Here is a 72,089-nt window from a genome sequence, read left to right as displayed (position 1 = left end):
CATTTTGAAATACTCTTTAACTGATATATTTATGTATTTTTTGTTACTAACACGCCCGGAGCGTAAAGAGAGAGAGAGAGAGGGGGAGGGGAGAGAGAGAGAGAGAGAGAGAGAGAGAGAGAGAGAGAGAGAGAGAGAGAGAGAGAGAGAGAGAGAGAGAGAGAGAGAGAGAGAGAGAGAGAGAGAGAGAGAGAGATTATGCTAATAGTAAAAATTAGTTTTTTGGTTGATTTTAAATTTAAGAAAATAGTATATCTCATATACATCTCTTGCAAATGTAAAACTAAAACACAAACCACAAATCATATGAAAAATAATAATCTTGATTACAAGTAAATTATATCCCGTCCGTAGGGCGAGCCGACCCTAGTTATAATATAACAGTACCAAACAGGGGCTAAAATAATAAATAAAAATTGAAGAAGCCCAATTTTGATAGGTAAACAGATTTTTTCCTAGGAAAAGATTATGTGTATTCAGCTATAAGTATTTTTTTTTAAAGTTAGATCACTTTTCTGTAGGTGTTACCAAGGAAATGTTCTTATCTCTTGTCTTCTTTTTTGTTGATAGTTTTTTTCAAAGAAGTTTCATTGACTGAGACAAAATCAGTGGCGGAGCTAGGTTTAGATTTTATAGGGGTCAAAATTAATTTATAAGAGGAAAAAGTGACATGTATGAGACTTGAACACAAGACATGGGGGTCAAAAAGATAGATTTTGACCATCTCACCACAATAATAACATTAAGAACAAGCTTAAATTTACAATTTTGTAGATTTCATTGGGGTCAACTGACCCCCCTCTAACCAAAGTGGCTCCGCCACTGGACAAAATCGATTCTCCTAAACAGTTAATTCTGTTGTAGCGCATTAACATTCAACTTTGTAAGTTGATCGGCGAGATGTCTAAAGGTTAGAGTCTTAATATTCTTTTTATGTAGCTTGTGAGAAGCAATATGGTCAAACTCTAGAGACAGAGAATGAATAAGAAAGATACACACATGAGTGACATATAAACAAAATGAGACAGAGAGAGGGAAAATGAAAGGGCTGATAAGAACGGGATATATATATCGTTGGTTCTTGTGCATATATTAAGAAGGAAATCCTAACTAATTTATTGTTAAACGTGTTTTACACCTAATTTTGATAAAGAAATATACGTTTTTTGAAGTTATTAATAACCATTCCTTTGAGTTTTAATATCTTTATTTATTTGGTTACTTGCGATTTGATTTTTAGATTTGTAACGGTTGAAAAATATACGATTAAGATTGTCGTATAATAAAAGAAATATTAGTATATTTATATAGGGACAGAATATTCCATGCATTATGTAAGTAAAAATTTATTTGTAAGATTGATATCTTAATAGAAAATGTGATAGCTTAAAAATAGGAGGCGTAATGAAAAGATTGATATCATATTAGTTAAAGTGATAGCTTAAAATTAGGAGCTGTTATAGTTTTGATAACGGTTTTATAAATTTATTTGATACGAATCCCTTTATATTATTTTAGGAGCATTATTAGAAAGTAATCTTGAGTTCATGTGTAATTATCAAAATTGTCATTACTTACGTGGCAGTTCTAGAATCATTTTCACACTATGTAAATAAAAATCTTCTTCTCACTAGACTAATTACATGCACTGCCATTATTCATTAAAATGTAGCTTACAATAATGTTTGAACAATGTAATAGAACTCGTCTATATATGACTGATGTAGTTAAGGTAGGTCAAACTTAACCGGTTTGAGTACGAAGAGGAATAATGCACCGTGCAGCAGTTGAACATATCATTTAGTTATGAGTACGAAGATGAATTGTCGAACATATCAAATATTGCTTTTTAAAAAATGTATATAATAGATTTATGAAGTGAACAATATTTAATTCAATATTTTTTTGAAAATATTGTGACAGATATTCGTTGAACAGATCATTTGATTTTGTGACAGACTAAGTGCAACATTTTTACATCAGATTCAAAGAAGAATTAATCTCGAACATGTAATATATTGCTTTTAAAAATATTTATAACAAAGCTATGAAGTGAACAATATTAAACTAAGAACTTTTTAAAGGCAATTTGTTTATGTTAATATTTTAATATTTCGAAGATTATGATCAAATTCTGCATAAATCATCTTTTACGATTTGAGACGAAAATTAATGAAAGAGTTATGTACCTACTACAAAATACTACATTGAAATTATTTAATTTTTGGATATTTCGACCAATCATAAAACTATGCAATATTTGAAACTACATATATGTTCAAAATTATTAGTCTCACTTAGAATAGCAATTAAAATCGACAATACTTTAGGAAAATACATTAAATTTCCGTAAACAATTCAAAATCTTTGATTATGTCTTTCTTTCCATGAAAAATATGTATTCAATTCATTGATTGATTTTACAAATGTATCACTCAGATCTTAAATTTTGGAGTCAAGTTTGGAATCAATTCATAATCTTCACTAATTTATTTTTTAAAACCATCAAGTAATTTTCCTCAATTATAGTCGCTGAGAAACATGTTTCCATATACAATTCGAGATCCAAATTTCGCGTAATGTGAGAGCTGTGTTTCTTAGCATAACATGTGTTAAGGCAAGTTTTAAAGTAAATTGTACAGCAAGTTTGGGGATATTAATTAGTAAATATTTACTATAATTTTGGCAATTTGTTTTAATCATTAAAACCCTAAACATACAACATTACGTATATAAATACGCAGTGTCTTCTACACATCTTCTCACCACATCACTCTTTCCGAATCATCATTAACAAAACCAGAAGTACACTTGGAACACACCAATGGCGGACTTCATTAATTTTATATAAATTTTTGCTTACTCTTATTGATTCACTTTCACTAACTATACTTCAATCACACAGAACAAATAACACAAGTTTTAAAACTCTTCGAAGCTTACTTTATTTGCATATCCACAATTTCTTTAAATCCCTTGACATGAATAATATGTAATATTTGTGTCTATGATTTTTACCTTTCTAATATCTATATATTCAAAATAATAATTTCTTTAAGTTTTCTCACCCTACGCAGGGCGCACGTTATCACCTAGTCTATACTATTAAAACAGAAGTCATGACTCAATTCATGTGTGATTTTTTATTTTGGACCACCCTTTGAAGTTATTTAAATGACTCTTTTCTTTTAAATATTTGAATTAATCAAATTATTGTAAAACAAATAAATTAAATAGATATTCCTATATTTTCTTTGAAATTGTATCTGAATAACATCTTTCATATATTTTATTTACAATATAAATATATATTAATTTTTTTTCCTTAAATAAAATTTTAAATATTTAATTAATTTTGAGTTTATTTATAACGTATATGTACATTTAATTTTTTTACTCAAAATTCTTTTAAATATTTAGTTAATTTCGTGTTTATTTAAAAAAATAAATGTATGTTTTACTTTAACTAAAACAAACCTTTAAAATATCTAATTAATTTTGTAATTATAATTAAACTAATGTACAATTTTGTATTAATAGTATGATATTAATTTACTATAATACTTTTCAATTAAAGTTTTGATTTTTAACTAATAAGACTTTTAATTTAGAAATTTGTATCACATGATTGAAAATATGCTATCATTGACAATTCAAAATAAATAAATTAAATTATTTCATGTGAACTATAAATATACTAAATAGACTCTAAAACATATAAATATACTAAATAGAACCTATAAATATACTAAAATCACTCCAAAAATGCTCCAAAATCATCACTTTCTTCCAAATCACTCCTGAACCTATAAATATACTAAATAGACTCTAAAACATAGTAATTAGTTATTAAAACACTAATAAACCATGGCTAAAAGTGGGTAAAATCCATGGCCTATCACCAGTGTTCGGCGGTTGGGCCGGTTGGACGGGTTCGGGTTTGTTACGAATAGTTGGTTGGATCAGGTGCGGAGCTGGACTGGTCCGACTAAGCCTTCCGCCTTGCGCGTGTGGGAAACGTGCCAAGAAGTTGGAGTTGGTTTCTGGCCGAAGGAGCGCATATGGATAACTGCCCAAGCGGTTTCAAAAATGTGCCTTTTCGTCCATAACCGTTTCTGGCCGAGTTCCTTATTAATATAAGGCATGTGGATCGATTTTGGGACAGATTTTTCCTAAGAAAACACAAAACTCGATCAGAAAGCAAAGGCAAACCAAAAAAGAGAACTTGGGCGTTTTCAAGGAAGACTTGATCGGAATCAGGCCGTGAAGGCAATCCGACCATAGGATCTTGAAGATTGATCTGAACATGGTGGATCTAAGGGAGAAAGCGAAGCAGACTGCGACTGAAACTCCGGAGCGCACGTCTAAGGTTAGGGGATGGGCCGGGTAAGCCATCGCCAAGACCATCAGGTGAATCCAAGCGTGGTTATGGAAGATCGGCCCAAGCGGTTACATCCTCCTCTCTTTACTTGATCGTCTACTTTTTTCTTCTGCAAAACGATCGAGTAAACTGGTCTTAAGACCGGGTAATGGATCATGGCTTAGAGCCGGTCCGATCATGCGATCCAACGCTCAAGTATTGGATCCGACAGATCACAGATCATTGTCGTTTGGCTTGATCGAGTTATGGCCGATCCGGATGGTTCACAGAGTAAGTCGGTTTGTTCTAGATCCACAAACTGAACTTGATCGATCTGGTTAAGTGACTGGATAAGTTGCATAATACTAAGGGGATTTCGGGTTGAACTTAGAAAGAACCATATATCGTTGCATGCATTAGAAACTGACTGGTTAAGTTTTCGGATAGATGCTTATGTTTTGTTGGTTTCAGGACATGATGGTGATCGTGGGAAGGACTTGGCTTAGCCGTGAAGACTCGAGGCCGCGGATTGATGGGTTGTTGGATAGACTGATTTAGGATCAAACTTTTTAATAGCCTATAGTGCAACTTAACAATTGTATCGAATCATTTGTCACATAAATACATAAATCATTTTATCTTTAGCATATTGACTCTAACAAACTCGCATACAGACTCTAACTTATGAATCAAAGAATTGTCCGAATTGACTTAAGAATAATTAGACCTTATAAACTGACTGGTTGGCCTGGACAAGCCATGGCCGAATCTAAGGAACCTCACTGGATCAAGTGTCCGGTTAGGGCGCTTTAAGTTGGTATCAGTGTTGGGGAAAAATACTTAGGTATTGAATTCCTCTAGACCCCAGGCAGGACACCGGACTCCGGGTCCCCGCTAGGAAGCACTCCGGGTCCAACCCTCGCGACCATTTCCTCCTCCGGGAGAAATGGAAATCTTCCGATAAGGGGATCCTTCCATATTTCCGAATATGGAAGAGTTCAACCCTATTGGCCGACTGAGACCGACCTAAAGATAACTATATAAGGGGAGCCCAAACCCTAGAACAGGGGATCGACACTTCAAGACTTAGAGACTAGAGTTAGGCGGCTAGAACTAGGGTTTATACACCAATCTATTGTAGTCCCTACTCTTTGATCTAATAAAACATCTCTTCAAGACTATTTCTCTATAATTCTCACAAAATACAAAGCTTATACATTGTTCCGTGGTACTCATAAAGATCCTACACAAAAATCTCCTAACAGCTTGGCGCTAGAAGGAGGGGAGTAATCTAAACTACGTGACAATGACAGTGGATGAGCAGAACCAGCTACCCGAGCCTGGGCACATGTAAAATGGGAAGAAGATGTCGCAAGTCGCGCTAAGGCACAGCAAAAGAAGGACCAAAAGATGATCAAGCCGGACCGAAACGATCGAGACGAGAGACCTCTCCACGATCAATAAAAGATTCCGGGAACAGGAAGCGAGGCCGATACCAGAACCGACCGCTCGAGAAAGCAAAAGGGATGGCAGTGTCCATGTGGCCAGACATATCTCACCTCTCTATCTCCAAACCGGAGCTGATCAATGTTCTGAGGCAGATGGGCCAACATGTCAAGTGGCCTCACAAGAACAAAGCACTCGATTCCTTCCGGAATCTTGGTCTTTGGTGCGACTTCCACCGCGATCACAGTCATAAAACGGAGGGCTGCGTCGCACTAAGGATCAAGGTCAACGAACTTCTTAAGAGAGGAGACCTCCGGGATTTCCTTTCCGAGAAGGCCATGAGCCATCTAAACAAAGAGGCACCTGGAAAGCCCACTGAAGCTGTTCCCGCCTCGCCAACTCGACAGGACTGAGTAATCCATGTCATATCAGGAGGAGATTAGCGGCATAAGCCATGCGGCCGCGAAGAAGAGTGATAGACCATGTATTTTACCCATTTTTAACCATGGTTTATGAGTGTTTTAAGATATATTATTACTATATAGAGTCTATTTAGAGTAATTACAGGTTCATGTACTATCTGGAAGAAAATGATATATTTGGAGCTATTTGGAGACTTTCTGAGCTTTGCTGGATGGTCGATTATTTGTCAGAATATCGACTGATAGTTACCAAGGAATATCGATCGATGATGAGCTCTTCATATTGATTGACGGCGAAGCCATCTGAGAGTTAATGACAAATTAGAAGAATTAAGTTTCACAAAATTTTCAATAATTACATTTTAAGTCCCTGGCCGCCTGTTAGGCTATTTATTAGGGTTTTGTATCATTTTAGAGGCAGACTCGCCTACAGACCTTTTTAGACCTAGTTTGGAGGAAGCAAGAACCCACCATTGAAAGGGGATAGCTTAGAATTGGAGAGATAGATCAACACTGCAAAACAGAGAAGATCTTGAACTCCTTTGCTTTTATTCATATTGTTGCTTACTCTATTTACTCATTTTAATTAAGTATTATTCAGACCATCATAACTATGTGTTCCATGAATATGTCTGAGTAATCCCTATTGTTAGATTTAGGTTTCTCAATAGGTTGATAAATGTATTACTGACAACAATAATTGTTAGGGTGTTTAGAAATGTAATTCTTTCATCTAGTTATGCTTAAAGCTAAGTTTAGGATTGATCACCCTTTAAATTTAGATCTTAGGATTAACTGGGATCAAGCCATTGCTTGACTCAATACCTGAAAATAACTAGTATGATCTAACTGACTTGATACAGAAGAGAGTTGGTCCAGTGAATTAGAGAATTTAGATCAAACCTATCCGTAAAGCTTTCTGGAAAAGGTATCGATCGACGCAGCGATAGCCCTGTCGATCGATATTTTGAAAGGTGTATCGATCGATATTCATTAAGAATTATCGATCGACACTTTCTCGTGATTAACATACGAGAGTTGAAATCCAAGATCCAGATTAGATAATCTGATTGATTATATTTAAAGTTTGAATTCAAGAATGATTAACATCAATAAACCCCTAAAAACCCAAATTGAGTTTTACTTATCATACCTGAGAATATACCTAAATCTACCTATTTCTCCCAACTGTTAACAACCCCAAAACAAATCAATCGAGCAATACACTTGCTCACCACTCCATTAACTGCTTTAAAACTTATAAACCATTTAATCTAGATTTATTCCAAAACCATAATCTATTGTGTAATCCTAGAGTCTCTGTGGATTCGATCCCTAAGTACTACATCCGAACCTCTTATTTGAGAGAGTAATTCACTCCTTAAGGTAATTTGAGTGATATCAAATTTGGCGCCGTTGCCGGTGACTCTTTCCTATTACCATTAGATTAAGTTTAGAATTTAATTTAGATTTTTTACTAAATTTACTAAAAGTTTTCTCTCATTTCCTTCTGACACAGGAGCTTCAAGATGGAAGACATGGATTTCGGCCGGGCATCGATCGACAACATTGCAACAACATCGAGCGACGAGTCGACAGAAAAATCGGTCGATACTGCACATCAAACATCGATCGACGACACCTCGCCAGAAGCAGGTATGTTTTCTCTTACCTATAATACTAATGAGGGAATAGTCCTAGGAGAACCTAAAGGTCAACTAAGCAACACAAATAACCAAATCATAAATGAACAGGGGACTGCAATCCCTGTCCAAATTAATTCGATCTCAAAGAAAGATCATGAATGGAAATTGCCTTTGCAAGACTACTTAAACCCTGGCAGGACCTATTCCAATCGGTCCGCCATTAAACTACCAAAGGATGATACCAGGAAATCCGAGGATAGCCTCGAATACTTATTCATGGTACGTCAAAACCCTTTCCGTGGGACCATCTCAGAGCATCCACACGATCACATCGAGTATCTAGAAGATATGATGGATGACGAATACAATCGTTGTAAATTCTTTCCATTCTCTTTGGAAGGCGACGCCAAAAAATGGCTGAACCAACTACCAACAGGATCTTTGACCTGCTGGGAGGAGATAAGGAATACCTTCATCAATCAATTCTTCGATGAGACGCGCTACTGGGAGGTGAGGAAGAAAATCTCCACATTCCGTCAAGGTCCACGGGAATCATTCAGAAACGCATGGGATAGATTCAAGAGCTACCAACTTGAGTGTCCCCATCATGGCTATTCAGAGCCACAACTCATTAATACCTTTTACGGAGGTATTAACTTGCATTACCAGATCACGCTTGACACAACCAGTGAAGGGAGTTTCAGTACCAGGAACCCTGAAGAAGCAAAGCGTCTGATTAAGAATGTAGCTACGGGTAGATCCTACGAAATGATGGACGTAGAGTGAGGGGAAGGAGAGTTGACTCGATTGATGGGTTACCTTTAGCCAAAATCAAAGAATCTCTCTATTCTTTTCATTCCGTTCTTGAGGGACAGAACCAATTTGGGATTTACCAAATTGACGATGACACCCTATCTGAATTAGAACATCAAGTAGATTTCGTAGATACCCAAACCTTGAAAAATAAGTACCCTATCCCTAACCCCGATAGCTTTAATCAAAGTTACGATGCTACTGTTGGATCGCCCCGAGGCAGAGCGAAGTTTAGGCTAAACCAAGCTTTCACTGGAAATCGCAAATTGGCCACTGACCTGAACGGAAAAATAGACATAATGTTCAGTGAGCTAATGAGGAAATTCGACGCTTTAAGTGAACACATTAAGAGACTGGACGGTCAAGTCGCAGAAAATGCAACCGCCATCAAAAGAGAGGCTAGACGTCTCCCTGGGTGGACTGACGCAAACCCAAAACGTCCAGTTAATGCCGTATTACTAAGAAGCGGAAAATGCCTAATTCCGAGCATAATAGAAATCAACAACGCAGAAAACATGCTGTAGTTGAAGAAACCGGTGAAAATAGGTCACGCCCGATAATCCTCGATGATCCCAATACCGAGTCAGAAACACCTCGAGAGAAAGAGCTGCCCAACACTGAGGAAGCAGCCATCGACCCCGAGGAGGAAGGAGAAGAGTTGGAAGAAGACGTGGAAATCGATCGAAAAGAAAGAACCAAAGCCGATCGACACGCTATAGTAAACATCGATCGACATTATGGAAACAATGTCGATCGGCGCTTGACTCCTGCTGAACCAGCCATGGAAAGAGTGTATAGGACTCTACCACCCTTCCCTCCTAACAAGACGCAGACTAAGCGAGAGTTAGATAAAGTAATCTGCAAGAAAGCATTCGACAAGATCACGTTGGAGATGCCATTGAGTGATGCCATAAGAGTATCACCTTCAATAAAAAAATATGTAAAAGACATGGTATCCAACAGCTTTCCAGCCACTGGCGTAGTGTCATGATGGTTTTAGAGGAAGTTAGTGCAATAATCCAAGGCAAAACTCCGATCAAGAGACCCGATCCGGGCAGCTTTGTTTTGGATTGCAACATACGGAATAAATGTTTTCCTCGATCCCTTTGTGACCTAGGTTCCTGCATGAACCTCATGCCGCACTCTGTTGCGATATCCCTGGGATACGACAAGTTCAAACCTACCAAAATAACTCTGGTTCTGGCCTATAGATCCGTTAGATTACCTGAGGGAGTGCTTGACGACATACCGATAAGGATTAATGACTGTCACGTCCCAACGGATTTTGTGGTGCTGAAATACCGAAATGAACCAAAGGATCCCCTCATTTTAGGTAGACCGTTTCTAGCTACAGCAGGTGCAATAATTGATGTCAAGGAGGGTAGAATAAGTCTAAACATTGGAAACATTCCGATGACCTTTGACATGGATAAGCTGATAAGACGACCCTTAATCGATAAACAGACTTCCTATGTGGATGATATCTGTGAATTGACTGAAGAATCTTTCATAAACATGTGCTCAGAAGATCCCCTGGAGAAAATACTCACATCTAGTGAACGACAAACATTTAGTGTCGACAGTAGAACTGAGGAATACACACGATTAATGGACGCGAGTATGGAAATAGCGAACGTTGATGACATAGAGGATGACACTTCGGAAATCAACGTCGATCGATATTTAATGAAAGCTGTCGACCGACAACCATCCTCCTTGGAGGAATGGGATCCCGAAAAATCACCAAAAATTGAGTTAAAACAGCTACCCGCTGGACTCAAATATGCTTTTCTCTATAAAAATTCCTACCCCGTAATCGTGAACGCCAACCTGAACAATGGAGAATTAGCTTTGTTATTAAATAAACTACGCAAATATAAGAAAGCCCTCGGATACTCTCTCGGGGATATTCCTGGCATTTCTCCAGATCTGTGCATGCACCGGTTTCACCTAAAAGACAGTTCAAAATCGTCAGTGGAACACCAAAGGAGACTGAACCCAAACTTGAAAGAAGTTGTTAAAAAAGAAATAATTAAACTTCTAGATGCCGGAGTCATTTACCCGATTTCGGATAGCAATTGGGTTAGCCCTGTGCATGTCGTAACAAAAAAGGGCAGAATCACTGTAGTAAAGAATGACAAGGACGAACTCATTCCCACGCGAGCTGTCACTGGACATTGAATGTGTATGGATTATAGGAAGCTAAACGCTGCCACCAGAAAAGATCACTTCCCTTTACCCTTCATTGATCAAATGTTGGAAAGATTGGCAAATCACCAATACTACTGTTTTCTTGACGGATACTCTGAATTTTTCCAAATCCCTATACATCCTGACGATCAAGAAAAGACCACCTTTACATGCCCTTACCGAACATTCGCATACCGTAGAATGTCATTCGGTCTTTGTAATGCCTCTGCCACCTTCCAGCGATGCATGATGTCAATCTTTACTGTTATGATAGAAGATTTCGTGGAAGTCTTTATGGACGATTTCTCAGTATATGGATCCCATTTCAAAAACTGTCTCGATAACCTATGTAAAGTTTTGGAAAGATGTGAAGAAAAGAACCTCGTTCTAAATTGGGAAAAATGCCACTTTATGGTTAACGATGGAATCGTCCTAGGACATAAAGTGTCCGCTGCTGGTATAGAAGTAGATCGGGAAAAGATTGAGGTAATGACCGGTCTGCCGGCACCCACAAACGTAAAAGACGTGAGACGTTTTCTCTGACATGCCGGATTTTACAGGAGGTTCATACAAGATTTTAGCAAAATCGCTAGACCTCTCACTTCCCTTCTCTGTAAAGAAGTTAAATTCGACTTCACACCAGAATGCGTAAAGTCTTTTGAGGAAATAAAGAAAGCCTTGATAACCGCCCCCTTCGTACAAGCACATGACTGGAATCTTCCTTTCGAAATCATGTGCGTTGCGAGCAAGTTTGCTGTAGGAGCGGTTCTGGGCCAAAGGAAAGACAAAAAGCTACATGCAGTTTATTATGCCAGTCGAACACTCGAGGATGCACAAAGGAATTACGCAACAACAGAAAAAGAACTGCTTGCTGTAGTTTATGAATTTGAAAAGTTTCTCCAATATCTGGTCGGTTCCCGAGTCATTGTCCATACTGACCACGCTGCAGGTAAATATTTAATGCAAAAGAATGATGCGAAACCACGACTCCTGCGATGGATCCTTCTACTTCAAGAATTCGACATCAAGATTAAAGATAAAAGAGGAGTAGAAAACGGAGTTGCAGATCATCTTTCCCGGATAAGAATAGAAAACGACGTCCCTATCGATGACTTCTTACCAACTGAAAACGTTTACCAAACGGATTCATTCATCGGGAATGTATGTCTCACTTCCGAGGACCTGTTGATCGACGACAACGATGCCATGTCGATCGATTACAAGAATACCAGGTCGATCAATGACGACGATAGTATGTCGATCGACACTTCAGATTATCTGAGCAAAAAGATGAATCCTAGAATCCTCACCTTCGATATAAAAGTTAATGTCGCGTACAACGAGCTGTACCCAGACCGCGCTTCCCCCGTAGATGAAAGTCTGTATCGGGAAGTGCACGCGGTGGGGAAAGGTTCAAAGAGCAGACCTTGGTACGCTGATATAGTAAACTATTTAGCTGCTGACATAGAGCCCGAAGAGTTGCGAGGATATACAAGGAAGAAATTTTTAAGAGAAGTTAGGAGATATCACTAGGACAAACCATATCTCTACAAACACTGCTCTGCCGGGATGTATAGACGCTGCGTCGCCGAAACTGAAATACACGAAATTTTATTCCAATGCCATGGGTCCGATTATGCTGGGCATTTTGCGACCTTTAAAACGGTATCAAAAATCCGTCAAGTAGGATTCTGGTGGCCAAACATGTTTCGCGATGCTCATGCATTCATAGCACAATGCGACAGATGTCAACGGAGAGGAAAAATCAGTAAAAGACATGAAATGGAACATAAATCTATTCTAGAAGTAGAAGTATTTGACTGTTGGGGAATAGATTTAATGGGTCCTTTCCCTTCCTCTTACGGGAATAAATACATCTTAGTCGCTGTTGATTATGTGTCAAAATGGGTCGAAGCAGTAGCTTCCCCAACGAATGATGCGTCCGTCGTTATTAAGCTTTTCAAAAGCATCATCTTCCCAAGATTTGGAATTCCTCGAGTAGTCATAAGTGACGGTGGATCCCATTTCATTAACAAGATTTTTTAAGGACTACTCCGAAAGAACGGAGTGCACCATAGAGTTGCTACACCATACCACCCACAGACGAGCGGGCATGTAGAAGTCTCAAATCGACAAATCAAAGAAATCTTAGAAAACACTGTAGGAACATCTCGGAAAGATTGGTCTAGAAAATTGGACAATGCACTCTGGGCATACCAGACCGCGTTCAAAACTCCTTTAGGACCCACCCCTTTTCACCTACTGTATGGGAAATCATGTCACTTACCAGTCGAGCTGGAACACAAGGCAGCCTGGGCTATTAAATTATTAAACTTTGATATCAAACCGGCTGCCGAAAGGAGGCTCATGCAGCTCAACGAGCTGGATGAGATTAGACATTCAGCCTACGTGAGTTCGAAGATATACAAAAAAACGAAAACATATCACGATAAAAAGATCATTTCCCGGCACTTTGAACCAAACGATCAAGTGCTGCTATATTACTCTCGTCTAACACTGTTCCCCGGAAAACTCCGATCTCGTTGGTCTGGTCCTTCACTGTTGTGAACATAAATCCTTATGGAGCCATTACACTTATAAATAATAAATAAGTCGAATTTACGGTAAATGGCCAACGAGTAAAGCACTATTGGGCTAAACCGCCAAATATCGGGCCTATAAACTTAGACCCCTTCCCGATAATTAGAAAATCGAACGTCAAGTCAAGCTAAAGACTTAAAATAAGCGCTGAATGGGAGGCAACCCATTTCTAGTCTTTCGATAATTAGGATTTAGTAAAAAAAAAAAAAAAAAAAGAGCTGCTGAAAACATAACGTCTGTCGATTGACGAAGACCCTCCGTCATTGATCGATAATGAATCGACAGATGTGGGCTCATATTAAGTCGACACTTAAGTCGACATTCACACAAACCCGAAAACCCTAAGAACACACTCCCATCTCTTTTCTCCCTCGATTTTCGGCCAATTCCGATGATTTCTTCGCTCACTCCACTCGATTTTCGACCCTCTATCCGTCTAGATCGCTTAAATCATGCATCATCATGGTATGAACACGAAATTTTCTAAATTTTCGTTCTTCCTAGGGTTGAAATAGAGAATAAGCTAGAACTGGGATTTTCGTGCCCTTATAGATCGATTCATGCTAAAGGAGTGATAGAATAGGGACTTCTGATCGATTAAACCGATTATAAACGCGATGCACATCGAATTGCATCAATGGGTTTTTGCAGGTTCCCGCGAAGGTGAAATCGACCAATGATACACACGTTTCATCGATCGATTGTCGCACCGAAACATCGATCGACATCCACTAGTTCCGTCGATCGATATTGTACCAAACCATCAAACCGAACTGAACTCCTATTTTTGTTTATGGTTTTTGGTTGCAGATGAATGAAAGAAGGACGAACCGACAGTTCGACGTAGGCGGAAGTAGCGCAGCTCCGCCACCACCACCGGTTCGCGACCAATACCCTTGGCCACGCGAGCGCGAAGACGAACCTATCCTGCTCTTTGACCGCTTTGACAACACACGTAAAGCGGCGAAGAGCGCGGCATGTAGAAACCGCGCAATAGTGGACACGTGGGACGACTATGACAGCATAGTCTACAATAGACGTGATCCGAGCTTTGGGCATCAAATCGGGCCTCGAGGACTTGTTCGTAGAGCTGGGTATGGGGAACGTTGCCACTAACCCACAGGTTCTCTAGCCGGAGCTGGTCCACCAGTTTATGGCCACGGTGAATGTATATTATGCGAATGAGAGCGCAAAGAGAGCTAACGAGGGTGTCTTGACCTTCTTCATTCGCGGTATCCTCTACAAAGTCCCTCTCTCAACTCTCACTATCTATGGGTTCGAAAACGATCGTCAGCATGCCATCGTACCCGAATTCCCAGGGATTTCAACATTTTGGCAGCACATAGCTACCGGTTACTTCGAGTCCACCAAGACTCTTTAGACAAACATCCGTCACCCGACTCTGCGCTACTTCATGAAGGTCCTTGCCAACACTCTGTTGTGCAAAATGGAACCTAATAAGGTTCGGGTGCACGAGCTCACATTAGCCTATTACGTAGTGAGGATTTTGGTTCACATGGAGGATATAGAGGAGCCCGCGGACGACGTGTGGCCCAACATTGGAGCCATCTTTGCTGAGCATCTGGTCAAGCTTAAGATGAAGCCGTTTCAGTCACAGGGAAGGAAGAAGGAGACGGTCAGGAGCCTTCATACCCCGATTTTCATACATTGCGGAGTTCCATTAGACGATGCTGAGATGGATGACCGGATCGTCTACATGGATGCAGCGCATCTCACGAGCACTTAGTGGCTCAAGGGAGACCGTGACTGGTGCTTCAGAGATGAGAATGGCACGCACTTGCTGAGGTTGCCACTTCGTACACTCACGGATTTCAACCACGGCCTTGCTAGCATTCAGTTCCGCCCTGACCCACGGCTCCTCCACGTCCCAGCTACCATGCCGCAACGTTATACGGTCCAGCGACCTGGAGGACCTCAGCCGCATCAGCCCGAGGCCGTACTCCCGCCATTCCCACCTATGCCAGACATGTCTACACGCTCTGAGGGAGATTTCCAGCGCGTCGTAGTCGATGCTCTCACTGCCATATGGGCCAGAGTATCGAGATATCACTGTTCAAGCAGGAGGAGTGTGCGAGCCAGCTCACCATTGGCAGCAGGACCATGACGCCAGCGCAGAGGCACCTCCAGCGACGACACCACTGATGAGGACTAGTCCTCATATTTCTATCCCTATCTACTAATGTTTTCTTTTACTTTCGTACTATTAGGATTTACTTTCGAACTTATTATTCTATGTTATGACTGGAGTTTATCTATTTTCCTGACCTTGCATGTGTTTGGATTGTCTAACAGAGCTAACCTAGCTGACTGATACTTATGGGTTAGATACACTGACACGATGCAGCTAGCACATAATTTTTCTGTCTCCGCGCTATCGATCGACGACGAGATCCTTACGTCGATTGACTGTGATGCGTTATGTCGATCGATCAAGTGTCGTATATATCGATCTACACTCGAGATGGATGGGTACGAACATTCTTTTCTCTTGTCTAACATTTTAACTTAGTTGTTATTATTTATTTTCTAACCAACCAATCTTAGACTGAATATCACTGGGGACAGTGAAGTTTAAGTCTGGGGGAGGTACTTACTGATATTAGTTTATTCATGAATTTGTAAATCATATTTTCAAACAAAATTTTTTATTGAGTCAAGAAGGGGATAATAATCTTATTAGATTTTTGCTTGTTATCTAACCACTCTTTTAGCAACATTTTAAACTTTCTGATTGCACATAGTACTAGAGATACTAAAGTGGATCAACCTGTCAACTGTCCACACTTGCTGAGATTGTTTGAAGGAACCAAAGCTGACCTCTAACACTAAATTTGACACAACTGCTTGTCTTGGGGCTTGGTATACATGGGATCGGATTCTTCAAACAAGTCTGGAAGGTAAAGCCTTGTGTAGATTTGTCACATTTTCTCTCTCTATTTGACACTAGATTTATAAGTAGATTTTAATTTTTTTTTTTACTATTATACTAAATAGGTTTTAGTTAGGTGGAATCCGAACAGGACTTGGTGGCTACAACCATTAAAGTTTGCTTCATAAAGATTCCAACAAAAAGAATTCGAACGGAACTTGGTGGCGACAATCATCAAGGTTCGATTCATATGAATTCTTGGATATAAGTGAAAAAGAAGTGAACAGGACTTGGTGGCAACCACCATTAAGGCTTGATTCATGGAAGCCTGTCCAATCTTGGTCAATGAACCTGCAATAAGCAGACTTTGACTAACGAGAGAAATTAGTAGAGAAAAAAGATAGGAACTAACTTTTACCTGCAGATCCATATACTTGTTTGAGAATCCTTGCATCCTGTGATCGATACTCACAAGGTAAAGCCTACACTTTTATTTATGCAAAGATATGAGGTTGGTAGAGGGGAAAGTCAGACAAGATCTATTTACGTTGCTGGCTAGATGAATTTGGTTGCTAAGCTAGGATATGGTATAAAGTGCTTTTGTGATTAGTGTTGGGCCCAATTTCGGTCAGTACATTAATGGGCCACGATAAAAGATACGGGCCGTAAGGAACTAAGGCCCATAGCGAGCAATCGAGCTCGAAAACGAAGACTTTGGGGTCCCGGAGATCGCGGAGCAGTTACGAAGATCACGAGGTTGACTCACTATAAAGGAAGAGGAACATACATGAAGAAGGACACGTTGAAAACCCTAGAGAGAACTACACACATACATCGACTTTGTTTTTATCCCAATCTTAGATCCTTTCTTTACCAATCTCATTTGTATCATTCGATCTAGTTCAACTCATTGTATTCGATCTTATTCATCAATAAAATCCATTTTTTACCTACTGGAAACTATTTACATCGTTGTGTTCTAAAGATATCGTTGCCTACATCATTTGTCTTCCCTAGATCAAACTCCCGAACACTATCAAATACTTATTGTAGAATTTAGGTTCTACATTTTGGCGCCAACTGTGTGGAAGATAAACGAAAAACATCTTTGCTAAGAAACCGATCTAAGTTTCCTAAGCGCGACTATGGATCCCAACCAAACCTTCGGAACCACACCCTCGGGAGTCAACGACATCGACCCTATCGGATCCGACTCGGAGACCGAAACCACACCAACTGGGTTGACGGGAGCCAACGACGCGACCGGAACAACCCAGACGCAACAAATCCCTCTGATCATAACTTCAAATCAAGATCGATCTCTTCCGATCAACCAGACATCGATTCTGGAACGAGTCGGAGCTCGAGTCTGGAACTGTCCCAGGGACAGACAATCCGCCGATGATCTGACCCGATCTCAATCCAGACCAATTTCGCCGACCCCTCTAGCCCAAACTCGAGAAGAGGTGACAGAACTTCGAGGAATGGTCTCGTCTCTAATCGACGATATTCGTAACCAAAGGATCGCCAATCAAACCACTGCTAACTGACTAGACCAGGCAGAGAGGGAACTCGCAGAGTATCGAGCTGCAAACGCTCGAGAAAGAAATCAAACACCTCTCGATCCGTTAAGAGGAGCATCGAACTCTCAAAATGCCGGCCTGTTCGGTACTCCGGAGATCCCAAGTGCTCAATCCGGACGTTACGTGGGAGAAAACTCACAACGACCCCCGTCGCAGGGCATGACCCACCGAAGCTTAAGCTACAGCGGATTGGATGAAATCGACACTGGGCTTCAACGTCCACGAAGCACTCCGATCCAATTCCAGAACGGATCAACGGAACGGCATGGGGAACCGAGAACGCGAATCTCACCGCCAAACCATTCGATCCCCGCAAATTGAACTCCATCCGCCACGAGGACCCTCCATCAAGCGGGGTTTGATAACCTAACAGAACAAGCTCGGAGGCACGACCTTCGTGCTCCCGTCAATATCGACTCCCAAAGAGAAGACCTAGGGATCCCGAGTGAAACCAGAGCGTTTCAGAATTATATCGAGAGGAACGACGCCGAGTTCAGAAGAATACATGCCATCGTACATATGACTACGAGCTCTGCGCCGTATATCGACATGGTCATCGAGGAAACAAGAAGGACTGCATTTACAAACAAAATTGCCAGCGTGAGGCTGCATCATGTTGGAAAATTAAAATTCCCCGAATATGTAGGAAACACGGACCCAAAGGCCCACGTACGAGCCTTCCGTCTAGCAATATCAAGAGCACACCTCACCGACGGCGAAAAGGAGGCCGGTTACTGCCTCTTCTTTTCCGAGAACCTCACGGGGGCCGCCCTCGAATGGTTCGCCGGACTAGAAGAAAACTCGATTGAAAATTTCACCCAGTTGGTATCTACGTTCCTCAAACAGTACTCAGTCTTCATAGAAATAAGAGTTACCGAGGCAGATCTTTGGAATCTCAAGCAAGCGCCTTTCGAGCCGTTGAGAGCGTACATAAACAAGTTCCGAGAAATCAAAGCCAAGATTTCGCATCCAAACGAAGTCGTCGCCTTGGCAGCATTGAAGAATGGCGTTTGGTTCTCATCCAAATTCAGGGAAGAACTGGCAGTACGAGCACCTATATCGTTGGATGACGCCTTACACCGAGCCTCTTACTTCGCCACCCACGAGGAGGAGGTCACAGCCTTAAAGGAGCAGTATATCGCGAACAAGAATAATGCAGCCAAAATGTCAACCTCTCCTAAAGAACCAGTGACCAAAGGGCAACATTACTATGCAATAAACAACTCACCGCAAAAATCTTCAACATACGACCTCAGCAAATATTGCTCTTTTCATGACCGCAAAGGCCACTCGACCGAAGAATGTCGAGCGGCACTTCGCAGTCAGAACGAAAAATAAAAAAACCAGCGAAGAAACCGGAGAGGAAGAGGAAGAGCCAGTGACTCCAAAATCTAACCGAAAAGCCAAAGTCTCGACGAACAAAAGAGGGAGGGAAACCGAGCAGGAGTCGCCGAGCTCTCCACCCCAGCTCCGAAGAAAAGAGTCGACATGATTTCGTGGGGGCCAAACAGCAACACAACTGACGACATCAAGAACCAAACTAAAGGGAAAATTTGCCATGACCTCCCTAAGATGAGCTTCACAATCAGTTGCAGCCTTCTTCTTCTCCCATTTCTCCTTTAGGGATACCAACACGTCCAAGTAGTTGTCCGCCAGAGCCTTTTTGGCGTCATAAGTTGCACGACGAAGGTCGTCAGAGAACTTATTAGCAGAAGATTCAACCTTTGCCTCCAAAAAGGAAACTTGCTCGAGGGCCGATTCCCTCTCGTTACTCACAACTCGCAGACGAGCTTCGAACGAAGCAGCCTGATTCCCCAGCTTTTCAGCAGCGGTCAGTTGAGCAGCATTGGCACGCTCTCGATCCTGAGCCATCTTCAGACCAAGCTTTATCTCTCGAACGACCTTCTTTATTTCATAAAGCTCGTCAGAACGCGGAACATCCTGCATGCGTTTCTCTAAAGTCGCCGCGAACTCATTGTTAGCCTCCATAGCCTGGAACATAGCAAATCAGCACATGCAAAAGAAACCTAAAATTTAAAAGGATCGAATGTCGAAAAGAACGACCTTAGCATGGGCCACAGCCATCTTCACATAAGCCTCGCGTTCCGTCATATTTCGCTAAGAAGGAAGCGGACACCCAGCAGGTTTGAAGTGCCTCACCAAGTGAGCAACACTATCCGGGTCTTACGTAATAGGGCAATCCTTGGAGTGAGAAAACTCCCAATAAAATGGTTTAGCAACAACCGCTTCACCCGAAATACCGAGACGATGGCCTGAACCATTCGTTTTAGCCTTCTTCGGGGGGCGGTCACGTCCCTCCGAACCTGTCGGGCTACTCGACTTAACACGAGCAGCAGACTTTTCACCCTGGAAGTTCTTTACCTCTTGGGCTGAAGCCCGCGGAAGTCGGGTCTCCTCATGAAGAACTTCTGTAAGCGCTTCGCTCACATCTCCAGATCGAATCCGTTCCGCATTAATACTACCAGTTTGAGTTCGTACCCTATCAGAGTCGCGAGGGTTTGATCTTCTGATAGACTATGGATTTGACATATTTTCATCCATAGTTTATAGGTGTTTTTACTAATAATTATATTATTATAGAGTCTATTTATTATATTTATAAGATCAGGAATGTTTTGAAGATAAGTGATGATTTTGGAGCATTTTGGAGATTTTTGGAGCAAGCACTCGAGATGACCATCGAGATCAACAATTGATTGATATTGGAGAGCTAGAATCGATCGATACACAAGTCATGGTGTCGATCGATAGCGAAGCACGCAGAAGGCCCGTTTGGTCACAGCCGACTTGAAGCCCAAGATTTCACTATTTTACAAGATTGCCCTGACGTGTTTTACCCTAACTATATAAGCTTTGGTGCCATGTTAGAGGCAGTGTGTGCTTTCTTTGTGTTTCATTATTTTATTGATAGTTAGGAGAGAAGATCCAAAGTTATAATTTGTGATTGGAACTCAATTGATATTTATCTTATTTATTCTATGATGTTTTTATACTTAACCATTGTTATGAATTGCTTAGTCATGTCTGAGTAGTTCTCTTGTTAGATTTTAGGGTTTAAATAGGTTAGGAGGGATTAACCCCAACTATAGATTGATGAGTTGTGATAATCATCTTTAGGATTGTTCATTAATCAACCTAGGACCTGCCCTTGGATAGATTCATAAAAGCCATAGCTTTATTCTCATCCTGAAAACATTCTAATAGAGCTATGTTTCTTGCTATGAGCAAGGCGAGAGCTGATCTAGTAAGCTTAGTAAGCATTCATTCAACATGCGCATAAAGCTTGACTGGAGCGCGTCGACTGATATCATACTTGAATAATCGATTGACGGTGCAAAAGGTGTATCGATCGATACGTCCATTGGAATATCGATCAACACTTTCTATAGATCAATATAACGAGAGTTGAGATCATAGATCTAGTTAATAGTCAACAAGTCAATGCTCGCAAAGGCCGAAAGACTTGTTGATCAAATAGTTGAGCTTTACATTATCATGCATGCAACTCATTAGGCATCTATATGATTATAATTCCAACTTTCCTGAATAATAACCCTAAGTCTAGCTATTTCCTTTTTAAGCACCAAAACCCCAAAACTTTCTATTGAACAAATACTTGTTCAATATAAAACTGCAATTTACTTTTAAAAGTCTTAAAACATCCTTGCTTAACAAATAATATTAGAATCCCAAGGTTCCCTAGTTCCCTGTGAATTCGATCCCTAAGCACTACAATTCGACCTCTTATTTGAGAGAGTATTAATCACTCCTTAGGGTAATTTAAGTGGTATCAAATTTGGCGCCGTCGCCGGGGAGCTTTGATAGCCTATTTTCTAATTTTTGTTAAGTATTCTGACATAAAATTTTTCTTGGATTTTCAGGTACATGCCCAGCAGTGCCAGAAGCAACAAGGAATCCCAACTGCTATTCTCACCAGATCCTGCAAGTTTCGAACGCACGATCCGTAAGGAAGCGCGCTCCCTATCGACCGACAACAACAACTCTGTGTCGCTCGATTCTGCTCAACCACCGTCGACCCAGACACCAGTCCCATCGACCGATTCTCGCTCACCCCTGTCGAGCGACAACACAAAGCTTCCGTCAACCAATAACCTTTACCCGACATCGATCGACATTCCATCTCGGACATCGATCGATACTGAACCACGAGCAATGGTTGCCCCTTTGATACTTGTTCGGGACAACAATGGAGACCTGCATGACCAGGAGGGTCATCTGCGTAATCCAGCAGTTCAGAGAATATATGCTCAGGGGGCTGCAATCCCTGAGCCTGATGCTACTACTACAGGTACTACCTTACCTGTAGATGAGGCTGCGCAACCCATGACGTTGGCTGACTACAACCGTCCAGATCGCTACTACATCAACAGATCAGCCATCCTTCCTCCTACCATTGAGAGGGATTTTGAGCTGAAAGCGCAGTACTACACACTTGTGGGACAGTTACCCTACCATGGACTATCCCACGATCATCCTATGGACCATCTGGAGAGGTTCGAGGATCTGATTTCTGCTATTAGAGTCAAGGGAGTCTCTGAAGACTACCTATTATGCAAGCTTTTCAGATATTCACTTGCTGGAGAAGCTCTGCATTGGCTCAAGCAGTTACAACCAGGAACTCTTAAATCCTGGAACGAAATCAAGAATGCATTCTTATGCAATTTCTTTGATGAGGCGCGTGCTGAAGACTTGAGGAGCAACATTGCTACATTCACTCAGGAGCCTGCAGAATCATTCAGAGGCTCTTGGATCAGATTCAAGTCTTACCAGAGAGACTGTCCACACCACAGATTCAATGAAGTGCATCTACTCAGTACTTTCTACAGAGGCATCGCGGTGCAGTACCAGATGGCTCTTGATGCTTCCAACAATGAAAACTTCAACAACAGGAATCTAGAGGAGGTAGTCAAGGTGATTGAAAATCTAGCATCCAGCAACAACACCAAGAACAATGATTTTGAGAGGAAGAGATCTGCCACCATCCTTGGGAATGATCAGATCGATGAGGTGAAAGCAAAATTGGACAGTGTTCACAAGCTTCTCAAGAAGCAGGTTAGCTTTGTTGAAGATGCAGAAGCTGTAGAGGGTAGAACAGAGGAAGAAGAAGTAAACTACATTGGTGGAGCTGGATTCCAAGGAAACAAGGGTGGAAGCAGAAAATCCTATGGAAATAGGAGTAACTTCAACCAAAATTCGCAGTACCAGAAACCCTACAACAACAGCTACAACAATAACATGAATTTTGGAAGTTCCTACTACCAGAAGCCACCGCCGCCTACTCAAGAGAGCAAGATTGAAGAGATGCTCGATAGGGTTCTTGAGGCACAGCAGCAAATAACAGTAGACTTCAATGGGAATATAGATTCTGTCTACACCAACCTGAACACAAAGTTTGAAACTTTGAGTTCTCATGTGAAGAAGATGGAGATACTGGTGGTGTAGACAGGATATGCTATTAGGAGGCAGGAAGCTTCAACAAGAGGAGTAAGGGATGATGTGATGAAGCAGCACGTGAATGCCATTATTGAGGATGATTTTTGGCAAGTGGTGCAGGAAGAGAAGCTGCAAGAAGGCGATTTCGAGGTAGAAAGTTTGATGAGTTTCGGCGGGTCACATTGGTGTCGATCGACACCAACCACCGAGCATCGATCGACAAACACCAACCAAAATCGAATGACAGGAGTACCAGAGCATAGATCGAAAACGTCTACGGAGTCAACCGCGTCTTGCAATGCCGTGAAGATTCTAACTCACGAGGAGTTCGCAGCAAAACACCCACATCCGCCCAGCCCTAACAATGTCCGAATCGATTGACATGCCAACAGCAACGTCGATTGATACTCAGAAGCTAATATCGATCGACAACCGTCACCACCTATCGATCGACGTGCACCTATTACCTACCGAGTGCAAATGCCAAAGATAGATGTGGCACAACTTAACGCACTCAGGCCCAAACCTAAACCTTCAGAACAACCACCGGAGCCTGTCAGGACACCTTCAGATGATGGAGATGATCCTATGGAATAGGATTGGGTTTCTACTGGAAGAACCCTGAGAAGAAGAAAGGAAAAAGAGGCGAAACATCTGAAGAGGGGGGCTAATGAAAAAGAAAAGGAAAATTTCCAAAAGAGAGTCTTTAGGATTCCTCTACATAAGCCATTCGAAGAAGCCTATTACAGCAACAAATTGTGGATGTTCTTCAGAGAAACCAGATAGAAAGAAGAAGACATTAGGAGAATGTTCTGTGAAGCTAGAGAAAAGATGAGAAGAAGGATTACATTGAAGAAGAAGAGTGATCCTGGGCAATTTGCAATACCATGCATAGTGCAGGGTATTGAATTCCCACATGCTTTGTGCGACACAGGAGCATCAGTCAGCATCCTACCTAGGGTTATGGCAGACCATCTGGGTCTGCAGGTGGAGCCTTCGCAGGAATTGTTCACTTTTGTGGATTGTTCCCAGAAGAGCTCAGGAGGAATTGTGAGAGACCCAGAGGTGCAGATTGGTAATGTTCTAGTTCCAGTTGATTTCCATGTCTTGGATATCAAGTTAAACTAGAACTCTTCTCTACTACTTGGGAGAGCTTTCTTGTCAACAGTGGGAGCAGTGGGTAACTTGCAAACCAACCAGTTGTGTCTAACACTCATCGATCCTAATGCCCACTACGACCCTATCCCAGTCAAGAAGCCACAAACGATCTCCAGAATAATCAATGATCCAGGAATCATTGCAGCTTGCCACTGTGGAGCCGAGTACGAATCTGACTACTCAGAATCGATCGACACTCATCCAGTTCCATCGATCGACAAAAGTCACCAGAAATCGACCGACACTACTTACTACAAATCGGTCAACACCGATTTCAACAGTGTGCGAGACGGACACTACTCGATTGGTAGTTGGGCAGATGAACCCCACCACGATAGCTTTGCAGTAGAAACAGTAACCTACACAACAGGAGCAGACAAACTACATGATAGCTTCACTGACGAGGAGCTGCTCAACATGCAAAAGCGCGATGATACATATCAGTTTCAAGCAGAAGCCGCTTGGGGAAGAACTCGTTTCAGTCAATCGATCGACACTCGTCACCAGCAATCGATCGATAAGCTTCCTCAACAATCGATCAACATCAACAATACCACATCGATCGACAACCATCCAATACCGAACACCACTGTAAGCGAAAAAGATAAATTAGATAACCAGTATCTAACTCCAGACGAATTTGGTATTTTCAGGAACCCTAATGGCTACGCAAAAGCCATAGACGGCCGCACACTACACGTATCGCGAGAAGATATTGCAGATATCCTTCAGACAGCCAATGGAGCAGACAATCTGTTCACGCATCAACACAGAAACCGCGAACAGAAGACTACAAAGGAATTCTATGACACAGCTGGTGGCATAGACAACAGCTTCAAACAACGATATCACCATACAACTCATCCATCAATCAACACAGACGTCCCAACGGTCGCCACACAGCCAGAATTCAGCAGAAGAGCTTTTGACCTTTATGGTAACATAAGATTTTACTGGGAAGAGAAGGATCAGTATGGAGACTACAGAGATGATCAGGGATACGCCAGAGATCTATATGGAAGTACCACCCCTGTTCACAACAAGGATATCAGAAGACTTCTGGAAAGAGCTTCATGAGATGAACCAGCCTACATATGTCTTCCTGAGCATGCTAGCCAATTCACACAGACAAAGTTGGTACCAAAGATCTACACCAAGGACGAGATCAACGAGATGTTTTATGGAGTATGTGGTGAACATGATAGGAACAAAGAAGCTTTCCAGATGAAGCTTGATGGTGTCTACTATCCATTGAATGATAGTATAAGTTGGCTAACTACTTGCATGGAGGAGATGAAGAAAGACATAGCCAGAATTCAGAACGCGACCGACGTTGCTCGACCTCCATCGATCGACAGCAGTCAATCACCATCGATCGATCGACAACCACTTCGCCGCATCGATCGACAACCACTTCGCCGCATCGATCGACATCAACCCGTCACGCCCACACACGATGAAGTCTCAACCGAATTTCCACACCAGAGAAGAGATAGATCAGTTGGTAGAAGGGATCTACAGAGCTCTGGAAACTACATAGGAGAGGCTTGATGGGAGATGTGATGACATCTATTTCCCAATGGATCTTACCATCAGTGCATTGACCTACAAGGTTAAAGCTATACAAAGGGAGTTGGTGGAGATTCAGAGTTACATTGCGCGTCGACCAGAAGCACCGATTTCGATCGACAGACACAACAACAAATCGATCGACACCATCAGTTCAGCATCGATCGGCAATGATACAAATCGAGGCCGGCTAGTACCAAAGACGACATCTGACATGTCCAACACACCTTACCATGGAAAGGAGATCTCAGCTGACACTTACGCCGCACTTACCAGACATCAATTCAAACTTGAAAGTCTTGGTGAAAGATTGCCGAGAATTGGTAACAAAACTGCAGCAATGAAGGATAAATGGTGCAGAGGGGATGAAGCAATGAGAGACCTCACTGCTACATGGTTCAACAAGCGCAAAGAGGAGATGGATACTTGCTTTCCAACAAGTCCCAGTTCTCAACTCTACTAGCCAAAACACCTCCAAAGTCAAGCTAAATGACTTAACAAAGCGCTGAGTGGGAGGCAACCCACTATTTGGTAATATTTATTAAGTTTTCATTGATTTACTATTTATGTTGGTTTTTAATTATTGCAGGTCATATGAAAAAAAAAAAAAAACAAAACAGAAAGAAGATCCGAGTAGACGATTGCCATCTATATCGACCGACGCGAACAAGTCGACATCGATCGACATAGCCTTACCTGCGTCGACCGACAACAACATCCTTGAATCGGTCGACATATATTCCGGTCTGGTATATCGTTCCTATTTTACACTGGGGACAGTGTAGTTTAAGTTTGGGGAGAGGTTTACTGATATTTATTTACTTATTAGTCTTATTATAAATATTTTCAAATTAAGTTATTATTGAGTCAAGAAAGGGATTATGAACTTATACATTTTGCTAGATATCTAACCACTCTTTAGCACCATTCTAGACTTACTGATTGCAGATAGTACTAAAGATACTAATGTGGATCAACCTGTCAACTAACCACTCTTGCTAAGATTGTTTTGAAGGAACCAAAGCTGACCTCCAACACTAAACCTGACACAACTGCTTGTCTTGGGGCTTGGTATACATGAGATCAGATTCTTCAAACAAGTCTGGAAGGTAAAGCCTTGTGTATATAGATTTATCACCCTTTCTCTCTCTATTTTCGAAATTTAGATTATAAAATATATATATATATATATATATATATATATATATATTATATTAGAAATTTATTAGGAAGGAATTCAAACAAGACTTGGTGGCTACAACCATTAAGGCTTGCTTCATAAGATTTTCATTGGTAAGGGATTAGAACATGACTTGGTGGCTACAACCATTAAGGCTTGCTTCACAAATAATCCTAGGATATAGGTCAAAAAGAAGTGAACAAGACTTGTGGCAAACACCATTAAGGCTTGATTCATGGAAGCCTGTCTAATCTTGGTTAATGATCTTGCATATAAGCAGATTTTTAACCAAGAGAGAAAATTAATAGAGAGAGATGATATGAACTAATGTTTACCTGCAGGTCCAGATACTTGTTTGAGAATGCTTGAATCCTGTGATCGATATTCCCAAGGTAAAGCCTTCACTTTTATTTTATGCTAAGAAATGAGGTTGGTAGAGGGGAATAAAAGATAATTTTATGCTAAGTTGTTGGCTAGATGAATTTGGTATGATGTGCTTTTGTGATTAGGATTTCTTAGATGTGGATGGCAATATTGTAGAGGTGATGATTCCAAGTTTTAAATCATGTGAGTCTCTACTGTTTTAAAACCTCTTTCAGAGAGACTGCCTGTTTGTTTTGCTTGAGGACAAGCAAAAGGGTAAGTCTGGGGGAGTTGATTGACTATGGATTTGTCCCATTTTCATCCAAAGTTTATAGGTGTTTTTACTAATAATTATCTTATTATAGAGTCTATTTATTATATTTATAAGATCATGAATGTTTTGGAGATAAGTGATGATTTTGGAGCATTTTGGAGATATTTGGAGCAAGCACCCGAGATGACCATCGAGATCGACAATCGGTCGATATTGGAGAGCTAGAATCAATCGATACACAAGTCATGGTGTCGATCGATAGCGAAGCACGCAAAAGGCCCATTTGGTCACAGGCGACTTGAAGCCCAAGATTTTACTCTTTTACAAGATTGCCTCTGACGTGTTTTACCCTAATTATATAATCTTTGCCGCCATGTTAGAGGCAGTGTGTTCTTTCTTTGTGTTTCATTGTTTTATTGATAGAAAGGAGAAAAGATCCAAAGTTATAATTTGTGATTGGAACTCCATTGATATTTATCTTATTTATTCTATGAAGTTTTTATACTTAACCATTGTTATGAATTGCTAAGCAATGTTTGAGTAGTTTCTCTTGTTAGATTTTAGGGTTTAAATAGGTTAGGAGAGATTAGCCCCAACTATAGATTGCTGAGTTGTGATAATCATCTTTAGGATTGTTCATTAATGCCTATTTCTAGATTAGCTACCTAGAACCTGCCCTTGGACAGATTGATAAAAGCCATAGCTTTATTCTCATCCTGAAAACATTCTAATAGAGCTATGTTTCTTGCTATGAGCAAGGCGAGAGCTGATCTAGTAAGCTTAGTAAGCATTCATTCAACCTGCACATAAAGGTTGACTAGAGCGCGTCGATCGATATCATATTTGAATAATCGATCGACGGTGCAAAAGGTGTATCGATCGATACGCCCATTGGAATATTGATCGACACTTTCTATAGATCAATATAACAAGAGTTGAGATCATAGATCTAGTTAATAGTCAACAAGTCAATGCTCGCAAAGGCCGAAAGACTTGTTGATCAAATAGTTGAGCTTTACATTATCATGGATGCAACTCATTAGGCATCTATAGGATTATAATTCCAACTTTCCTGAATAATAACCCTAAGTCTAGCTATTTCCTTTTAAGCACCAAAACCCCAAAACTTGCTATTGAACAAATACTTGTTCAATATAAAACTGCAATTTACTTTTAAAAGTTATAAAACATCCTTGCTTAACAAATCATATTAGAATCCCTAGGTTCCCTAGCTCCCTGTGAATTCGATCCCTAAGTACTACAACTCAACCTCTTATTTGAGAGAGTATAAATCACTCCTTAGGGTAATTTGAGTGGTATCATCTTCTCGATGCCATGTTCCCTTGGCAAGCAAAACGAATTTAAACAAAGCACTATGGTAAATCCTAAGACAAAGTGAAGCTTTATAAAGATCAAGGCCTCGCCATAACTCAACGACCCGAGCAAAAAGAATCCCGAAGACAAAGGAAACAAAGATATTCCAAAACATTATGCTTATCCGATAAGAATATCCGAAACATCACGATCAAAGATCGCGAAAAACAAAACGCAAAAAAATATTAAACCAAAAATTAGCTAGAAGCGGAATCATCGGGGACAAACGACCCCCCGATTTGATCCACCGAATCCTCGAGATTGAGGAAGATCAAGCTCAGAGATCGACCAATCCGGCACGGCTGCTGAAGCAACGAGATCCTCACAATCCCCTTCCATCTCCTTTAAACGAGCAAGCTCCGTGTCTACGGTTAGGCCCCCGTTCTTGAGCTGGTCCAGAAGATCGATGTTGGCGGTCACCTCTTGCAATTGGATCTCAGCAGACACTTCCTTCTTCTTGCTCGACCCTTTATCCTTCAAAGATTCGAGGACCTCTCGGCACTGCTGCTCGATATCACGACGAGCAATGCGAGAAGCACGACGAATGTCTCGATCCCTCTCGACCTCAAGCGCCGTGACCTTCGCCTTCTGAGCAACCACCTGGGTCGTAAGAGCCTCGTTCTCAAGGTGAATTCTCCTCCAATCCTCAGTCAAAGCCTCGATCTTTTCGGCATCCTGTTTCCCTTCTCGTTTGGCGGCTTCGAGCTCCTCCGAAAGCCTCTTAATCTCGGAACCGATGTTCTCGATTTCCTTGTCGTTCCGAGAAGCCACGACGTGATCTTCCATCATTACAACATATTCATTAAAAGTTTCCATCACCTGATAAAAAAACGAAACAGGCGAATAAGTACCTCGTAGCGATTTTCCAAAAGACGTAACTGCAACTGTGGCGTAAGCTTCCTTCTCGGCCGAAGAAGCAAGAGATGGGAGACGGCAGCCTGCAGACCTCATGCGACCAGCGAGGGAAATTAGGTCACCTTGGGCCGCGAACAAAGAACCGTCTCCCTTAAGGACAAACCTAGGACGAGATGGACCGGGCAAGGTGTCCTTTGACGACCGGCGTCGCTTGCGAGTCGCGGCAACGGTCTCGTCTCCCGAACCAGGGCTCAACGAGACAGGAGACCGCCTCTCCTCCGAAGCACCTTCATCGTCGGAGTCATGAATTGAGATCAAAGTAGATTTACCAGAGGCTCGATTCTTCGATATAGACCCAGAAGTACGAAACGATGACCTCCTCACGAGCTGCCTAGTCAATCGATCTGAAGTCTGAGCCCGAACATAATGAGTCACAATGAGCTCCTGGGAATGTTCGGCCTCATCCTCAGAACCCCCAACCAAAGGCTGTTAGTCCCTTCCGGCATGGCGAAGGCAGCCCGAATCCGAGCCTGATCAAACGAAGACCAGTCCAAACAACCTCTCCGAAGGACTCCGATCAGACCACGCATCTCGTCTGACATCAAAGAACTTTCGAAAGGGGCTGAAACAATCAAAGAAAAATAAGAAACTGAATCGCCAATTCCCCAAAGAGAAAGGCTGACACTCAGATACAAAAAATAACCAATACGCTCAGCCCAACTCCGATGAAGTCGAGAGAAATCAAAATTGCCCACAGATGCTCGATCTACCCTAAAAACGAAGAACTGCTCGCGCCACTTCTCGTCGCGATAAGGGACGTCCTCGATGATGTGACAACCCGGGCGCGGAGACACGGGGAAAGTACCAGGAATCTGAGTGATCCGCTGCACCATAACGAGGTGTCGGAATTCACCGACTCCGGAAGATAAACCTTCCTCCCTAGCCCTAACCGAGAACGCAATAAGATGCCTAAGAAAATTTAGGAGAACTTGAGTAAACGATAGTCCAAGCTCCGCCAGGATCTCGAGCACAGGCTCCGGAATCGGGAATGTAAGACCACAAGAATGAAAGAAAGAAAGATAGGCTCCACAATACCCTCCCCGTACGGTTTCGGGAGTCTCAGTTGCGCCGGCCAAATCAAGAACGACGGCGCGTTCAACCCCGTACGCCTTATAGAGATTCTCGAGATCATCGGTTGTAGTCGTCGGACGAGGGAAACTGAACGATGAAGACATCTCAAGTTCGGTGATCAGGAAACCTTAAGAGCAAAAGTAAAACGAAAGATGCAAAAAAGAATTGGACTTGAAACGAGAAACCTCACGTATTTATAACCATCCTAACGGCTCTATCATCATCCCCGACAAAGATAATGATGACCTAGGTTTCGCCCTAGCGGCGGCTGATATAGCCGTTACACGTAAAAAAAAGAAAGAAAATGAAATTTACGCGCCAAACAACGGTTTTCCAAAAACCATCAAACCAAAATCGCATCGGTTATCAAACGACAAAACCCGAGTTGATAACTAACCGCCTCTTTTCTTTTCGATCAAATCAAAAGAGACTGGGGGACATTTATTGGACCCAATTTCGGTCAGTACATTAATGGGCAACAATCAAAGATATGGGCCGTAAGGAACTATGGCCCATAGCGGGCAATCGAGCTCGAAAACGAAGACTTTGGGGTCCCGGAGATCGCGGAGCAGTTACGAAGATCACGAGGTCGACTCACTATAAAGGAAGAGGAACAGACATGAAGAAGGACACGTTGAAATAGAGAGAACTACACATATACATCGACCTTTTTTTCATCCCAATCTTAGTTCCTTTCTTTAACGATCTCATTTGTATCATTCGATCTAGTTCAACTCATTGTATTCGATCGATGATGAGCTTTTCATATCGATCGACGGCGAAGCCACCCGAGAGTTTATGACAAATTAGAAGAATTAAAGTTTCACAAAAGTTTCAATAATTACATTTTAAGTCCCCGGCCGCCTGTTAAGCTATTTATTAGGGTTTTGTATCATTTTAGAGGCAGACTCGCCTATAGACCTTTTTAGACCTAGTTTACAGGAAGCAAGAAGCCACCATTGAAAGGGGAGAGCTTAGAATTGGAGAAATAGATCAACACTGCATGACAGAGAAGATGTTGAACTCCTTTGGTTTTATTCATTTTGTTGCTTACTCTATTTACTCATTTTAATTAAGTATTATTCAGACCATCATAACTATGTGTTTCATGAAGATGTCTGAGGAATCCATATTGTTAGATTTAGGTTTTTCAATAGGTTGATAAATGTATTACTGACAACAATAATTGTTAGGGTGTTTAGAAATGTAATTCTTTCATCTAGTTATGCTTAAAGCTAAGTTTAGGATTGATCACCCTTTAAATTTAGATCTTAGGATTAATTAGGATCAAGCCATTGCTTGGCTCAATACCTGAAAATAACTAGTATGATCTAACTGACTAGATACAGACGAGAGTTGGTCTAGTGAGTTAGAGAATTTAGATCAAACCTATCCGTAAAGCTTTCTGGAAGAGGTATCGATCGACGCAGCGATAGCCCTGTCGATCGATATTTTGAAAGGTGTATCGATCGATATTTATTATGAATTATCGATCGACACTTTCTCGTGATTAACATACGAGAGTTGAAATCCGAGATCCAGATTAGATAATCAGATTGATTATATTTAAAGTTTGAATTCATGAATGATTAACATCAATAAACCCATAAAAACCCAAATTGAGTTTTACTTATCATACCTGAGAATATACCTAAATCTAGCTATTTCTCTCAACTGTTAACAACCCCAAAACAAATCAATCGAGCAATACACTTGCTCACCACTCCATTAACTGCTTTAAAACTTATAAACCATTTAATCTTAGATTTATTCCAAAACCGTAATCTATTGTGTAATCCTAGAGTCTCTGTGGATTCGATCCCAAAGTACTACATCCGAACCTCTTATTTGAGAGAGTAATTCATCCCTTAAGGTAATTTGAGTGATATCAAAGAGCACCTGGAACGCCAAGCACGGCCTAGTGGCAGCCAAGCCAAAACGCCTGCTCCTGGGTACAGACGAAATAAGCTTCACAGCCAAGGAGCAAGAGAAGGTCATAGTCCCACATCACGGCATCCTGGTCACATCGCTCACTGTAGTGAATTGCCTAGCAAAGAGCATATTTGTGTGTTAATGGATTTTTGTGTAGGATCTTTGTGAGTATCACGGAACGTTGGACAAGCTTTTATTTCGTATGAATTTAGAGAGAAATAGACTTGAAGAGATGTTTTATTGAGTAACCAAGCCGAAACTACAATATATTAAATAGGAACCCTAGTTCTAGTCGTCTAGCTCTAATCATTAAGTCTTGAAGTGTCGGCTCCCCTTATATAGTTGTCTTGAGGCCGGCCTTAGTGGGTTTGAGTAGGTTAAACTCTTCTATATTCAGAAATATGGAAGGTTCTCTATATCGAAAGATTTCCTTTTCCCGGAGGAAGGGGTTGTCCCTGGGACCGGACCCGAAGTGCTTCCTAGGGGGACCCAGAGCGTCTCCTAGCGGGGACCCAGAGGCCGGTGTCCTGCCTGAGGTCTGGAGGGATTTAATACCTGAGTACTTTTCCCCACCAGTTTGCCCCTTATTTCTCGATTTCGTCATCGAACTCGGGGAATAACCTGTGCACTCAAGTCAACCAGAGTTGCTCATTTTCACCAGCGTTCCCCTAGGTAAGACATCGCTCCAGTAATCCTGATATCGCGGGTTCCTCTCAGGCCGGAGCCATACTGTGAACCCGGGGGAGGACTAGTTCCCTTGTAGTAGGCCGGGAGCTGCTGGTATCTTCTTTAACTGTTGATTCTAATGAAAGGTGACGAAGCTCGGGGCTTTCAGCGATGCCTTGGAGATGATGGAGTCTGGAGCTCTGATGATTTTTGAAGAAGAGGCCTGAACGTTTGAATGTGATGCGTAGAGGCAGGTTTGGAGGCTGGTACGAGTTTTGTTGAAGGTTCTGGACGCTTCGAAGGATACGTAAGTCAGACTCTTCTTTTAAGAGGTACGTATATTTTTTATCTTTCTGCGAAATTTCCCTTCCTAGGGAGGATTTCCCTTTCTCCTATGAGGACCGAGTTTCGTTTTTTTAATGCTGGTCGTTAAGGCCAAGGATTCTCTGGGATATTTGGAAACACCCTTATTTCCTTTTCCGGCTCTACGAGGAGGGGTGATCCGGATGTATATAAGGGCTTGCGATACCTCCTAATCAGCCTCAATCCAACTCCAGCGCTGATCTCGAGAAAGATGAATCCTGAACTGCTTACGTTTCCGTCCTCACTCGTGGGTGGTCGTTCAAGGCCACGTCGTCTTTTCACCGATACTTTCTCAACTCCTATTCCTTCTTAGGGAGATGCTCCAAAGGCTGATAGTGAAGTGATCCCGATTGCGCCCCTGAGACGGCGTCGCTCCTGTTTCTTCGATGATGGTCCCCGTTCCGAGATCCGAGAGGGAGATCTTGCTGATATGCGGAGGAAGTATGCGATTCATCCTTCATTGGGGATGAGGAGTACGTCCGTGTTCGAGCGTGTTCCAGATTGAGGAGCGAATGAGGTAGCTATCTATGAAGCGTATCTGGAGGCTGGCTTCCGGGGCGGTATCCCTTCCCTTATAGGTGAAGTATCCTCTTTCTTCGGTTTCTGTCCTTCTCAACTTACTCCCCTAACCTGGAGGATGGCTATCCAAGTACTCGGGAAACTTCATGGATTTTCCGTCGGGGTACACGAGATTCTATACTCCTACCACTTTGCCCCTCTAGTGAACAAAGCAAGGTTTTATCATCTCCGATCCCGCGATGGCACTCCTTTAGTTGAGGAACCTTCAAGGGGTATTAGGGGTAATTATCTCTTTTGGGATAGTTAGAACAACCGGTATGTATTCATGAAGATCCGGGAGCCATTCGGCTATCCTACATCCTGGCGTACCATCGGTAAGCTCTTCTCTTTTATTCGAGCCTTATGTTTACCGTTCCTTTGGGGCCTCGTTTTTATTGATGCTTGGTTTTTTCCATTAGATGTATCTCGTCCGGTTTCCTTTGCTGGAAAAGCAGTAGTGAAGCTTATAATAGGAGTTCCCCGAAGATTCCGATGGGTGATTTTTCTGGTGAGCAAGGAGGCCTTGCGTCATAGCCGTATTTGAGGTAAGCCTTCCCCTTTTAGTTTTCGCCTGATAGGACTCTGTCTTCTTATCTCTTGCGTTGCTTTCTTCCAGGGACCGTGGTGAGGCTCTCGGTGTCAGCCATCTATGATGAGGACCAGAAGGCTAAAACACGAACAAGGCGTCCGTTTTATACCCCTCCGCCAAGATTGGCAAGGGCTTCTTCATCGGTTAATGGTTTATCTTCCACCTCATCAACGGGTGCTGAAGCCATATATAATCATGACCCATTGGTGGATGCTCATCGGAGGTTGATTGGCGAGGTGTTCTTTCTCCGTACCCAGGTGCAAGACATGATGGCTTGCCGGGATCTGTTGGTTCAGAAGGTGAGGGTATCTACCAGATGGGAGCTCATGAAGGAATGGCTGGAGAAGCGGGTGGAGCACTGGGATCCTGAAGAAGAGTATCGCCGAAATCTGTTGCTGTCCGGGGGGATCGACCAGCAGTCGGGGAGTTTTTCCCGGGTCGCCACCCCGAAATCTATTGTGGGGTCGCGATTCTCGGAGGAACCTTCTTTCTGAGTGATTTTTCCTTGTTGTTTTTTTTAAGCTCGGGTTTTGTCGAATCTCTTTGTTCGAATAATGGCTCTTTGTAGCCCCTTTTGATTTTTTGGAATAACGGCTCTTCGTAATTTTCTTTTTATGCACCCTTTCCTATTGCTTTGCATGCTCTGATGGTAGTTCTTCGAATCTTTAAAAGGACCCTCCCCACCTGTTTCTCGGTTGAGGTGATACTCGTAGGATATGATCGCTCCTTGTTGTGGGAACCGAAATTTGCACCGTCGATTTCCGTATTCGGAGGAAAGTCAAGAAACCCTAACTTTCTCTAAGGTCCCGGATTCTCTGCAGGTGACCGAATAAATGCAGAAAATATGAAAAGATAACAAAATCAAATTTATAGAAAAGGTAGATCTTATTTCGAATCCGCGTAAGAGCGTTGCGATCATTACAAGAGATTATAAAAGCTTCGGCCGCAAGAGCTGTCAGCGAATTACCTAGTTCTAGCAACCAAAAACCTTAACCCTAGCTAAGTTGCAGCTCGATAACAAAAGAAGAAAAATATACGAAAAAGGTTTTGATTGATTTCGGACTGAACCTTATGAAAGACTTCCTACGTACCCCTTTCGAGGATCAAGCCGAACGTGTTCGATCCAGCTCGACCATCCGCCGAACTGGACTGGTCCAGCTCGGCATATGGACGAGCTGGTCGCGTGTTCGATCCTGCGCGGCCATCCGCCGAGCTGGACAGTGTGCTTTGTCCACCCTTCAATAAAACAGGCATAACTTATGCTACATAATGCTTATTGACGTCAGACTAGTGGCATTGGAAAGCTAACTCAAAGTCCAATCTTGTTTCAAAATATGGGCTCAATCAAACCATGGGAAGGTCTTCATCCATAGCTAAACATCTGACGCGTCTGTGCAGTTCTGCACCTGATCAAAAGGTCAGAACGAACGAGTTGGACTGCTTGTTAGGTTCCGTGATCCATTTCTGTCGAGAGTGTGTTGAGAAATCTTTCGTACAGAAACGTAATTTTTGGACGTTTATTACGAGATAACCTTTTTTGACCCCATTGTCGATAAAATAATTCTAGAACATCGTACAACCTTTTCAATAAAAATTATACGGAATTTATATTGCAATAAATATTTTTCGGGGACATTTAGACATTGATTCCGTCGCGACCGATTTTGACCCCAACAGTTAGCCCTCCAGCTTGTTAGAATTGTGAGCTTTTAGCGTGAGGTTCTAGCGAGTGGCTTGGCAAGTTATGCAAGTTAGGCGGAATTAATGGTTGAAAAGGTCTATCGTAAGTGGTCTTCTCGTTCTTCTGAGAGTGGAAGGCGATAAGATTGGGGCTGCGCCTTATGACGGCTGCCTACGCACCCTTGTTGAAGGGATCAAGCCTTTCGTAGCCCGTCTTGGAGTTAAGATTCTTATGACCTATTTTCCAGCGAGACCTTTAGGGTCTAGTTTATATGTCGTGTAGAGGTTATCAGACATGTAGCTGCCAATGGCATTTTATATGGGTGTAGAGGGAAGACTACGAGTTGTCATCTCGTAATCTAACTCTGCTATATCCGTGATCTGTTTTGAGAGTTTTCCGCAGTGCGTAAACTTGCGGGCTTTCTGAAGACGCTCGAATATTCGCCAAGAGACAAATTTTGGGATCTCGTATGAGGGTGTTTGATGCTATGCCTAGAGATGTTAGAGACCAGTGTGCTGGGTTTAGGGCAAGACCTTGGTCTAATCACGGCTTTAGGGGGTGCGATGACTACTTCGACTTACGTTTCTCGTATCGTTTTTGACCTTATTCCGTAAGTCCGCGATATGTTCTCGGCTTATGTGACTTGTATGGTAGGAATCAAGCATCTCTTGGAGGACAATTTTTAAGTCTCCCGAAGGTTCTCACCAAAAATTTGGATTTTTTATATAGCGCTATTACCCTTGTGTCGGGTGTTCGAGAGCTATCTCTACGAGATGGCTTAGTCTGTTTAGAATGTTGAGAGTTTGTTGTGATCAGCAACAAAATTATCAGTAGATATTACCGTTTTTGACTCTTCGCGAAGGATACGTGTTTGAAAAGATGTTAGTGCGTATGACTATTTGGTCTTCCAAGAAGGTGTTTTATCGAGGAAGGTATTTTTGTCGACTTCCGTAATCGGAGGAAAGTCAAGAAACCCTAAATTTCCCGGAGGTCCCGGATTCTCTGCGAGAGCCAACGACAAGTAACCGAATAAATGCGGAAAATATGAAAAGATAACAAAAACGAATTTATAGAAAAGGTAGATCTTATTTCGAATCCGCGTAAGAGCTTTGCGATCTTTACAAGAGATTATAAAAGCTTCGGCCGCAAGAGCTGTCAGCGAATTACCTAGTTCTAGCAACCTAAAACCTTAACCCTAGTTGAGTCGCAGCTCGATAACAGAAAAACAAAAAGATACGAAAAAGGTTTTGATTGATTTCGGACTGAATCTTATGAAAGGCTGCCTATGTACCCCTTTCGAGGATCAAGCCGAACGTAGTTCGATTGAAAGAGTAGAAAAAAGAGATCGAACTGTCTGTGCGAGTTCGTCTGGTAATTGGGTGCCAGTCATAGAAATATAACATGTCGAGAATAATGCCTAAAGTTTCTAAGTGCAGAGAGTTCTAAGTCTAAAAGAATTGTCCCTTGCCTCTTCAACCTCAAAGTCCTTATATACTCCTCCTAGAGGCGGTTTGCACTTTCCCTTTCTGCCCTCGGTCGAGTTTATCGCTACGCGGAAATATTCCATTTTCCTTCGATCTTCGTGTTTATCTTTGGAAACTTCACATTTATCCTCTGAATATGAGATTTATCTTCTCATGCAGAATAAAAGATAAACCCTCATAACGATTGGGTTGATTTCGTTTAAAATCGCGAGTGGGCTTCTAGACGCGTTCTGGACACTTTCGGGCCATTTTCTGGCTTAAGCGTTTTTGCGATTTATCAAAAGAGCGCTTCCGAAACGACGTCGGTTCCGAAGAAGGTTCAAATTTCTCGTATAGTGGAGGCAGTTCGAGGTGTTTTGTTAACCGTTGCCGTTTTATACGATCAATTCAAACTTCATACAAGACAACGAGTTATTGCGGTTTTAAATCGTAATGTTCCGACGGTGACCCTGATCGAGATGAAACAAGAGCATGTTCGATCCAATCCCGAAAGAGGGAGCTACGAGAACAGGACTGTGACAGCATGATCGTCCAAGCTCGGCCACCCGCCAAACTGGACTAGTCCAGCTTGGCGGATGGCCGAGCTGGTCGCGTGTTCGGCCCAGCTCGGCCATCCGCTGAACTGGACTGCTCCAGCTCGGCGGATGGCCGAGCTGGTCGCGTGTTCGATCCGGCTTGGCCACCCGCCGAACCGGACTGGTCAAGCTCTGCGGATGGACGAGCTTATCGCGTGGTCGATCCAGCTAGGCCCTCTGCCGAGTTGGACTGGTTTAGCTTGGCGGATGGTCGGGCCGGTCGCGTGGTCGATCCAGCTCGGCCATCCGCCAAGCTGGACTAGTTCAGCTTGGCGGATGGCCGAGCCGGTCGTTTGGTCGATCCAGCTCGGCGGATGGCCGAGCTTGTCGTTTGGTCGATCCAGCTCGGACATCCGCCGAGCTGGACGGTGTGCTCTGTCCACCCTTCAATAAAATGGGCATAGCTTATGCTACAGGATGCTGATTGACATCAGACCGGTGTCATTGGAAAGCTAACTCAAAGCCCTATCCTGTTTCAAAAGATGGGCTCAATCAAACCACGGGAAGGTCTTCATCCATAGCTAAACATCTGATGCATCTGTGCAGTTCTACACCTGATCAAAAGATCCGAACGAACGAGTTGGACTGCTTGTTTGGTTCCGTGATCCATTTCTCTCGAGTATTTTGCTCAGGAACTTTTGTCGAGAGTGTGTCGAGAAATATTTCGTACAGAAACGCAATTTTTGACGTTAATTTTGATATAAACGTTTTTGACCCCAACAATGTTTGCTTCTTATTGCCGATAAAATAATTCTAGAACGTCCTACAACCCTTCCAATAAAAAATATACGGTATTTATATTGCGAGAAATATTTTCCGGGGATTTTTAGACATTTATTCCGCCGTGACCGATTTTGACCCCAACAGTTATCCCCCTAGCTCGTTAGAATTGTGAGCTTTTAGAGTGAGGTTCTAGCGAGTGGCTTGGCAAGTTAGGCAAGTTAGGCGGAATTAATGGTTGAAAAGGTCCGTAGTAAGTGGTCTTATCGTTCTTGTGAGAGTGGAATGCAATAAGATTGGGGCTGAGCATTATGACGGCTGCCTACGTACCCTTTTTGAAGGGATCAAGCCTTTCGTAGTTCGTCTTGGAGTTAAGATTCTTATGAGCTGTGTTCCAGCGAGACCTTTAGGGTCTAGTTTATATGTCGTGTAGAGGTTATCAGGCATGTAGCTGCCGATGGCATTTTATATGGGTGTAGGGGGAAGACTACGAGTTGTCATCTGGTAAACTAACTTTGTGTGAACTCCTATATCTGTGATCTGTTTCGATAGTTTTCCGCAGTGCGTAAACTTTCAGGATTTCTGAAGACGCTCGAATATTATCCAAGAGACAAATTTTGGGATCTCGTATCAGGGTGTTTGATACTATGCCTAGAGATGTTAGAGACCAGTGTGCTGGGTTTAAGGCAAGACTAATCACAGCTTTAGGGGGTGTCATGACTACTTCGTCTTATGTTTCCCGTATCGTTTTTGACCTGATTCCATCCCACTTTAAAGTCCGTGATATGTTCTCGGCTTACGTGACTTGTATGGTAGGAATCGAGCATCTCTTCGAGGACAATTTTTAAGTCTCCCGAAAGTGCTGACCAAAATTTCAGATTTTTTATCTAGCGCTATTACCCTTGTGTTGGGTGTTCGAGAACTATCTCTACGAGATGGCTTAGTCTTTTTAGGACGTTGAGAGTTTGTTATGATCAGCAACAAACTTATCAGTAGATATTAACGTTTTTGACTCTTCGCGAAGGATACGTGTTTGAGAAGATTGTGGGAACCGAAGTCCACACTGTCGTTTTTCCGTAAAATAAGGAAAGATAGAAACTCTAAATTTCCCAGAGGTCCCAGATTATCTGCGTAAACACACAAAAACGAAAGAGGCAAAGCTAACAGAATATTGAAAGTAAATTGCACAGAGGCGTATTATTGATTGATAAAAGAACAAGGTTACAGGATTCGCAAGAGATAAGACGGGCAGCATTTCGCTAGCCAAGTTAGTCTTACAACAAGAATGAAAAGAGTCTAAGTAAAATCGAGCCGCCTAAATTCTATGTTTTCCTAAGCTAGCAGAGTTCTTCCAGGTCTAAAAAATCTCTCTCCCTCGCCTCCGGCTTTGGCTCCTCTTATATATCTTCCTATGTCGGTTCCCCCTTCCTTTCTCGTTTTTGTTTGAGTTTATCACTTTGCGGAAACTTTCCATTTTTCTTTGATCTTTGTGTTTATCTTCGGAAACTTTGCATTTATCCTCGGAACTTGACATTTATCTTCTTCTGAGTAATAAATGATAAACTGTCGTAATGACTGGGCTTGATTCTGCATAAAATCCTAAGTGGGCTCTTTGCGGCGTCCTGGACTCTTTCGAGCCATTTTCCGACCTAAACGTTTTTACGATTTTATAAAGGGAATGCTTTCGAAACGACGTCGATTCCAAAGAACATCCAAACCCCTCGTATAGGCAATTCGAGGTGTTTTACTAACCGTTATCGCTTTATACGATCAATCCGAACGTTTTTCGAGAAAATGAGTTCTTGCGGGTTCTGAATCGTAGAGTTCCAATGGTACTTCCGATCGAGACCAAACAAGAGCGAGTTTGATACAATTTTAGGACAGGAGCATTGCGGATGGCTGAGCTGGTCGCACGTTTCGACCCAGCTCGGCCATCCGCCGAACTTGACAGGTCCAGCTCGGCGGATGGCCGAGCTGGTCGCCCGTTCGGTCCAGCTCGGCCATCAGTCAAGCTGGACTGTTTGTTTTTTAGTTCCGGGGTTCGTCTCTCTTTGAAACTTACGCTCGGGAACTTTTACCGAGAGTGTGTTGAGAAGGTCTCCGCGAGGAAATGTGATTTTAAACGTTGATTTCGAGATAACCGTTTTTGACCCCAACAAAGATGTTAGTGCGTATGATTGTTTGGTCTTCCGAGAAGGTGTTTTATCGAGGAAGATATTTTTGTCGAAAAGCTTATTTTTCAAGCGTCTGCGACGTCTCGAGATACTGAAGGTTTGTTTTTCTTTTGCATGCCGCGTTTCGTGTTTGAAATGTTTGCGGGCTTGAAGATGTTTCGCGGTGCTGCAAGAGTTTAGTCTTAACCCTACATCGGAGAAACCTTTTTGGTTTGTCTGCGTATTTTCGCAGCAAAACCTGTTATTGCTGTTTGGATGCTAATAGTTTGATTTGCGATTGAGGAATTAGGACCGAGGGGTCGCGTAAATTTGTCCATGGGAAGAAGCGTTTTCCTTCATAGTGATTTGTGAAGTGCTGGCTTTTCGAGATCTATTTCGTGCATTTTTGAGGATGTTTCGTATTGCTCTGGGAGCTTTGTTACGAATTTTTCCTTACATGCCGCGTGTTATGGATATAACGGAGCGGGCTTAAAGTTAATTGTGGAATGTATCGAACTTGGTCGATTGTCGACAAGTTTAGGTTTTTTTTTCTGTTAACCGTTTGGTTGTTAGGACTGAGTTTTTCTACGAAGAATTTATCATATGATTTCCGACTGTGTGCTATACGATAATTATTCTCTCAATAGTCACACAACGTTTTTTGACAAATCGTAGCCGTTAAGTGATGGAGCGATGGTTTCTCAAATAGTTTGGCTTGGCTTGAAGGATGTGTTCACTCAGATAGCCAAGGACGTTGTAGGTCAAGGATTAGACCATGGTACTTTCGTGTTAACATTAAGGTCATGTTAGTTTACGATCGTCCTTAAAGGGGATGCCAAATTCGGGTTCAGACTTTTACTGGAAGGCGTAATCGACCGAAGGCCAAAGAGCGCTTGTCGAGATTGATAGGATAAGTTTGCTGGAGTTATCCATGTTAAGATGGCCGATAGTCATAGAAAACAATTCCCCGCTTTAGGTTTCAGTTATACGATGAATGTTTCGTATAATGTTACCTATAGTTTTATGAAAATTGATTCCTTTTTGTCTGAGGAAGACGTAGCTTAAGAGGTTTGATACATAACCAGTGCGGAGTCAGTTGCGGGATGATTGCCTGCTCGGATGCGACCGAGGGGAACGAAACGCATGTTGCCCCTTGGATTAACGCTTAACGTATTTGCCCCTGCCTTTCTCCTGGTCGTGTCTTCCTTAGTGGTTCGTCAAGGCATGTAGCCTCGGAACTGTATCTTTAGAAGCTTATAGATGCAGATACATTTGGGAACATGTAAGGGCGTGTAGCCTTGGAGGCTTTTAGAGGCACGTGGCCTTAGCTTCCTATAGAAGTATATCAGGTATATTTCCATGAGAAGCGGTAGGAAGGTGGTTGGAGCTTGCTTTTCTGCTTTGCAAAGCTGTTGATGGTTGAGACCCGCTCCCTTAGGAATTAGCTGTCATAAGATTGATGGGGCTTGTTGTTTGGCAACGGGTGCAACTGTGGCCTCATTGGACTTTTACTCCTTGTAAGGTGAGCAGCCATAGGCCCGGAGCCGGGGACTGGAACCTGAGATCAAAGCCTGGAGGCTGGAACCCGAAACCTGGAAGTTTGACTTTTCCTTCTGGGTGAGTAGTAGCAGGAACGTGAGTTTTGCTGCTTCTTTTCTCATTTTGTGTTGAATGAGTAGAGGATATGATGTCCAGCACGTCTTGGCTTAGAGTTAGCATTTCTCCAGCACATAAGCTGGGGAAGACATATTAATGGCGGGGGGGGGGGGGTGGGGCTTCTGAACCTTTCATCTTTCTCATATGGGGCAGAGTTACGAGCCTGGACACATTGGTTGCGTCCAGGGTTTGCTAGATTGATGCTAGTGGATTATCCATTGATATTGATGTTGGTGATGAATGCCCCCGGTTGAGAATATTGAATCCAAAGTTTGTAGAGGCATGCTTTGCAGTTGAGACCCGGGACCAGCAGGAACCAAAGACGGTAGGGATCTGATTTTTGGTTGAAACCTGGAACCAGCAGGAACCAAAGAACGTAGAGGTGTAATCCATGGTTGAAATCTGGAGCCGGCAGGAACAAAATATTGTTGAGGAGCGATTCTTGGTTTGGACCTGGAGCTAGCATGAACCAAATACTGTAGAGGTCATATTAGTTGTTAAGAGCCGGAGCCAGCAGGAACTAAAGATGGTAGGAGTGTGACTCCTGGATGGGACCTGGAACCAGCAAGAACTCATTGCTAGTTGCTGCGTCGTGCTACACTTGTTTGTATGGTGTTATCCTCCCTTGAAGAGGTGTTCTACAGCTGCGTAAGTCTTGGGTCTGATGAGAATAAGTCATTTCTTGCCCCCAGGTGGTTGGGGTTGAGAGATTTTGCAGGAATATGTGTAGTATCTCTTCCGCCTATCACATCATCACGTAGTTTAAAAGTGCCCCTCCTTCTACTGCCAAACTGTTAGGGTATTTTTGTGTACAAGCGATTCGTGCTCAGCTCTAAGGAATGATAGGGAAGGAGACATGTTGTCGTAGTGCTTTCTCCTGATTCAGTTGTTGATAAACCAGGAGATCTTGCTCTTAGGATACTGCCATATGGGTATAGGCCAATATATGTCGTTAGTGCCTTAGTTGCAGCAGGGGAGATTGTTCCTTAGGCAGGAGCTTCTTGTCAATAGTGAAGATCATAGGATCTTCTTGATCTATAGTCGATGGTTTCGACTACCAGGGGCATTCCTTGGGCGCCTCAGCGTGGATCTGTGGAAGGTATTTGGTATTTATAGCTTCAACCATTAGTGGGGATTGCCTACATACCTCTCGGAAGGGGATCAAGCCATTCATAGTTCATATTAATGGAGGCACGCAGCCTAAATGGGCACGTAGCCTTATGGGCACGTGGCCTAGTGGGCACATGGCCTAGATGGGTACGTAGCATAAGGAGCATGTGGCTCTGTAGTTCGTAGGAGTTATATGTTCTAGAGGGGGCATGACTGGAACAGATCGTAGGGTCGTCGATGTGCTACATCAAGCATGATGTCTCGGTATGCTTCAATGAGCATGATGTGTTCCTGCTGATGAGCTGCAGATCGTAGCCTGAGCCGATAAGGGGAGTTGTAGATGTGCTGTAGTGAGCATATATCTTCATATGATCAATAGTAATCGCAAGGATTCGCCGGTTAGTGAGCATGTCGATGAAGATGGTCTTCTAGGTATGAAATGTTACCTTGGTGGCTGTAGAGATGATGAGCTTGTGTCTCTCTCTATTGTGGACGTCTTGACCTCCCCTTTAGGTTTAACAAACCTATATTTATAGTAAAGGTCGTGCCTTTCCCTTAGAATTTGGAAATAATCATTATATCTTTAGATAATAGAATATTTTCATTTTTCTTAAGGGTGCCCATATATATTTGAATACTTCCTCTTTCTCCTTATGAAGATTCCTTCTTGTCTAAGTTGGTTACCTTATATAAAGGGAGATTTCCATTTATCCTAAGACAAGAGAAATCATTCGGCCTGAAAGCCGGAAGCTAGAGGAAAGACCCTGACCCGGGGGTAGGACCCCAGAACTCGGAGGCAGGAACCTTGAAGCTGGAGCAATCACTTCATGAAATATTTTCCCCCAACAAAGTTAATTGGTGTGCGTATACACTTAATATCAATTTGGCGCTGTTGCCGAGGACCAGCTTTTTACCATTATTTTTCGGTTATATATTTAGGCTAAGACCTCTAACTTGCTTTATCCTTTTTGTTCCAGCTAATGTTCCAGGTACATGACCAGTAGACATACTCGGATAAACGCACAAGGAGAATTAGTTATGTTTACCATCTAGGAGCTAGCAAGGTTAGAAAGAATAAAACGTCAACAGCCAAGGCCGACCAACACCACTATGGGTAACTACGACAACCAGGATGATCTCGCTGCCACAATGCAACAGATGCAACAACAGATGCTCCAGATGCAGCAGACCATCCAAGCTCAGCCGGAAGCTGCTCTACTCACCGCGCAGCAGCATCAGGAACAGTAGGAACAAGCTGCTCCAATCAGGCAGAGAAACCTTCCGCATAACTTCCCTACTACGCGCTCTGCCATTACTCCTCCACCCTGCCTCAGATAGGACTTTGAGATCAAGCCTGCTTTGGTCAATCTGGTGTAGAGAAAAGTGTTCACCGGTCTCCCGACAGAGATTCCAATGAAGCACATTGAGAACTTCGAAAGAGTCTGCAACTTTACTCGCACGAATGGCGTACCACCAAACTACAACAAATGCATGTTATTTCCATTCTCTCTTGATGGAAAGCTGCACGGTGGTTGAATTCTCTCCCCACTGGATCTCTTATTTTATGGGAACAGGTCCAATCAGCGTTCCTAAGCAGTTTCTACACGAAGGCGAGAACAACTGCATTAAGGAACAAGATCACCTTTTTCAGACAGCTCCCTGATGAGCCTTTTTGCGAGGCATGGGAGTGTTTCAATGACTACCGCAGAGAATGCCCTCACCATGGATTTGATGATATTACCTCTTGGGAATTTTCAATGATGGAGTAGACTGGGAATACCGAAGTGCTCTAAACTCTTCGAGCAATGGAGACTTCATGATTCAGACAACTGATGGAGCGTTTAAGCTGATTGAGAGCGACCACTCCCAGAAAGTCAACAGTGTCGAGAGCCAGAAGATAGATGAGCTGACAGGCAAGGTTGATCAGCTACTAAAAACAACCAAGGGAAAATCTTCAGCATGGAGGAGGCTATGGCTGGGCAGATTCAGAACACTCAAGAGGTTGCTCCCGATGCTGAAAAGAAAGGAAAAGATCAGCAAGGCTTCCCACGGAACTTTCAGGGTAAAAATATTGTTTTCAGTCAGGCACAAAACCAGTTCGTGGGTCAGAATCAGAATCAGAATCAGTAGAAGCCGCAGAGCAACCAGCAAGCTGTTCCAGTTGTCGGGGGAACAATCAACCAGATGACCTGAAGGGTCTGGGTATGATGATGCAACAGCTGTTGTAGGGTCAGCAGGTTCAGGCCAAGGCATTGAATCAGGTTACCACATACATCAACACCAGGATGGACAACATGTTCACCGATCTGAGTACAAAGTACGACACTGTTGCTAGCCACATAAGGAGATGGATGCTCAGATTGCTCAAACAGCTGGAAGTGTCAAGAGGAAGCAAGGTACCCTTCCCGGAAAGAGTGTGATTAATCCTTAGGTTGAGCATTGTAATGCAACAAAACTGAGATATGAGAAAGCTGAGGGAAAATAACCGGAGCAGCTGTTTGTTGAGACTGCCTTAGGCGCATAAGAGAGAACAGAGCACCGTACTAGCCCTAAAGCGACTACTCCCGACAATCCTGCAGAGACCGCCAGTTCGAGTCTATGTTCCTAAGTTTCCCTACCCAATTCCACCTAAACATCTGATGGATCCCATTAATGTAGGCAGCTGGTTGGGTTAGGAAGATGGTGGGAAGGTTTCGTAAAAAGATCTCATTTGAACATGCTTAGGAGATTAGGCCATTGCACATGTTCTTCAAAAATTGCAGAGAAACTTAAGAGGAAATTAAAGCTCTCTTTACTGAAGCGTTGACACCAGCACTAAAGGTATATCCTAAGGTTGATGACCCTGGAAAGTTTTCTTTTCCATGTTCCATTGCTGGAGTGGAATTCAAAGGAGCTCTTAGTGACTCCGGGTCTAGTGTAAATCTTGTCTCAAAGGAAATTTTTGACGAGCTGGGTATTGTTGATGTTGACCCTTCTCTGGTGACTCACGCTTTTGGAATCTCATCCACGGCAGTCCCTTATGGCACCATTTGCAATCTTCCTGTCCAAGTAGGGGACTGTATGCTCCATACTGAATTTCAGGTTGTTGAGATGAGCAAGGATCATGAGATGCTTTTGATCTTTGGAAGGTCATTTGTCATTACAGCGGGAGCAATCATCGACCTGCCTAATAATATAGTATCCTTCTCCAACATCAACAAAAAGGTTTTCTACAATGCTGTCCAGATCACAAATCTAATACGCCTCTTGCATCTCAATGGTTAGTGGAGAACAAATGATTTTTTTTCCTAAGAAGGAGTTTGGTGATAAGAGTGAGATCAAAGAAGTTCTGGATGGAGATTCTCACAATGATATTAAGGAACTCAGTGGGAATGCAAAGGTGAAAGAAAAAATACCAGGAGAAAAGGGTCAAGGGCGACCCTACAATGACTATACCACAGAAGTGTGATGAGAAATCCATTGTTATGAGGTAAAGTGTTAGGGTACCACTAAAGCTTTCTCTAAAGTCAGAGTTATTCTCACACATGAGCTAAAAGAAAAAGGGGAAGCTGCTGTAAAAGGGTTGTTGAGCAGAGTCTTGAAGCTGAACATGTCTGATTGTTGAGCTTGTTTAGGAACAAGCCCTCATGCTCAACCCGACTGATCCCTATCACCAAGTCAAGCTAGTGACTTAAACCAAGCGCTTGGTGGGAGGCAGCCCACCGGTGGGTGTAAATATCATTAGGATTTTCTTTTTTCTTATTTTTGGTTTTAGTTTATTGAGCCTCAAGTTAAAAAGCAGAAAAATCCGAGAGACTTCAAAAATTATGGGTTTGCAGAAACGGAGCAACCTGTCCTCTGAAAAGAGCGGCCGCTCCAGGCGAAGATGTGACGATAGAGCATGTAACATCCCCGATCCTTGCTACAGATCTTTGGAACGGGCCATAGGACGAGGGAACGTCCAAGCCGGTCAAAAGACTCAATGGCAAGCGTTCCATGGTCTGAACAAAGGGTTAATTCCGAGTAATGATTCAGACTTAGCCAAGAAAAGGGAAAAAATGAAGAAAAGGAGTTGGGGCGAGCTAAGGAAGAGTGGAACGAGCTGGACGAGCTGGGCGAGCTGGAGAACTGGTCGAGCTGTAAGTTGGACGAGCTCACTTAAGCTAGATCAGCTCGATCAGCTAGTAGACTGAGCTCAACCAGCTAGACCGACTGTCGGGTAGCTCAACTTAGCCGAGTGGAATGTTCACCGGTTGGGCGGGTTGGACGGGTTCGGGGTGGTTGTGAGTAGTTAGTTGGATCAGGTGCGGAGCTGGACTGGTCCGACTAAGCCTTGCGCTGTGGGAAACATGTCAAGCAGTTGGAGTTGGTTTCTGGCCGAAGGGGCGCGTATGGATAACTACCCAGGCGGTTTCCAAAATGTGCATTTTCGCCCATAACTGTTTCTGGCCGAGTTCCTTATAAATATAAGGCCTGTGGATCGATTTTGGGATATAGTTTCCCTAAGGAAACACAAAACTCGATCAGAAAGCAAAGGCAAACCGAAAGAGAGAACTTGGGCGTTTTAAAGGGAAGACTTAATCGGAATCAGGCCGCGAAGGCAATCCAACCATAGGATCTTGAAGATTGATCCGAACATGGTGGATCTAAGGGAGAAAGCAAAACAGACTGCGAATGGAACTCCGGAGCGCACGTCTAAGGTATGGACTGGATAAGCCATCGCCATGGCCTTCACGTGGATCCAAACGGGGCAATGGACGATCGGCCTAAATCAATTTCGTCCTTCAAATCCTTACTTGGCCTTTTCTTCTTTCTTATGTATGAACGATTGAGTGTCTTGGTCTTAGGATCGGATAATGGATCATGGCTTAGATCCGGTCCGATCATGCGATCTGATGCTTAAGTGTTGGATCCGATAGATCACAGATCATACCCGTTTGGCTTGATCGGGTTATGGCCGATCCGAATGGTTCAGTGAGTAAGACGGTTTGATCTAGATCCGCAAACTGAACTTGATTGATCTGGTTAAGCGACTGGATAAGTCGGATTATACTAAGGGGATTTTCGGGTTGAACTTAGAAACAACCGTTTATTGTTGCATGCTTTAGAAATTGGCTGGTTAAGTTATCGGATAGATACTTACGTTTTGTTGGTTTTAGGACAAGATGGTGATCGTGGGAAGGACTTGGCTTAGCCGTGAAGACACGAGGCCGCAGATGGATGGGTCGTTGGATAGACTAATTTAGGATCGAACATTGTAATAGCCTATAGTGCAAACTTAACAATTGTATCGAATCCTTTGTGATATAAATAAGGGAATCAGTTTATCTTTCAACATATTGACTCTAATAAAACACATATAGACTCTATCTTATGAATCTCAGAATTGTCCGAATTTGACTTAAAAATAATCAGACTTTAAGAACTGACTGGTCGGCCTGGTCAAGCAATGGTCGAACCTAAGGAACCTCACTGGATCAAGTGTCCGGGTTAGGGCACTTTAACTTAGTATCAGAGCATGCTTGATTCTAGGATTAGTTGGGTTATGGGGAAACCACTCATCTGGCTCGGGTCTCACGGTAACATTTTGCTTAGTCTAGGATGTATTATATGTTGCGGTGATTTCGCTAACATGTTCTATCCTCAGGCTGGAAAAAGCAAATCAACAAGGGGAAAGAAAGATAAGGGAGGAGGCAATCCATTGAACACAACTCCAATCGGACCTGAGATTGGACAGAACGCTGGGGAAACACTGATGGTTCAGACCAACCTTGTTGATACCGGGACTCGGGTGGAGGATGACCCTCTTAACCGCAACCTGGAACAGCTTGACGAGGAAGTCGTTGAATCCTCTAATGCGGAACGTCACTCGGCTCCGGCTGGTGGAGCGAGAGATGAATAGACAGGACGTAGACGCCGTCGGACCGCAGAGCCATCCATGAGGGATGTGCTAAACACCCTAACTGAGATGGCGACGCAGATAACGACCCTGACTCAGGCATTCACACCATTGGTGAATTCGTCTGTTGGGCAGTCGACTCGGATTCCTACGGCTATTCCTTTCGTCGGAGGAGAACGGGTCCGAGAAAAGGCCGAAGTGGTAGAGCTGGATCCAGAGCCAGTCTAGGCCGTGAAAAGGAGGATTACCTGAGTGTTTTGTAACACATAGGTCGTATGGGGACCAAACACCTCAAAGGTAGTACTGATCCAATCGAGGCAGATGAGTGGAGGAGCCGTCTGATCCAGAAATTCAAGTCTAATCACTGTCTAGACGACTACAAGAAGGATATCACGGTCCACTTCTTGGAAGGGGATGCGCACAACTGGTGGGTTGCTGTGGACAAGCGTATTGGAGGAAGCATCGAAAGGATTGAAGAGTTCGAGTAGGAGTTCAACAAGAAGTACTTCCCAGCCGAAGCATGGGATCGGCTTGAAGCAAAATTCTTGTACCTCACCCAAGGTCGCAGAACTGTGCGTGAGTATGAGGAAGAGTTCAACAGTCTCAGGCGGTATGTTGGGAAGGAACTGGATGATGAGACGGTGCAAGTATGTCGGTTCTTCTGCGGTCTAAGGGTGGAACTTCGGACACACTGCTCTGTCCTCACGTTTCGTACTGTCTCGGAACTTGTCGAAAAGGTTGCCTTGCTGGAGACAACTCTTGCTGAGGAAAGCTGGGTGAAGTCGCACACCCAACATGCTTTGGGAAGCAAGTCAAATGACCGGAAGAGGAAGAGAGAGCAGGTCGTTGAAGGCGGTAAGTCTTCGGGAAGTCGATCTGAGTGCGCCCAGTGCTGTAGGAGGCACAGGGGCGAGTGCGGTAGGAGGCACGGGGGCGAGTGCTGGAAGGCGATGGGAGCTTGCACCCGTTGTGGTAGCAAGGACCATGCGATCCAGAACTGTCCGAAAATGGACCAAGGGCAAGGAAAAGGTGACAACGGTAGATCCTGCTTCCATTGCGGAAAGACCGGGCACTACAAGAGGGAGTGATCGAAGTTGCAAGGAGAGTAGAAGATAAACCGCGCGGATGCGGACAGGTTAACCCATGGCAAGGGACATACCACAACACAGCGGGTTTATGAGCTTTCGAAGGAATCTGGCGAGTTTAGCACCTTCCGAGCGATCACTGGTACGTCACTTAGCCCTGACCTATTTCTATTATTGCATCATATTGCATGGAACATGGAATGGGTAGAGAACTCAGCCTGAATGATTGTAGGGACCTTGAGTATTGGTGGTGTAGATACACACGCACTTTTCGATTATGGGGCAACACATAGTTTTGTCAGCCAGGACAAGATTGGAAACGGAATGTTCCAGATGGAATGGGACTTGTGTTTTGGCATAGTGAATGCAGTCGGTGGTCAGGCCATGCATTCGCTAGGGCTGGTTAAATACATTCCGGTTGTGATCCAAGGCAGGAGTTTGCCTGTAGACTTGGTGATAATCCGCCTTAATAACCACAAGGTAATCTTAGGTATGGACGGGCTTGTAAGGTATCGGGCCACATTGGATTGCCATCGAGGGCGAGTCCGGTTTGAGGGCCAAACTGGACCGATCGCTTTCCAAGGGATCAGGCCGACTTTGGGTAGTTTGGTGGTCTCGGCAATCCAAGCAGAATGGATGCTTGAGAAGGGATGTGAAGCCTACCTGGAAACGATCTCCACAACCAAAGTCGGAAAGGGTGTAGGCCTTGGAGAAATTCCAGTGGTCAAGGAATTTGAGGATGCGTTCCAGGCCTAAGCGGGTTTACCACCTGACTGGTTAGATCCATTCACGGCTGAACTCAAACCTGGAACTGCTCCATTTTCCAAAGCCCCATATCGTATGGCCATGGCTGTAATGTCGGAGTTGAAAAAGCAATTAGAAGAGTTGCTTGAAAAAGGGTTCATACGGCAAAGTAGCTCGCCTTGGGAACCCCAGTTTTATTCGTCAAGAAGAAGGATGGGAGTTTCCTTCTATGCATAGACTATCGAGGATTGAATCGGGTCACGGTTAAACTGCTAGATGAACTGCTAGACCAACTAAGAGGGGCAACTTGGTTTTCCAAGATCGACTTGGCTTCGGGTAATCATCAGATCCCAATTGAGTGATAGGCCATGGATTTGACCCACTTTACCCATGGTTTATAGGTGTTTTAATAACTAATTATTATATTATAGAGTCTATTTAGTATATTTATAGGATCATGAGTGATTTGGAAGAAAATTATGATTTTGGAGCATTTTGGAGATATTTGGAGAAAGCATCCGAGCTGACCATCGAGCACGACCATCGGTCGATATTGAAGAAAAATAATCGATAGATGTTCACATCGTGACATCGATCGACGGTGAAGCGCGCAGAAGCCCGTTTGGTTCCAGCCGACTTAAAGCCAAAGTCTTCACCAATTCACAAGATTACCCCTGACGAGTTTTAACCTAATTATATAAGCTTTGCCAATATGTTAGAGGCAAAGTGGTGCTTTCTTGTTTTTACTATTTTCTCAGAAAATGGTTTTCTAGGATTTTTAGTGGATTGGAGAGAAGATCCAAAGAGATTTGTGATTGGAACTCCATTGATATCTATCTATTTATCTATGCAGTTTTTATACCTAATTGTTGTGATGAATTGCTTAGCCATGTCTCAGTAGTTCTCTTGTTAGATTTAGGGTTTAAATAGGTAATGAGGGATTAGCCCCAACTATAGATTGCTAAGTTGTGATATTCATCATTAGGATTGTCATTAAAGCCTGTTTCTAGTTTAGCTAGCTAGTAGGAGTTTGAGGTAAAGGTCATCACGTGCATCTCACCCTGAATCCATCCTAATTGAGTTAAGATTGCTAGAATAAGGCGAGAGATGATATAGGAAGCTAAGTGAGCACATTCAACCCGTGCGTTAAAGTTTGGCCAAACGCGTCGATCGATATTCTAATCGAATAATCGGTCCACGGTTAAACAAGTGTATCAATCGATATTCCTATAGAATCATCGATCGACACTTATATCTGGTCAATAGACAAACCTAGAAAGCGAGAGCCTATCGGTTTGTTTATGAGTGTTGAGCTCTATAATATCATGCATACAACTTGTTACGCATCTGTAGCATTAAAATCTTGATTACTTGAATTAAAACCCTAAGTCTAGCTACTTTTATCTAAGTACGAAAACACAAATCAAATCAATCTAGCAACTGCCTTGCTCACAAACTTGCAATTTTACATTTAATCATAATCAACCTAGCTTTATCAATCTGATTAGATTTATTAGGTTCCCTAGCTCCATGTGAATTTGATCCCTAAGTAATACGACTGAACGTCTTATTTGAGAGAGTAATTCACTCCTTAGGGTAATTTGAGTGAGATCAAATTAGGTGCCGTTGCCGGGGAGCTTTGATCGCTTGATAGATTTAGTCTGATTTAGTCTAGGTTATTTCTTAAAACCCCTTTCTGACACAAAATTTTTTTTTGTCTTTTCAGGTGCATGCCCAACTGTACCAGAAGCAACAAGGAAGTTCAACTGCTATTCCCATCAGATCCTGCAAGTTTGGAACGTTCAATCCTCAAAGGAAGATGCTCCTCATCGATCGACAACAACACCGGTCCGTCGCTCGATTCTCGTCAACCACCGTCGACCCAGACACCAGTCTCGTCGATCGACACTCGCTCACCACCGTCGACCGAAGACACTCTTCCGTCGAACAATATCTTCCACCTGACGTCGATTGATACTTTAGTCTAAACATCGACCGATACTGAGCTGTGAGACATGGTTGCGACTTTGATTCTTGTACGTGATGAGAAGGGAGACCTGCATGAGCAGGAGGGTCGTCTGTGTAAAGCAGCATGTCAGAGGATAGATGCTCTGGGGGCTGCAATCCCTGAGTCTGATACTGATGCTACATGAACTGCTCAACTTATAGATAAGGCTGCTCGACCCAGAACGTTGGCTGATTACAACCGTCCAGATCAGTTATATGCCAACAGATCAGCTATTGTCCTCTAGCTATCCAGAGAAGCAATTTGGAGTTGAAGCCGCAGTATTACACACTCGTGGGATAGACACCCTACTTTGCAAGCTCTTCAAGTACACACTTGCTGGAGAGGCTTCGTATTGGCTTAAGCAGTTACCACCAAGATATCTCACATCCTGGGCCGACATCAAGAACGCATTCATGCGTAACTTCTTTGATGAGGTGCGTGCTGATGACTTGAGGAGCACGATTGCTACATTCGCGCAAGAGCCTACAGAATCATTCAGAAGCTCATGGGTCAGATTCAAGTCTTATCAGAGGGACTGCCCACATCATGGATTCAATGAAGTACAACTACTCATTACTTTTTTTAGAGGCATCGCGGTGCAGTATCAGATGGCTCTTGATGCTTCCAGCGATGAGAACTTCAACACTAGGAATCCAAAAGAGGCAATGAGAGTTATTGAGAACTTGGCATCCAGCAACAACACAAAGAACACTAATATTCAGAGAAAGAGATCTGCAGCCATCCTTGGGAATGACCAGATGGATGAGGTTAGGGCAAAGCTAGACAGTGTTCGCAAGCTTCTCAAGAAGCAAGTTTGCTTAGTAGAGGATGCAGAAGCTGTAGACACAGAGGGTAGAGCAGAGGTAGAAGAAGATGTGAACTTCATCGGTGGAACCGGATTTCGAAGGTCTGGAAACCAGAATGGAAACTTCTATGGCAATGGCCAGAGGAGTAATTTCAACCAAAGTTCACAGTAAGAGAAACCCTACAGCAACAACTACAACAACAATAACAGGAGTTATGGAAACTCATCCTACCAGAAGCCACCACCACCTACTCAGGAGAGCAAGATTGAAAGAATGCTTGATAGGGTTTTTGAGGGACATCAGAGCATGACGGTGGACTTCAATGGGAAGATTGACTCTGTCTACAACAACCTGAACACAAAGTTTTAGACTTTGAGCACTCATGTGAAGAAGCTGGAGATGCAAATTGTTGAGACATGAGAAGCTGTTAAGAGGCAAGAAGCCTTAACAAGGAGAGTAAGAGATGATGTGATGAAGCACCACGTGAATGATATCATAGATGATGATTTCTGGCATATGGTGAAGCATGAGAAGCTGCAAGAAGGAGATTTCGAAGTAGAGTGCTCGCTGTGTTTCGGCGGATCGCATTGGTGTCAATCGACGCTAGACTTCGAACATCGATCGACGGATGTCAACCAGAACCGATCGAAAGCCTCTCCAGAGCATCGATCGACGACACCTGCAGAGTCGACAGCATCTTGCAATACCATGAGGATCATGACCCACGAGGAGTTCGCAGCAAGACACCCACATCCAGAGACCACGAGTACAAATTCAGAAGACGCAGAAGAGCCTATGCTTCTATGGGGAGAACCTTGAGGAAGAGAAAGGAAAAGGTTGCTAAGCATCTGAAGAGGGGAGCTAATGAGAAGGAGATGAAAATTTTTCGAAAGAGAGTCTTCAGGATTCCACTGGAGAAACCATTCAAGGAGGCCTACTTTACCCACAGATTGTGGATGTTCTTCAGAGAGACCAAGGAGACTGAAGAGGACATTAGGAGAATGTTCTATGAGGCCAGAGAAAAGATGAAGAAGAGGATTACACTAAAGAAGAAGAGTGATCCTGAGAAGTTTGCAATACCATGTACGGTGAAGGGTATTGAGTTCCCACATGCACTATGTGACACAGGAGCATCAGTCAGCATCCTACCTAGGGTTATGGCAGACCATCTATGTGATAACCCGCCCTTCGGGATAAAATGGTCGAGATCAATTAGTCGAGAAGATTGGTCGAGGATCAACTTGGTGGTCGAACCGCAGGCGAAAAAGATCGATCGGGAAATTTCAAAGAACGAGGTGGTCGAAGAATTGAACCTGAGTGAACTATGAGTCGAATAAACTGCTCGACCATAGTTAAATGATGTGTTAGATTGATCAGACGGACGTTTTGGAAGCATAACATTTTTGGAAGCACGACGTTTTAGATGCTTGACGTTTTAGAAGCATGACGTTTCTTCACCGCGAGGTTTTCTCCAAAACTTCGTATCAGCGGAATATTAAATCAGAGACATCATAAGTTGGAAGCAGGACGGGAATTAAGCACGACGGGAAGTAAGCACGACGGGATCGAAGCACGACGGGAAAACCCGAAATCGGGTAAAAAAACCTAATTTCGGTGCTAAGAAATTTTTCAAAGAAGCCGGAGGCTCGGAAAATATTTTCTGTCAAGGTCAGAAATATTTTGCAGTTTATTAAAAATATTCAGAGCATCAGAACGGGAGCAGAAAAATATTCGGGATTGATCGCGGGTCAAAAATTCACCGGAAGGATCGAAATTGCACAAATGAACCGAGAAGCTCGAGGTGTCTCAATTCATGAGTCAATGACGTGGTGTCAAGTGTTAGCAAGCTGAGTGTCAACCGAAGCACGACATGTCGACGTGCATGAAGCTGGAACATGTAGCATGACATGTATAAGCACGAGATGTCGCTGTATCTGCAACTGAAGCATGCTGATCGACATGTAGCAGGCCGTGTGTCGCGTCGCATGGACTCCAGCCATGAAGCAAGCCATCTGGACGTGGGTGTGTCACTCAGCATGTTACTGAGTCATGCAGCAAGACATGTGTGCGCCCGTGTGTCGCCACACATGCAACTGGATGCATGCGGGCTGACACACAGTCGCCTGTGTGGCTCGATATTACTTGTCGATGATTTCTATAAATATCCATGCCTCCCTCAGTTTCAGACATCCATTTCACACCAAAAGCAAAGTAAAAACGTGGGTAGAGAGAGAGAATGAAAGAAATTGAGAGATTTTAGAGTATGGTCGATTCTAAAGACCGATACTCCACCGAGAAGGCAAATTTTGGCCAATCGGCGATTCTCTACAACTGTGAGGCGGACGCTCTGTCCAAATCAATCCATCCACGCCAGTCAGATTCTTCTAAGGTTAAGTGGAGGTACTGTCCAGAGTTAGTTCAGTTCCACGGGTTCAGATCAGTCGAAGTTTTGCTCGATACTCCGCCGGGAAGTCCGAAGAACTGTCCAGAAGCTAAAGGAGGTTCTGTCCGAGTCCAGATCAGTCTGTCGAGGCCTGTCAGTTTCTTTATGGTGAAGCCAAGGTTATGTCCAAGTCAAGATCAGTCCAGTCCAGTCCAGTCAAGACGTCCCTTGGGTTTTGGCCAAGTCCTCTCTGATCAACCAGCTGCTCTCGCCTAGAACACTGTGAGTTGGTTTTGTGTGAATTTCACTTGGAATTTAGGGTAGATCGAGTAACATATAGATTAGAATGATCACGCTATTGAATGGTAGAGTCCTTAGGGTTATTTTATTTACGGAACTAGACTCAGTTTAGCAAGGGCTAAACTGAGATGAATGGAATTAAGACTGAGATAATAACCTGACTAGGACTAGGATGCATCATGATTTATATTCTTGCGTGTTGATATGGTTGAGTGCAGGTTCCCATTATCTTTAAAGATAGTGTCGTAGCAGGAGGCCGAACTATCTGGGTAACGGTTTGATTGAGTCGATTGATTGAGTAGATTTAATTAAATGTTTGCTCGTTTAATTAATCTTATTGATGGAGGTTAGTCATCTCTTGGTAAGGGAGTGACTAACTAGTTAAGTTGTTTAGTGATGATATTGTTGTTAGTGTTGTAGAGTTAGAGTGTGATGCCATATAGCTTGTGTGTAGCCCACCTTGCTAGGCATGTTTAGGGGATGATTATTGTTTCCTCGACCTCGTACCCAGCGGGTTCAAGGAAACCCCTTATTCGCTGGATCGAGAGCACTCAGAGAGACGGGGTCATGGCCTATAGCTGAGTGGTTACACGGACGGGGTAGTGACTGGCAGTGACCCGACTGTACTGGGGCTATCTCGCGGTGACCCAACCGTACTGTGGGCCGCGATCGTCGTGTAACAACCGGCAGTGGCCCGACTGTACTGGGGCTGTCGCGCGGTGACCCGACTGTACTGTGGGCCGCGTTCGGTTGAAAGTTCCTTCTCCTAGTCTTTGTGGTAGGGAGATAGGATATTGCCGAGGATGATGAGGAGGAACACGAAGTCACCAAGGCCCAGGTTAGAGTGTTGTGTTAGTGTGTCGTAGAGGGTTATGGAACCCTCGAGTTAATGTAGCACCCATATACGGTGTTACGAGTTAGATCGAGTCATTGGTAGTTACTATCTTATTATTGTTGTGGTTGTGGTTGTTGATTGTTTGTCTTGCAGGTTCTGACATTAAGTCCTAAGTCTGGTTTAGGTACCGGATTTGGCTTGGTGTGTATTTGGTTAGTGTAGACCTGACGTTGGCCTATATGTGTTCGAGTGATTGCTTGTGAAGGGTGGTGGATATTAAAGCTATGCGGTATCATTGGTTGGCCGATCATGTTCTTGTCTGATTGTTGGTCAACCGGTTAATAATACTTGTATAGTCTAAGTGTCTAACACTACATTGGGTCATATGGTTAACTAGGGATTGGTTGTTGACTTGTTTTAATGCAAGTTCCCGTTACTTGTAGCTAGATCATGGCAGGAGGCCAAGTCTAACTTAGTAACAGTTTGCTTAGCCTTAGCTTTTATTACATGCTAGGGCTAGATTGATTGTTATTTTGGGTTGTCTGGGTTATAGTCTAGGTTGCGGGTAGAGGCCGCCAGCTCACTGAGTAATACTAGATTACTCATCCAACTCCGTTGTCCTTTTTGCAGGTCACTTTAGGTAAAGATGATCGGAAAGCTCGGTGCTGGACGTTAGGACCGCCGGAGTAGATTTCATGCCTTTTGTAAATGGTATTGTGTTATGTGTTTTGTTGGCTCGATTTGGCATTAGGCCGGGCCCAGTCTTGAATTATTCAATGTATGAATATTTCCTAATCAATAAAAGTAATTGTTTTATATGCGTTTTATGAGTACTCTGATATTTGACTAGTCCGGTCTAACACAACGTTGGGTCATAGTACGGGTTGAAAAGCCTTAGGCCTTGATCTAACGGAAAACACTAACTCTAGGTACGGGTTGCAAAGCCTTGTGCCTTGACGCAGCGGGACGAGTTAGTGGATGAACTGGTCGAGGTCGTGGAGTAAATTTTGTGACTCTGACCGGATCGTCTCTAACCCGTCACGTAGCGCTTCTGGACCATGGTGTTGGGTTGGACGGTCAGTCATGTTCTTGTTTGATTGTTGGCTGGCCGGTTAGCTTATTCATCTCTAACCCTGGGTGTGGGACGGTCGATTGGTCATGTTCTTGTTTGAATGTTGGCCGGTTGGTCGACCATATGTCTAGGACGGTTCGGGGTGTTACAATCTAGGTCTGAAGGTGGAGCCTTCCAAGGAATCGTTCACTTTTGTGTATTGTTCTCAGAAGAGCTCAGGAGGAATTGTGAGAGACTGATAGACCATGGATTTTACCCATTATTAGCCATGGTTTATAAGTGTTTTAAGATATATTTACTACTATATAGAGTCTATTTTGAGTAATTACAGGTTCAGGTACTAACTGGAAGAAAATGATGTATTTGGAGCTATTTGGAGACCTTTTGAGCTTTGCTGGACGGTCGATTATTTATCTGAATATCGATCGACGGTTATCAAGAAATATCGATCGATTATGAGCTCTTCTCATCGATCGACGGTGAAGCCACCCGAGAGTTAATGACAAAATTAAAAGATTGCAAGTTTCACAAAAGTTTCAATAATTACATTTTAAGTCCCTGACCGCCTGTTAGTCTATATTATCAGGGTTTTGTATCATTTTAGAGGCGGACTTGCCTAGAGACCTTTTAGACCTAGTTTGGAGAGAAGCAAGAAGCCACCATTGGAGAGGGAGAGCTTAGTATTGGAGGAGATAGATCTAAACTACAAAACAGAGAAGATCTTGAACTCTCTTGCTTTCATTTACTCTATTGCTTACTCTTATTATTCATTTTATTTAAGTGTTATTCAGACCATCATAACCATGTACCTTATGAATATGTCTGAGTAGTCCTTACTGTTAGATTTAGGTTTCACAATAGGTTGATAAATGTATTACTGTCTCAAACTGTTATTAGGGTGTTTAAAAATATAGTTCTTTCATCTAGTTGTTGTTAAAGCTAAGTTTAGGATTGATCACCCTTTAAACTTAGATCTTAGGATTAATTGAGATCAAGCCATTGCTTGACTCAATACCTGAAAATAAACTAGTATGATCTAACTGACTAGATACAGACGAGAGTGGATCTAGTGAGTTAGAGAATATAAATCAAACCTGTTCGTAAAGCTTTCTGGAAGAAGCATCGATCGACGCATTAATAGTTCTGTCGATCGATATTTTGAAAGGTGTATCGATCGATGTTCTTAATGAATCATCGATCGACACTTTCTCGCGATTAACATACGATAGTTGAAATCCGAGATCCAGATTAGATAATCAGATTGATTATATCTTAGTTTGAATTCAAGAACAATTAATATCAATAAACCCCTAAAAACCCAAATTAAGTATTTACTTATCATACCTGAGAATATACCTGAATCTAGCTATTCTCCCAACTGTTAACAACCTCAAAACAAACCAATCGAGCAATAACCTTGTTCACCAATTCATTTGCTGCTTTAAAACCCATAAACCAATTAATCTAGCCTACTTTAAAAACCATAATCTATTGTGTAATCCTAGAGTCTCTATTTATTCGATCCCTAAGTACTACATCTGAACCTCTTATTTGAGAGAGTAATTCACTCCTTAAGGTAATTTGAGTGATATCAAATTTGGCGCCGTTGCCGGGGACTCTTTCTTATTACCGTTAGATTAAGTTTAGAATTTAGTCAAGATTTTGTTACTGAATTTGTTAAAAGTTTTCCTTCTTTTCCTGCTGACACAGGAACTTAAAGATGGAAGATATGGATTTCGGCCGGACATCGATCGACGAAATGACAACAACATCGAGCGACGAGTCGACAGAACAATCGATCGACGCTACACATCAAACATCGATTGACGCTACACATCAAACATCGATCGACGACACCCCGCTGGAAGCAGGTAAGTTTTCTCTTACCAATAATGCTAATGAGGGAGTAGTCCTAGGAGAGCCTAAAGGTCAACTAAGCAACACAATCAACCAAATCACAAATGAACAGGGGACTGCAATCCCTGTTAAAATTAATTTGATCTCGAAAAGAGATCATGAAACAAAATTGCCTCTGCAAGACTATCCAAAGATGATACCAAGAAATCCGGGGTGAGCCTCGAATACTTATTCTTAGTACGTCAGAATCCTTTTCGTGGAACCATCTCAGAGCACCCACATGATCACATCGAGTATCTGGAAGATATGATGGATGACGAGTACAATCGCTTTAAACTCTTTTTCATTTTTCTTAGAAGGCGACGCCAGAAAATGGCTGGACCAACTACCAACAGGGTCTTTGACCTGTTGGAAAGAAATAAGGAATACCTTCATTAACAACTTCTTCGATGAGACGCGTTACTGGGATGCAAGGAAGAAAATCTCCACTTTCCGCCAAGATCCTTGAGAATCATTCAGAAACGCTTGGGAGAGATTCAAGAGTTACCAGCTTGAATGCCCCCACCATGGTTATTCGGAACCGCAGCTCCTTAATACCATTTACGGAGGTATTAACTTGCATTACCAAATCACGCTTGACACAGCCAGTGAAGGGAATTTCAGTACCAGGAACCCTGAAGAAGCGAAGCGTTTGATCAAGAATTTAGCTACAGGTAGATCCTACGAAATGATGGACGTAGAGTGAGGAAGGAGAGTTGACTCAATGGAAGGGCCACAATTAGCCAAGATCAAAGAGTCTATAAACTCACTCCATTATGCTCTAGAGGAACAAAACCAATTTGGGATTTATCAAATTGACGATGATACCCTTTCTGAATTGGAACAACATGTAGACTTCGTAGATATTCCAACCTTGAAAAATAGGTATCCTATCCCTAACACCGATAGTTTTACCCAAAATTACGATGCTACTGTTGGATCACGCCGAGGCAAAGCAAAATTTAGGTTAAACCAAGCTTTCACGGAAAATCGCAAAATGGCCACTGACCTGAACGGATAGATAGACATAGTCTACAGTGAGCTAATGAAGAAGTTTGACGCTTTAAGTGAACACATTAAGAGACTGAACGGTCAAGTCGCGGAAAACGCGACCGCCATCAAAAGAGAAACGGGACGTCTCCCTGGGCTAACTGATGTAAATCCGAAACGTCAAGTTAATGATGTGTTACTACGAAGCGGAAAACGCCTCAATCCGAGCACAATAGAAATCAACTATGCAGAAAAAGCGTGCTGAAGTTGAGAAAACCGGTGAAAGTAGATCACAATCAATAATCCTCGATAGTCACAACCAAGAATCAGAAACACCTCACGAGAAAGAGCGGACCAACACTAAGGAAGCGGCCATCAACCTCGAGGAGGAAGAAGAGGAGTTGGAAGAAGATGTGGAAATCGATCGTCAAGAAGGAACCAACGTCGATCGACCAACTATGGTAAATATCGATCGATAAACTGGAAACAATGTCGATCGACCCTCGACTCCTGCTGAACCAGCTGTAGAGAGAGTGTATAGAACTTTACCACCCTTTCCTCCTAACAAGACGCAGACTAAGCGAGAATTAGATAAGGCGATGTGCAAGAAAGCATTCGATAAAATTACGTTGGAAATGCCATTGAGTGATGCCATAAAAGTATCACCTTCAATAAAGAAATATGTAAAAGACATGGTATCCAACAGCTTCCCAGCCGCTGAGCACAGCGTCATGATGGTTTCAGAGGAAGTAAGTGCAATAATCCAAGGCGAAACTCCGATCAAGAGGCCCGACCCGAGCAGCTTTATTTTGGATTGCAATATACGGAATAAAATTTTTCCTCGATCCCTCTGTAACCTAGGTTCCAGCTTGAACCTCATGCCGCACTCTGTCGCGATATCCCTGGATACGACAAGTTCAAACCTACCAAAATAACTTTGGTTCTTGCTGACAGATCCGTTAGAGTACCTGAGGGAGTATTTGACGACGTGCCAATAAGGATTAACAATTGTCACGTTCCAACGGATTTTGTTGTGCTGAAATACAAGAATGAACCAAAGGATCCCCTCATTTTGGGTAGACCATTTCTAGCTACAGCTGGTGTAATCATCAACGTCAAGGAAGGTCGGATATGTTTAAACATTGGAAGCATTCCAATGACCTTCGACATGGAAAAACTGATTACACGACCCTTAATCGATAAAAATCTCCTACATGGACGATATCTCTGAGCTGGCTGAAGAATCCTTCATAGACCTATGCTCAGATGACCCCATGGAAAAAGTGCTTACATCCACCGAAGAGGAAACATTCGATGTCGACAGCAAAGCTGATGAATACACACGATTAATTGACGCAAGTATAGAAATAGCAAATATCGACGAAATAGAGGATGACACTTCGGAAATCAATGTCGATCGATCTTTAAAGGACGCCGTCGATCGACAACCATCTTCCTTAGAAGATTGGGATCCAGAAAAAGCACCAAAAATTGAGTTGAAGCAACTGCATGCCAGACTTAAATATGCTTTTCTCTATAAAAACTCCTACCCCGTAATCGTAAACGCCAACCTAACCAACGGAGAACTTGCGTTGTTATTAATAAAACTGCGCAAGTATAGAAAATCCCTCGGATATTTTCTCGAGGATATTCCTGGTATATCTCCGGATCTGTGCATGCACCGGATTCACTTAGAAGACTATTCTAAATCGTCAGTGGAACACCAAAGGAGGCTAAACCCGAACTTAAAAGAAGTTGTTAAGAAAGAAATTATCAAACTCCTAGATGCTGGAGTCATCTACCCAATTTCAGATAGCAACTGGGTAAGCCATGTGCATGTTGTACCTAAGAAAGGCGGAATTACAGTGGTTAAGTATGATAAAAATGAACTCATCCCTACGCGTACTGTCACCGGACATCGGATGTGCATCGATTACAGAAAACTGAACGCATCCACTAGAAAATACCACTTCCCTTTACCCTTCATTGACCAAATGTTGGAAAGATTGGCAAATCACCAATACTACTGGTTTCTTGACGGATACTCCGTATTTTTCCAAATCCCTATACATCCTGACGATCAAGAAAAGACCATCTTTACATGCCTTTACGGAACATTCGCATACCGCAGAATGCCATTCGGTCTATGTAATGCCCATGCCACTTTCCAACGGTGCATGATGTCAATTTTTACGGATATGATAGAAGATTTCATGGAAGTCCTTATGGACAATTTTTCAGTATATGGATCTAGTTTCAAAAACTGTCTCGATAACCTATGTAGAGTTTTGGCAAGATGTGAAGAAAAGAACCTCGTTCTAAATTGGAAAAAATGCCACTTCATTGTTAACGATGGAATCTTCCTAGGACATAAGGTGTCCGCTTCTGGTATAGAAGTAGATCGAGCGAAAATCAAGGTAATGACCGGGTTGCCTGCACCCACGAACGTAAATGACGTGAGAAGTTTTCTCAGGCATGCCGGATTTTACAGGAGATTCATACAAGATTTCAGCAAAATCGCTAGACTCCTCTATAAAGAAGTTAAAATTGAATTCTCACCAGAATGCGTGAAAGCTTTTGAAGAAATCAAGAAAGCCTTAATAATCTCCCCCATCGTACAGGCACCTTACTAAAATCTTCCTTTCGAGATAATGTGCAATGCAAGTGATTTCGCCGTAGGAGAAGTTTTAGAACAAAGGAAAGACAAAAGGCTTCACGCTGTTTACTACGCCAGTCGAACTCTCGACGAGGCACAAAGGAATTACACAACAACAGAAAAAGAACTACTTGATGTAGTTTATGCATTTGCAAACTTCCGCCAATACCTAGTCGGTTCGCGAGTCATCGTCCATACTGACCATGCTGCAATAAAATATTTAATGCAAAAGAAAGACGCGAAACCAAGACTTTTGCGATGGATCCTGCTACTCCAAGAGTTTGATATCGAAATTAAAGATAAAAGAGGAGTAGAAAACGGAGTAGCAGATCACCTTTCTCGGATACGAATTGAAGATAACGTTCCCATCGACGATTTCTTACCAACGGAAAACGTTTACCGGACAGATTCATTCGTCGGAAACATATGTCTCGCATCCCAGGAACCGTCGATCGACGGCGACGATGCCATGTCGATGGACACTCTTGATTTTCAAAACCAAGAAACTTCTCTCGTAACTATCACTTGCGATATAAAAATCAACGTTGTCTGCAACACCATACATCTTGAACATGACTCACCCATGGACGGAAGTCTGAGTGGAGAAGTACACGCAATCGAAAAAAATCTACGCGATAGACCTTGGTATGCTGACATAGTAAACTATCTAGCTGCTGACGTAGAACCCGAAGGTTTAAGAGGGTATACAAGAAAGAAATTTTTGAGACGAGCCATATCTCTACAAACATTGCTCTGACGGAATATATAGACGTTGCGTCGCTGAAACTGAAATCCCCGATATATTATTCCAATGCCATGGATCCGACTACGCTGGACATTTTGCAACCTTTAAAACAGTGTCGAAAATCCTTCAGGCTGGATGATAGACAATGGATTTGCCCCACTTTCACCCATGGTTTATAGCGTTTTTACTACTAATTATTATATTAGAGAGTCTATTTATTATATTTATAAGATCATGAGTGATTTGGAGATAAGTGATGATTTTGGAGCATTTTGGAGGTATTTGGAGCAAGCACCCGAGATGACCATTGAGCTCGACCATCGGTCGATATTGAGGAACGAACATCGATCGATGTTCACATCAGAACATCGATCGACAGCGAAGCACGCAGAAAGCCCGTTTGGTCACAGCCGACTAAAAGCCCAAGTCTTCACCTATTTACCAGATTACCCTTGACGAGTTTTAACCTAATTATATAAGCTTTGCCACCATGTTAGAGGCAAAGTGTGCTTTCTTGTGTTTCTTGTATTACTATTATCAGAAAAAGGTTTTTAGGATTTTGATAGATTGGAGAGAAGATCCAAAGTTATATTTGTGATTGAAACTCCACTGGTATCTATTTACTATTATAATGAAGTTTTCTTACCTAATTGTTGTTATGAATTGCTTGGCCATGTCTGAGTAGTTCCATTGTTAGATTTTAGGGTTTAAATAGGTTATGAGGGATTAGCCCCAAATATAGATTGCTGAGTTGTGATAATAATCATTAAGATTGTCATTAATGCCTGATTCTAGATTAGCTACCTAGAACTTGCCCTAGGATTGTTAGATAAAGGAATTAGCTTCATTCTCATCCTGAAACAATTTTAATTGAGCTAAGATTCTTGCTAGAGTAAGGCGAGAGCTGATCTAGTGAGCTTAGTGAGCATCATTCAACCCGCGCATAAAGCTTAACTAGAAGCGCGTCGATCGATATCCATACTGGATAATCGATCGACGGAGTGAAAGGTATGTCGATCGATATCCCTATAGGATAATCGATCGACACTTGCTATTGACCGAACACTCTTGTTTGGGTCATTAGATCTAGTTAATAGACAAGTCCAGAAACGCAAGAGCTGATTGACTTGTTGTTTAGTAGTTGAGCTCTATATTATCATGCATGCAACTCATTAGGCATATGTAGGATTATAATTCCAAGTTTCCTGAATAAAAACCATAAGTCTACCTATTTCTTTTTAAGCACCAAAACCTCAACCAATCAATCGAGCAATTACTTGCTCAACAAAACTGCAATTTTACATTTTAATCATTAAACCATCCTACTTAACAAATCACATTAGATTTATTAGATTCCCTAGATCCTTGTGGATTTGATCCCTAAGTACTGCAATTGAACCTCTTATTTGAGAGAGTAAATTCACTCTTTAGGGTAATTTGAGTGATATCAAATTTGGCGCTGTTGTGAGGAGCTTTGATCGCCTATTACATTTAATTTTATTAAGTTTCTTACATAAAAATATTTTTCTGGGATTTTCAGGTACATGCCCAGCAGTACCATAAGCAACAAGGAAACTCAACATCTATTCTCACCAGATCCTGCAAGCTTGGAGCGTTCAATCCGCAAAGAAGCGTGCTCCTCATCGATCGACAACAACGCTTGTTCGTCGCTCGATTTTGGTCAACCACCGTCGACCCAGGCACTAGTCCCGTCGACCGATACTCGCTCACCACCATCGACCGAAGACACTCATCTCCCGTCGGCCGACATTTTCCATCCGACATCGATCGATACTTCAGTCCGAACATCGATCGATACTGAGCCGCGAGACATGGTTGCGACTTTGATTCTTGTACTTGATGAGAGAGGAGACCTGCATGACAGGAGAGTCATCTGCGTAATGCAGCAGGTTAGAGGATATATGCTCAGGGGGCTTCAATCCCTGAGTCTGATACTGATGCTACAGGCGCTACTCTACCTGTAGATGAGGCCGCTCCACCCAGAACATTGGCTGAGTACAACCGTCCAGATCAGTTCTACATCAACAGATCAGCCATTCGACCTCCAACTATTCAAAGGGATTTTGAGTTGAAGCCGCAGTACTACACACTCGTGGGACAGACACCCTACTATGGGTTATCTCACGAGCATCCTATGGACCATCTGGAGAGGTTCGAGGATCTTATATCTGCTATTAAAGACGAGGGAGTCTCCGAAGACTACCTCCTATGCAAGCTCTTCAATTACTCACTTGCTGGAGATGCTTCGCATTGGCTTAAGCAGCTACCACCAGGATCTCTAACATCCTGAAGCGACATCAAGAATGCATTCTTATGCAACTTCTTTGATGAAGCGCGTGCTGAAGACTTGAGGAGCAAGATTGCTACATTCACTCAGGAGCCTGCAGAATCATTCAAAAGCTCTTGGATCAGATTCAAGTCTTACCAGAGAGCCTGTCCACACCATGGATTCAATGAAGTACAATGCTCAGTACTTTCTACAGAGGCATTGCCGTGCAGTACCAGATGGCTCTTGATGCTTCCAGCAATGGGAACTTCAACACCAGGAATCCAGAGGAGGCAGTGACGGTCGTTGAAAACCTAGCATCTAGCAGCAGAACCAAGAACACTGACTTTGAGAGGAAGAGATCTGCCACCATCCTTGGGAATGATCAGATGGATGAAGTGAAAGCAAAGCTGGACAGTGTTCACAAGCTTCTCAGGAAGCAGGTCTGCTTGGTTGAAGATGCAGAGGCTGTAGACACAAAGGGTAGAGCAGAGGGAGCAGATGTGAACTTCATCAGTGGAACTGGATTCCAAGGTTCTGGAAACCAGGGTGGATACAAAAACTCCTATGGAAATATGGGCAATTTCAACCAGAGTTCGCAACACCAGAAACCCTACAGCAGCAACTACATCAACAAATACAGCACCAACATGGGTTATGGAAGCCCCTACTACAAAAAGCCACCACTGCCAACTCAAGAGAGCAAGATTGAGGAGATGCTTGATAGAGTTCTTGAGGGACAGCAGCACATGACGATGGATTTCAATGGGAAGATTGATTCTGTCTACACCAACCTGAACACATAGTTTGTGACTTTTAGCACTCATGTGAAGAAGCTGGAGAGGCAGGTTGTTCAGACAGGAGAAGCTGGTAAGAGGCAGGGAGACTTGACAAGAGGGGTAGAAGATGATGTGATGAAGCACCACATGAATGCCATCATTGGGGATGATTTCTGGCAAGTGGTGAAGGAAGAGAAGCTGCAAGAAGGAGATTTCGAAGTAGAAAGTCTGATGAGTTTCGGCGGATCACATTGGTGTCGATCGACGCCAAGCCATGAACATCGGTCGACAGAGGTCATCCAAAATCGATTGACATCCTGTCCTAGTCATCGATCGACAACACCTACGGAATCAACCGCATCTTGCAATGCCGTGAGGATCATGACTCACGAGGAGTTCGCAGCAACACACCCACATCCGCCCAGCCCTGTCTATGTAAACATCGATCGACATTCTGACCCCGTCATCGATCGACATCAAGAGAGTCCCATCGATCGACAACCTCCAGCACCCATCGATCGACGAGCACCTCTTACGTACCGAGTGCAGATGCCAAAGATAGATGTTGAACGTCTTAATGCACTCAGGCCCAAACCCAAACCTTCAGCAAACCCACCAGAGACCATCAGGACACCTTCGAATGATGGAGCAGATCCTATGGAAGTTGATAAGGTTCCTACGGGAAGATACTTAAGAAGAAGAAAGGAAAAAATGGCGAAACATCTGAAGAGTGGGGCTAATGAAAAGGAAAAGGAAAGTTTCCTAAAAAGAGGCTTCAAGATTCCTCTATATAAGCCATTCGATGAAGTTTATTTTACCCACAGATTGTGGATGTTCTTCAGAGAAACTAGAGACACAGAAGAAGACATTAGGAGAATGTTCTGTGAAGAGAACAGATGAGGAAAAGGATTACATTGAAGAAGAATAGTGATCATGGGCAATTTGCAATACCTTGCACGGTGAAGGGTATTGAGTTCCCACATGCCTTGTGCGATACAGGAGCATCAGTCAGCATCCTACCTAGGGTTATAGCAGATCATCTGGGTCTGCAGGTGGAGCCTTCCAGGGAATTATTCACTTTTTTGGATTGTTCAGGTGGAGCCTTCCAGGGAATTATTCACTTTTGTGGATTGTTCTTAGAGAAATTCAGGAGGGATTGTGAGAGACCTAGAGGTGCAGATTGATTTTCATGTCTTAGACATCAAGCTGAACTCGAACTCTTATCTATTACTTGGGAGAGCCTTCTTGTCAACAGTGGGAGCAGTGTGAAACTTGCAAACCAACCAGTTGTGCCTAACGCTCATAGATCCTCATGTCCACTACAACCCTATTCTAGTCAAGAAGCCACAGACGACATCCAGAAGAATCAATGATCCATGAATCATTGCAGCATGCCACTGTGGAGCCAAATACGAGACAGAATACTCGGCGTCGATCGAAACTCACACTACAACATCAGTCGACAGTAGTTAAGGAGAATGGGAAAACGATTACTACAATCCCACTATGGCGGCACACAATATGCATACAGAGGAGTATGATGAAAATTATAAGGAAGAACGAGCTATAGAGAAAAGAGCGACTCTTGACGAGGAAGATAGACTTCTCCATCATTCCTTTTGGAAAGAGAAGTCGCCATCGATCGACAGGAACGGTTCAGCATCGATCGACACTCAACTTCATCAACCAAACAGCCTTCGAGCATCGACCGACATCGCCTACTACCCATCGATCGACACTAACGTCGACGCTACCCGAGACGGAGATTACTCAATTGGAAGTTCGGCAGATGATCGCCATCGTGAGAGCTATGCAGTAGAGACAGCATATTGTGATCAAGGAGCTGATGAACTTCATGAGGGTTTCACATATGAGGAACTTGTCAACATACAAAGACACGATAAAATAGATCAGAAACGAGCAGAAGCTGCTTGGGAAAGAACACATTTCAGCCATCCGATCGACAGAGCGATTCCTCCATCGATCGACATCAATCCTTCAACATCGATCGCCATCAACCATACAACATCGTTCGACATCCGTCCAAAACCACTGTAAGCGAAAAAGATAAATTTGATAACCAGTATCCAACTCCAGACGAATTTGGTATTTTCAGGGACCCAAATGGCTACGCAAAGGCTATAGATGGACGTACTCTACATGTATCTCAAGAGAATATTGCAGACATCCTTCAGACGGCTAATGGAGCAGACAACCTCTTCGTACAACAACACAATTTTCCAGAACACCAGCAGAAGGTTACAAAGGAGTTCTATGACACAGCTGGTGGCATAGATAAACGCTTCAAACAGAGGTCTCGGCATCCTACTCGACCATCGATCGACGTTGACGTCTCAACATCGGTCGACAGACGTCCTGAATTTTGCAGAAGAGCCTTTGATCTTTTCGGTACTAGGAAATTCTAATGGGAAGAGAAGGATGAGTATGGAATCTACAGAGATGATCAGGGATACACCAGAGATGTAGATGGACTCACCATTCGTGTTCACAACAAAGATATCAGAAGACTTCTGGAAAGAGCTTCGAGAGATGAGCCAAACTACATCTGTCTTCCAGAACATGATATCTCATTCACTCAAACCAAGTTAGTACCAGAGATCTACACCAAGGACGAGATCAATGAGATGTTCTATGGAGTCTGCGGAGACCAAGAGAAGAACAAAGAAGACTTCCAGATGAAGTTTGATGGAGTCTACTATCCATTGAATGATAGTATTAGTTGGTTAACTACTTGCATGGAAGAGATGAGGCAAGACATAGCCAAAATTCGGCGTGCGACTGACGTTT

At 42.9% G+C, this 72,089-nt stretch overlaps 2 protein-coding genes and 2 non-coding genes across 4 annotated transcripts; 1 reads left to right on the top strand and 3 right to left on the bottom strand.

The window, feature by feature from the left end:
- Positions 1 to 18,470: 18,470 nt before the first annotated feature.
- LOC125583129 lies at positions 18,471 to 19,289 on the top strand. Its single transcript, XM_048749703.1, has one exon. It carries the CDS (start codon positions 18,471 to 18,473, stop codon positions 19,287 to 19,289), a length of 819 nt encoding a protein of 272 aa, XP_048605660.1.
- Positions 19,290 to 29,557: 10,268 nt separating this feature from the next.
- On the bottom strand, positions 29,558 to 31,434 carry LOC125583128 (uncharacterized protein At3g60930, chloroplastic-like). Its single transcript, XM_048749702.1, has 3 exons — positions 30,903 to 31,434; positions 30,673 to 30,821; positions 29,558 to 30,610 (listed from the first exon to the last, which is right to left on the bottom strand). The coding sequence occupies exons 1-3, from the start codon at positions 31,432 to 31,434 to the stop codon at positions 29,558 to 29,560; spliced, it is 1,734 nt and encodes a 577-aa protein (XP_048605659.1).
- Positions 31,435 to 46,439: 15,005 nt separating this feature from the next.
- On the bottom strand, positions 46,440 to 46,546 carry LOC125584786. Its single transcript, XR_007321694.1, has one exon. It is a non-coding gene; the product is annotated as a small nucleolar RNA R71 (small nucleolar RNA).
- Positions 46,547 to 62,252: 15,706 nt separating this feature from the next.
- On the bottom strand, positions 62,253 to 62,357 carry LOC125584827. The gene has a single exon (XR_007321734.1). It is a non-coding gene; the product is annotated as a small nucleolar RNA R71 (small nucleolar RNA).
- Positions 62,358 to 72,089: the final 9,732 nt, after the last annotated feature.

Source organism: Brassica napus, chromosome C3 (assembly GCF_020379485.1).
Source record: "Brassica napus cultivar Da-Ae chromosome C3, Da-Ae, whole genome shotgun sequence".
Lineage (NCBI taxonomy): Eukaryota > Viridiplantae > Streptophyta > Magnoliopsida > Brassicales > Brassicaceae > Brassica > Brassica napus.
Note: the sequence above shows the minus strand (reverse complement) of the source record. Positions and strands in the feature narration are given on the sequence as shown.

Coding starts and splice junctions, on each gene's coding strand:
- LOC125583129 (XM_048749703.1), top strand. CDS start 18,471: ATGACTACGAGCTCTGCGCCGTATATCGACATGGTCATCGAGGAAACA.
- LOC125583128 (XM_048749702.1), bottom strand. CDS start 31,434: ATGTCTTCATCGTTCAGTTTCCCTCGTCCGACGACTACAACCGATGAT. Junction 30,822..30,902: donor GAGTTGGGCTGAGCGTATTG/GTTATTTTTTGT, acceptor TGATTGTTTCAG/CCCCTTTCGAAAGTTCTTTG. Junction 30,611..30,672: donor CTAACAGCCTTTGGTTGGGG/GTTCTGAGGATG, acceptor GTTCGGGCTCAG/ACTTCAGATCGATTGACTAG.